This window comes from Vigna umbellata, chromosome 10, assembly GCF_029865625.1.
Source record: "Vigna umbellata cultivar VRB3 chromosome 10, Vumbellata_1.0, whole genome shotgun sequence".
NCBI classification, from domain to species: Eukaryota; Viridiplantae; Streptophyta; class Magnoliopsida; order Fabales; family Fabaceae; genus Vigna; species Vigna umbellata.
In genome coordinates this window covers 22,640,274-22,712,362 of record NC_142174.1, presented here as the reverse complement: position 1 = coordinate 22,712,362, position 72,089 = coordinate 22,640,274, and the positions used below count along the sequence as shown (strand labels likewise).

Below are 72,089 nucleotides of genomic sequence, written 5' to 3'. Positions count from 1 at the left end.
TCATTTGGCATTAAGAGCCAAGCGTCCACGCTGCCACTGCAAGAGCTAAGTTGATCTTACATTCATTTCCAGTTTTGTCCGTGTTGTGTTGTTCTCTATCACTAACTTTTGATTTTTTTTCTGATATTCTGTGATTTGATTTTATGTTTGAGTGGATGTTTGATTCCATTCACTATTCCTTAGTGTTTCTTTATCATTTTAATAGGTGCCTTTCATTTGTTTTCGATTTATTCCAGCTTCAATTTCCAAATCCAGTTATGTCACAGTTATGTGCATTGTGCAATTTTTTTTTAACTATATCATTACGTGTTTGACTCTAGTCAGCTGTCATTTTTGGTTTTATTTCGTGTTCAGTGCATTTGCTAGATATATTTTGATCATATAAAGCAATGAGACATTGTCTAGCTTTGATCGAATGAGTTGGAGCACTGACCGAGAGTTACCAATTGCAAATCCTGCATCAAATTTTTTTTCTCTGGTTTGATAATGTGTAAACTGATTTAGTCTAGATTTGTTGTGTTTAAAGCTTTGCACACATTTGTTTAATGATGTTAAACGTGTCTTAAGTGATAACAACTCATATTAATCTCAGAAAAGCAAAATGTGTGGTTAAGTGATGGACAAATTTATGAACACCAAAATATGATGTCACAAACCTGTTTTTCAATCGGCAAGTGTGACCGAATCGTTCAAGTAATAAACTTGGTAAGACCAAGTATCGTTCTTCCCAAAGGACTCACGGCCTAGTTTAGTTGTGTGGTTTCTTGATTAGCTAAGACTTAAAGATGAAATATTTGGATTTTATATGCAAAAGACAAAAATTAAATATGTATGCATGAAGTTTTGATCAATGGCAAAAGCAAAAGATAAACACTTTCAATGAAATAGATGTATGAATATGTTGTTGGGGGTCAATTTCATCTTATCCACTCTCATATATTTTAGGAATTCAACATTCAAATCATCATTGTTAATGCCACTCTCTAAAGTACCTTTCAAGAAGGCTTCTCCCTAATCACGAGTTCATACAATTCCTAGCATTCCTAATGATCAGTTCATAAGTGCAGGAGCTTAACGACAACCAATATAATATTGGGAGAAATTCCCCGGATCTAGACTTCCCCGTACACGCCCGTATCGACAAAACCAATAATCATGCATCGAATGAGTTAAACAATGCAAGCATTAAGCAAAGAGGAAAAACCCTAACTAATGATGAAAGAAAGCATAGATCTTAAATAAAAGATGTAAAAACAAATTCCATATATGAGAGCTTCAAAAGATTACATTGATTCCCCAACAAACATACAGAGTTTAGTTCACCATATTCATGGTGAACCTAGATGAATAACAATGAAAGAATGAAAGATAAAACCCTAAAAAGGTGAAGAGGAAGCCTCAGCATCCAAGATCCTCCTTCAAAGGGGTGGAAGAGAGAGTGTTTTCTTCGTTCCAGCGAAAGATACAAACCCTAGGAAACCTTAAAGCTTATATATTATTCGTAAATTACAGAAAATTAGGTCCAAGCCCATTAAAGTGCCGCTCAGCGGTAAAATACCGCTCAGCGGTAAGTGCGTGTCACGTTTCTTCCCCTCAGCTGCCATTTTGCCCCTCAACGGTCCTCCCGTGAGCTGCTGAGTGCCGCTCAGCGGTAAACTGCCGCGGAGCGGTGACTTCGGCTTCTCCTTTTGCACTTTTTGATGTCTTTTCTGATTCCATATCTCTCCTTCTTCACTTCTTTCACCAAATTCACCTTAAAACCTGCACAAAAGCACTGAAATCAAGCATAAACCTGTCCAACTCTCTTATTTATGAAAATATGAAGAAAAGCATGATTTCAAGCTAGTTTCTAAGTATAAAGGTTGCTTTTAGTATCAATTTTAAGCATGAAAATAACAGTTTTTCAACTGTTATCACAACCCCAAACTTAGAACTTTGCTTGTCCTCAAGCAAACAAGATGTAACTCCATCTTCAACCAATTCATATGATGGTTCACTTCATTCAAAAATCTTCTTTTCAAGATAAGTAAAAACATCAATCAAACTTATGATCAAGATTTCAATCAGGATGTGCACATGCTTTAGTGTTTCACCAAATCAGTTAATACCCAACAAATGCTCTTTTTCATGAATGACCAATCAATTAAGCATGGATGTTCATGTGCTAATGGAATATTTCCTCACTAGGTAAAGTATTTCACTCAACACACAAGTGTATAAAAGGTAATCACTCATTCACTCTACTATCACAATGTCACCTGAATCAACTTTGCCTTTCATTTTACCACAATCAAAAACATTCACAAGCATGCATCATCACAAGGACTTTTCAATGGCTTATAATGTGGCTGGGCTAACAAGAAAATTGGTTTTTCTGGATCACAAAATCCTTGAGTTAAGAGAATCATAACAACACAATCATCTTATTCATTCCCAACTTTCTTTTGCCTTTGCATTGAGCTTTGCTTCTTTTTCTGTTCTTTTCTTTTGCTTTGCATATTCTTACTTTTTAGCTCTTAGCTCAATGCTTTTCCTTTTTCATGTTTTTCCAACAACCCCAAACTTGAACATTTAACAATATTACACAAGATCTTCTACTTAACTCAAGGTAAAGATTTTCAATCAAGGGTTTCAGTGTATGTTCAAGGCTAAGGGTTCAAAAGGATAGAACACAAAATGTTCTCTTTTAGTGAGCTAATTTTACGAATTTGGCCAATAAAAAGGTTTCCAACAAACGACCTTGATCATATGATGCAAAACAAGCAATTGATTCAATCATAGAAAACCTGGGCAAAATCATTCATGCTTTCAAAGTAATAGCATTCAACAATAACAACTCTGGAGCTCAAAACCTCACATATAAGCTCATTCACATTTGACATACACATCCTGCTTAATTTCACAATCACAATCATGATATCCTGCATTTGTTCACAAAGCTTGTGAATCACCTGTATAATCATTTTAATGTGCACATCATCTCAACATCAATTAATCATAAGCATCATTCAGCATTACTTATCACACAACCACATTTAATAGCAAACCATCATAACAAAACCGGTGTTCAATAGAGTACATCAAACCCTAATCTAAAAACAAAAGCATTTATCAGTATGATATCATTTATCAGTAAATGCTATCTCAACTCCTCATCAGTCTGAGTTATCCTCTGTATCTTCCTCTTCCTCCTCATCTTCATCATCTTCAAATGCATCATCATCATCAGCTTCATCTTCTTCCATCTCTCTAGCTGAAGCTTCAGCTGCTCCAGCTCCTCCTCCATGCACTGGTTCCTCTGGCCAAGCTACCACATTATGGAATTCATCCATAGTCCATCTGTGGGCTAGAGGTGTATCATACATCCCCACAATCATCTCAATAGTAGCCACCTGCCCTCTGTGAATGGACTGCAACTGAGCACCTATAAGAGACATATACATGTCCCTCATCTGGAATGGTTCTGCTTCATGTGTATCAGCAGATGTCTGGCTCTGTGCTGGCCCTCTCTCTCTACGAGCCCGGCGTGGTGGAACTGGCTGAGTTGCATCCTCACCTCCACAGTACTGTCTGTAATAGGCCTCATCAATAGCTTTTCTTGGCCTCTCAAATGGTGGAGCAGAAGTGTCCACCCCAGCTATCTTGCAAAGGTGCGTGATCAAAGAAGGATGTCCTAGTGGTGCTTTGTTGTTTGAAGTATTGGCGCACACACTAATCTCATCAGCTATCACCTGCCCAATATTAACATTCAAGTTTCTGATAGCACAGTAGATGAAGAATGCCCTGCTGAGAGTAATATCTGACACATGTGAACATGGCTGAATGTTGGCATGAGAAAACGCCATCCAATACTTTGCAAGAGGAGTCAAATCTGTCCTCCTAATGTTAACCACTGAGCCAGATCGATTCCTTTGAAAGTGTCCTCCAGGTATACACAGTACTCTCTCCACATCCTCATAATCAGCACCTTCCTCCATGCAAAGAGCAAACTGGCACTGCTCACCAGCCCATACAGTGTCCAGGAAGTTATTAATAGAATCAGGATCATACCTGATAGCATGGCCTCTGACATAGCCCAAATAATTCTCAGCTGGATAATCACCAATCTTCTTTGCATTGGTGTAAAATTCCTTTACCACAGCTATGTTGGCAGGTGCAGGATAAGTGGCTAGCTTTCCCCAATCATTCCCTAACACTTGCTCTCCAAATTGAGGAGCAAAGTTAGGTATCATTCCAACCTTTCTCTCCATCAAAAGTCTCCTGTCCTAAACCACCCTAAAGTGCTTCTCATGTTTCCTAGAGAGGAACCTGCTAGAGTGGGGTTGCTCTGGTTCCTTTTCCTTTCTCTTGGTTGCCATGGTTTTCAATCTTTTTCCTGAAGAGGATGCCATTCCTACATTTAAAACACAAATACAAAACCACAGAACATGATGTTAATCATTAGTAAAACACATAACACAACTCCTTTCGAAGCTAAACCACCGCTGAGGGCCAGAATTTCCCCTCAGCGCCACCAGTGCCACATTCCAACACGCAAAAATTCAGAAAAACCAAATCTGGCAGAGTGCCGCTCAGCGGCAGTTTACCCCTCAGCGGTAACTCTGCAGATTTTTGAAAATCTTGTTTTAAAGCTGTCCTAACTCCACCCAAATGCAATTTTCAGTTTTCCAGTTCATAATCATGCAGTTTAATCGGTTCAAACATCAAATATATCATCAAATCATGCATAGAAATCAAAACCCCTAAATATTCATGCTTTGACAATCACATTCAAAATCAAGAACCCTAGGATGAACAAAATGCATTTTACTTACTTGGGTGGATATACTAGATGCAATGAGAATGCTTCCAAGCTAGAATGCTCTCTTCCAACCCCAAACTTTGATGGCACAATAGTGAAAAATGAGTGGAAGAGAAATTTTCTTAAGAGGGATGAGTGAAAAGATGTGGAAAACCTTGGAGAAGGTATGTGGAAGTGTTTATGTAGAGAAGAGCCTGGATAGAAAACCTAAAACGCAGCTTGGGGTATAAAAATACCCTAATGGGCTCGGGTCCTGCTAAGGGGAAACTAAAGCCCATCTGCGAGAGTACCGCTCAGCGGTAATTTACCGCTCAGCGGCACTTTCGTGATGTGCTCTTCTCCTTCTTTTCTTAACCTACATGCCTCCCATACATGCCCCTCACTGGTTCCCTGCAAGTCAATGTTTAAAATGCTTATGCAAACCCTAACTAAAATAAACAAACAGAAATATTCAATCAACTGGGTTGCCTCCCAAGTAGCGCTTGTTTAACGTCACGAGCCTGACCCAAAATCCACCAACACCCATCAGTAGGTGCAAAATTTTCTTACCAACACCCATCAGTAGGTGTTACAATCATAGTATCCTTCAGTAGATACTTAACCACCTAGCATCCTTCAGTAGATGCTATCTCCAACAAAATAATTACAAAAATAATGTTCACAAATTAAAAATTACAAAACCAAATCAGAAGTCTTTAAATCCACTGGGTTGCCTCCCAGCAAGCGCTCTTTTAACGTCATTAGCTTGACCCAGTAAAGTTCAAGTTCCATCTTCTTTTTCTTCTTCTTTCTACTGAACTTCTTTAGAAATTTAATCAACCCAGGAACCTGTTGCAGTGTCTCAATCATAGGAACTTTAATCTCCAATTTCTTGAAGATTTCTATAAAGCACTTAAATTTCTTTTCCTTCCTATGATTCTTCTTTAGATGAGGATGTGATTTTTCATATGATTTCTTCTTCTTTCCTCTCATCTTCTTTTTCTTACGCTTTCTCTCCCCAAATTTTCTCTTTTTCTTTTCTTTTATTTTTTTCTTCCCTTCTCTTTTTCTCCTCAACTTCTTTATTTTCACACAAATTTTCTTTCTCTCTTCTCTCTCAACCACTTCTTTTTCTTTTTCTTCATCTTTATCTTTCTCACTCAACTCTTCTTTCTCTTTTCTCTCTACCCTTTCCTCATCTCCCTCTAATTTTTCCTCATCAAGAATCTTGTCACTTTCAGTGATAATGACTTGCCCTTCCTCCTTAAGGTTAACTTCAGTATTAACATCATCATTCAATCTCTGATTGATGTAACAAAGTTGCATCTCCATTCTTTTACATGATTCTTCAATGCTTTTCTGAGTAGAGTCGGAATTTTTCAAAAATCGTTGAAAGGTGTCCTCCAACCTATCCAAACTTCCTGATAGAAAGGGTTGTTGCTGCCATTGTTGTTGTGGTTGGTTCTCAAATTGTCCAGCAGCTTGCCAAAATTGGCTTTGATCCATGCTTGAGTGAGGTTCACACCAGTGGTTGAGATTACTTTGGTAGAATTGAGTGCCCATATAGTTAAATTCTTGACCAAATTGCATTCTGTAGACATTAGGCACAAAACTCTAGAAAATATTTGATAGCACAAAAAGATATAAAAGAAGATATAAGATCAGAGATAAGAAGATAAATAAAAACAGAAAAATAAAAATAAAAACAGAAAAATACAAACAGAAAACAGAAAAAATAAAAACAGAAAATAAAATAAAATAAAATAAAATAAAATAAAATAAAAACAGAAAAATAAAAACAGAAAATAAAAACAGAAATTCAAAATTAAAGTCAAAGATAATCAATAATCACACAAATTAACCAGTTAAACCAGAGTCCCCGGCAACGGCGCCAAAAACTTGATGGACAAATTTATGAACACCAAAATATGATGTCACAAACTTGTTTTTCAATCGGCAAGTGTGACCGAATCGTTCAAGTAATAAACTTGGTAAGACCAAGTATCGTTCTTCCCAAAGGACTCACGGCCTAGTTTAGTTGTGTGGTTTCTTGATTAGCTAAGACTTAAAGATGAAATATTTGGATTTTATATGCAAAAGATGAAAATTAAATATGTATGCATGAAGTTTTGATCAATGGCAAAAGCAAAAGATAAACACTTTCAATGAAATAGATGTATGAATATGTTGTTGGGGGTCAATTTCATCTTATCCACTCTAATATATTTTAGGAATTCAACATTCAAATCATCATTGTTAACGCCACTCTCTAAAGTACCTTTCAAGAAGGCTTCTCCCTAATCACGAGTTCATACAATTCCTAGCATTCCTAATGATCAGTTCATAAGTGCAGGAGCTTAACGACGACCAATATAATTTTGGGAGAAATTCCCCGGATCTAGACTTCCCCGTACGCGCCCGTATCGACAAAACCAATAATCATGCATCGAATGAGTTAAACAATGCAAGCATTAAGCAAAGAGGAAAAACCCTAACTAATGATGAAAGAAAGCATAGATCTTAAATAAAAGATGTAAAAACAAATTCCATATATGAGAGCTTCAAAAGATTACATTGATTCCCCAACAAACATACAGAGTTTAGTTCACCATATTCATGGTGAACCTAGATGAATAACAATGAAAGAATGAAAGATAAAACCCTAAAAAGGTGAAGAGGAAGCCTCAGCATCCAAGATCCTCCTTCAAAGGGGTGGAAGAGAGAGTGTTTTCTTCGTTCCAGCGAAAGATACAAACCCTAGGAAACCCTAAAGCTTATATATTATTCGTAAATTACAGAAAATTAGGTCCAAGCCCATTAAAGTGCCGCTCAGCGGTAAAATACCGCTCAGCGGTAAGTGCGTGTCACGTTTCTTCCCCTCAGCGGCCATTTTGCCCCTCAACGGTCCTCCCGTGAGCTCCTGAGTGCCGCTCAGCGGTAAACTGCCGCTGAGCGGTGACTTCGGCTTCTCCTTTTGCACTTTTTGATGTCTTTTCTGATTCCATATCTCTCTTTCTTCACTTCTTTCACCAAATTCACCTTAAAACCTGCACAAAAACACTGAAATCAAGCATAAACCTGTCCAGCTCTCTTATTTCTGAAAATATGAAGAAAAGCATGATTTCAAGCTAGTTTCTAAGTATAAAGGTTGCTTTTAGTATCAATTTTAAGCATGAAAATAACAGTTTTTCAACTGTTATCAAGTTCATCCAACTCTGATTTCACATTCTGTAGAAAAACGTCACTTTTGGCTTGATCATGTGCACACTGTGTTTGTCTAGATTTCTCAATCCTAATGCTTGAGACAAGTTTATTTGATGCATTTATACATGTTTCAAGTGCTAGAAATAGTTCACCAATGCATTTCAAAAAGAGTTGTTCAGTTCATCATATCTCTGGTATTTTATCATTGTTACTATTGCATTACACCTTTTGAACCGTGCTTCTTTCAATTGCTATGTCTGAGGTCAATTAACATTCCCTAGCTTACATTGTTCAGCTAGATCTAGTTGTTTAGGACCTTTCGTACACGTTTCTTGATCCAACTAGTTTTTTATTCTGTTCCTTCTTCATTCTTGGTGTTGTTTGGTCACTTGTTGCTACATAATTGGCAACTACATTGGTGATTTAAAGAATCTGTGTGTTTGTGTGCATTGTGAACATTTGGACAAGTTTATTTTGCCATTTAAAACTTGTGCACACTGTTCATTTGGTTATTTTCCAGCCAATGTGCATAATCACCATTTAAACCATCAATTTTTTCTTCAAATTGGAAGTTGACCATTCATTTTTGGATTTAGAATGTTTCTTTATTGTTTCAGAGTTTAAACATGTTCACAATGATGATATAAACTTGTTTGATGTTTCACTTAAACCTTTGCACCACTGCCAAACAATTTTGACCCTGCACCTACCATTTTCAGCCACTTTTCTGGTGTAGTATGCAAATTATGTTTTTTGATTTTGTCCAACCTTTAAATCTCATTTCTGGATTGGAAAAAGCTAGGGATTCTGTTTCCATATGCATTTAAAGGCTTATTCAACTATGAACCAATCATAAAAAAATAAATAACCCTACAATCCAATTTGAAAAAAATCAACAAACCAGAAAACACCAAAACTGCATCTCTTTGTGGCATTTCATCAAACAATTTTGCATTTTCGTCAAACACTTTTCCTGCACACAATTCACTCATTGTTTTGAGTTTTTCTTGCTTGGTTCATTTGTTATAAATCATTTCTTATGTTCCTTTTGTGTGCCATCTCTTTTTCCAAACGAAAATTCATTAGAAATCACCATTCTTTGGCTTCACATTCTGCTATCAATTTGGTTTGCAATGGTAAAACTCGTGCAGTATCAAACTTTGGTGCTAATTGTTTGTTTCTGGTATATGGTTGTGTGAAGTATTGGTGCAGTTGTTCTACCTCAAATTCCTTGCTCCAAGGGGGTAGCATCTTAGGAAGTGGATGAGGTGTTAAAAGGGCTACAAGCTTGCAACTTAAAGTACAAAATTTCACTCCTGGTCCAGCAACATTGTTACAGCCAACATGATAACAGTTGAAAAACTATTATTTTTATACTTAAAATTGACTTCAATTACAACCTTTATGACTTAGAAATTAGCTTGAACTCATGATTTTGTTGAATTATTGGAAATAATAGAGTTGGATAGGTTTTATGCTTGATTTCCTTGTTTTTGTAGGTTTTTAGATGAAACTGATGAAAGATGTGAAAAGGGATAAAGATGGAATCAGAAAAGGACACAAAAAGTGCAAAAGAAGAGAATCAGCAAGTACCGTTGAGCGTTATTTACAACTGAGCGGCACTTTTCAGTACTCGTTGGCACCGCTGAGGGGTAACTATGCCGCTTAGGGGAAGAATTGGCAACGCGTTACTACCGCTGAGCGGCACTTTTCTGGGCTTGGGCCTACTTTTCTGTATTTTTTAGATTATTATATAAGCTTTAGGACGTTCTAGGGATTGTATCTTTGGCTGGGACGAAGCAAAAACACTCTCTTTCACCCCTTGGAGGAGGATTTTGGATGCGAAGGCTCCTTTCTCAACTTTCTCGGGTTCTATCTTTCACTTTTCCCTTGTATTGCATCTAGTTTCACCATGAATAAGGTGAACTAAACTTATTTTGTTGTTAGGGAATCAATGTAAATCTTTAGAAACTCTCTTGTAAGGAATTTGTTCTTCAAGATCATTTATATGATACATGCTTTCTTTCATTAATAGTTAGGGTTTTTCCTCTTTGCTCAAAGCATGCCTAGTTTAACTCATTCGATGTCATGATTATTGGTTTTGTCGATATACGGGGAAATCTAGATTTGGGGAATCTCTCCCATCAGTATATTACCAACCTAGAGATAGGAGTATGATAGTTGGTTGCCTTTAAGCTTCTGTTCATTATAATGCATGATTAATTGCTAGGGAGACAAGACATTGTAAACTAGTGATTATGATTAGGCTTTCTTCGCCGAGACATCGGGTTTAAAGTAATTTAGAAAGTGACATTAACATTAATGAAAGGAATGATGAATTCCTAAATACAAGAGAGTGGAAAAGATGAGCTTGATAAACCCCAACAACATATTCATCCATATATTTCAATTCACACTTTTGTTTCTTCTTGCCCATTGATCATCATATGCATACATATTTACTTTTCAGTCTTTTGCATTTGAAACTTACAACAATTTGTTCTCAAGTCTTAATTAATCAATAAATCACATAGGTGTCTAGGTCTTGAGTCTCTTGGGAAACGATACTTGGTCTTACCAGGATTATTACTTGATACGATTCAGTTACACTTGCCGAGGGGTAAACACAACACAACACATTGGCTCACCTTTTTGGATCTGCACAACTCAGAAACAGCAGCTACACTTGGTTTTGTTCCATTGTACACACATTTACTTATATTTTGGCTTTATATCACGAAATATTTGAAGTTTCTCTGGTTTTCATTTTTTGCAACATAAAGTGGCTTGGAAAAATGCTTTAAGCAATTTCAAGTGCACAAACAAACATTGTAATAGCTTAGTTCCAGTTCTTAGTGTGAAAGTGTGTCAAGTGGCTTCAAGTGTCACTTGCACTTTCACTTAGGGTTGTGTCTCACTCTTTCATTTCATTATCATCTTTCCTTAATTTTTGCTTGTTGATATTTTTTGTTTTAAGTATCCATGAAATCTAGGTGCGCGCTCATATAGATAAACCTTCTTTTGGTGTCTAGGCGCATCTCATTGTTGCATTCCAACTATTTTTTGAAAGACTTCTACATTGAAACTTGGGTAAGAAGCGACAGAAAAACTCTGGCTAAGGAAGGACAAGGTTTTTAATGGTCGCTTCAGTGCTCTTGTGGTTGGACATAGTCACCTGCGTAAATTGTTGAAGAGTCTCTTCCAACTCTGTTGATCTTTCATTGAGTGCGGATACTTGTTGCCATAATGATGGTTGCTGCTGTGGCCTGTTGCACAAACCATTTTCAAAGTGTGCTATGAGGTTTTCAAAGTGAAAGTTTTTCAAAACTTTGTTTAACTGTGTTACATAGTCAATTACATGCAACGTGCATTCGACTAAGTCTGTTATCGTTTTGAAATTTTGTTAATGCTTGTATTAAATGGTACAATGGTTATATTTTTAAATATGTTGACCAAGCATTAAATGAGATTCGACTGCATTAATTGTACATTCAATTAATTGCATTGATTGTTGCTAACTACTTTAACTGAATTGCTATATTCGATTGCATTTGTAGCTTAGTCGATTAAAATGCGTCAGAATTGTGTTTGTCTATAAATTGATGCAAATTTGATTTCTGTATGAACTTTTGTGAATCTAACAGTTTGTGATATCTTTTGCAGAAAGTGTATTCTTACAGAAAGAGAGAAAGAGCTCCAAGAAACAAGAAGTGGTTGTGGTGATCATCTACTCTTGGATTCTTGAAGAGCAAGTTAACTGCACTTACAAAGGCTGATCATATTTGCACCTTAGGTGTAACTGAGATATCAGAGGCTACAATATTGTGATGATTGGATTGAGTTCCCTGTTCCGATTACAGGAAGAGGAGTGTGTTGCGTTCTTGACTTTGAGGGTGGCTCAAAAAGTTTAGACTGCAGGAGAGGGGATTCTTGTTGCTAGTCTATTTGTATATGCTTGTATTTTGATTAGAGGTGATAAAGGTTGAAAAACCATTATTTTTATACTTAATTTTGATACTAAACACACCCTTTTTGACTTAGAAGCTTGCTTGAATTCATGTTTTTTCTTTAGTTTTGTGAATAATTGAGTAGAGGATATACCTACTAATTTTATTACTAAATTCCCTTAATTTTGTAGGTTATTGATATGATTTGGAAGAAGAGTAAAAGTACCAAGGAGTTGGAACTCAAAAAGGACAGACATAGTACCAAACCGAACGATAGGATACAGGAGCATCCAAACCGAACGGTTAAGAACCCGGACCGAACGATTACTGAGATTGACTGAACGGTCAGATAGAGGAGAAGATAGAGACCGAACGGTTCATAACAGAGACCAAATGGTGTGAAGGTGGTGGAACTAGGCCGAACGGTGTGAGCAAGAAACACAATTGTCGAACGGTGTAACTGAGGACCGAACGGCTGCAGAAAAACATAGACAAACCAAACGGTTTGTGAGAGGAGAAGCTGAATAAAGTGGTAGAAGACATGTCAAATGATCAGCAGTATAAGACCGATCGGTCAAAAGTGAAATCGAACGGTCATGCGTCATTTAAGTGTCGTAGATACCGCTGAGCGCTGTTTTGGGGCGCTGAGCGCCGCCAACGTGGGCTTGGACTCGTTTTCTGTTATTTTCCTGCCCTATTTAAAGACTTGCACGTCTAGGGTTAGTATCTTTTGATGGCTTGAGCCCAAAAACACATTTTTCACCCCTTGGGGGTAGATTTGGGGATGGTGACAGCTCTCCTCTTCTCTTTCTAGGGTTTTCTATCTCTTTCATTCCATTATAAACTGTATTTGTTGTTGAGGGATGATGTAACCTTGTGAACTCTCATGTATTTGAATTCATTCTCAATAACATATGCTTTTTCATTAATTGTTAGAGTAATCCATCTGTGTTTATTACATGCTTTGTTTAACTCATTCATAGCATAATGTATGAATTGCATGAGTGTTGGGAGGTTCCTTACAATTCAGGTTCTTGTTGAATTCTCCGAAGAGTAATATTTCTCAGGGATGAGGGTATGACTCTTGGTTGTCTTAAAGCTCTTGATCTTCACATTTAATTGCTAGGAATGCTAGAAATTGCATGAACTGGTGATTAAGGGCAGGCTTATTCGCCTAGGGATCAGGTTTAAGTGATTTAGTGATTGACGTTAACATTAATGCATAAAGAAGAATTCTTATATACATGAGAGTAAATTAGGTGAAATCTAAACCCCAACAACATATTCATCTCATATTATCAACTTCATCCATTCATTCTTGTGTTTAGCCTCAATTGATCAAAATTGCATTCATGTTTATTTTATTGCATTTGCATTCAAAAGCCCCAAAATATGTTCTTTAGAGTCTTAATTAGTTGAGTAATCACTTAACTGTTTAGTGTCGTGAGTCTCTTGGGAAACGATATTTGGTCTTACCATTTTATATTACTTGTGTGATTTGGTACACTTGTTAATCCATTAACAAGAGGGTTAGAGAGGTGTTTTATATTTTTGACGTGAGGTCACTATAAAAACCTTGCTGTAAAAACCATGATCAATATAGTTCATTGGCTTCCTGGTGTTGGAAGGACACTGGATGTAGGCTTGGCCGAACCAGTATAAAAACTTAGTGTTTGATCTTTCTATCCCTGCACTCTTTTATTCAGTCAACTTCTTACTGTACTAAATCGATTTAATTTCCGCTACATAAACAAATCTTTTTCCTTGCATTTCAAGAAAGCTCTTAAACGCATCCACTTTGCGAAAAAGATTTAAAGAAAATGTTGTTTTTACATTTCACCAAGTCACCCCCCTCTTGGTGTGAGAAATTAAGTCAATCTATTTTCAAAAATTGGCACCAAAACTGATGTTCATAAGATATTTGAAAAGCAAGTCGATTATCTTTTTCTTTAGATCGACTAATCTAGAAAAATGACTTTTAATTTTCAAACCTTTGGTGAAGGTGCATCTACAAATAGACCACCACTATTTGCTGGAGAAAACTATGCTTTCTGGAAATTAGGATGCAAATCTTTCTTAAATCCGTGGATAAAGGAGTTTGGGATGCAACTCTAAACGGTCCATTTGAGCCAACGTATATTGTTAATGGAAAAATGTTTTGAAAAACTTTTCTAAGTAGACTCAAGATGAGAACCGAAGAGCTCAATATGATGTTAAGGTTAGAAATGTTCACTAGTGCAGAATTGGCTTTTAACGTCCCCCCATAGACGTCCGTTCACAAAAGCCCCAACGCAAATAATTGACCGGTGGCATATTCGTAAATAAGTGAAACTCTAGACGTCCGTTGTGGGGGGGGGGCGGACGTATATAATATTATAGACGTCCGTGGGAGGGGCACGGACGTCTACGAGGCTGAACAAAATCAACACTTCAACTCCCCATGTCAGCCCTAAAACGTCCGTCCTAGGAGGGGGCGGATGTCTATATTATTATAGACGTCTGCCCCCTCCCAAACGGACGTTTAGGGTGCTGACAGGGTGGTTGGAGAATTAATTGTCTTTAGCCCCTTAAACGTCCGTCCTGGGAGGGGGCGGACGTCTATAATATTATAGACGTCCGCCCCCTCCCAGGACAGACGTTTTAGGGCTGACATGGGGAGTTGAAGCATTGATTTTGTTCAGCCTCGTAGACGTCCGTGCCCCTCCCACGGACGTCTATAATATTATAGACGTCCGGGCCCTCCCAGGGTGGACGTTTAAGGGGCTAACATAGGGAGTTGAAACGTTCAGTTGTTCAGTCTAGTTGACGTCTGTCCCCCTCCCACGGACGTCTATGATATTATAGACGTCCGTCCCCCCAACCATGGACGTCTAAAACCCCCTGCGAATATCAATTTTAAATTCCCAAAGACGTCATATTAGTGACGGGCCGGACGTCTATACTATTATAGACGTCCGGGCCCCAGAGTACCGGACGTCTCACAGTATTAATATGCGAAGCGCGAACCCGCGAGTAGTACGCTCACTATTCATCGTCTTCCCCCGCGAACGCTGTCTGCCATTGATTTTCAAGGTGCATTTTCGCTCTTTTGGACCGTTTAAATTGACTTTCAATCCGATTACATTGCTTTGTGATGAAATATCTTTGATTTGAACCGATTAAAAATCGTTTTCAGTCCGTTTTTGTGCAGTCTCTTGCGTGTTCTTGGGCGACTTCTTTGATTATTTTTAGGCTACGTTTTAGGTCGTTCCCTCCTCGATTTCCCTCCCTTTCATTTCGAATATACTTTTCAGGTTAGCTTGTTGTTATTGATAAATTTTTGTATGCATGTAATTGGGTTTTGTGTATGCATGTCTTTTACTCTAAAGTGTGCATGTGTTATTGGCTTTTGAATATGCATGTATTAGTTGTGTTATTATAAGTATCAAATCATTGAGTGACACATTGACGAGGGAGGGCAGACCATTCATAGTGTTGCCATATTACCCCAGCGCGTGCGTGTGACCATTGACGAGGTTCGGGATCCCCAGGCTCAGGTGCCTGTACCCACTCTAGAAATTAACTTTGTGAGGGAGGCCATAGGATCATTTATTACCTGGCCTAGAGCATTGATCATGTCCCGCATCGCTACTCTACAGGTATAATGTCTTTTTCCTTAGTATTTCTATGTTTATTCTTCAAATAATTGTTGATAACGCTTTGACGTAAATTCTTATCTTCAGTTCACACGTCCTCAGAAGCAGCCAATTCATGATATAGTCATACATGAAGATGATGAGATGGCTGAAGCGGAGGATGATCCTCTATCAAAGTTAATGACAAAATTACCCAGATTGAAGAAAGCATCATTAGAATTATACTGGGATTTGAGAGTATTTGGTCTTCCCCCACATGTGCCAGTTTATATCACATTCTCTTATGCATTGGAGGTGATTGGGGGAGACAGGATGTTGAATATTTCCATCATTCAACTGTGGTGCATGTAAGATAGTCAATTTGGTCTTTCATATTACTTTTATTTACAATGTTATAGTTTCTAACAACTTAACTTTGTTGTTTTAGGTACATGGACACAATCGTTGTAGACCAAGGTCGGTCTTCCATGTACGGATTTGTTGAACCTCTGACCATTCAATCGTCTGGTAACACACTTCAAAACAGACAACATTATTTGCAAACATGGATGGATGAGTCAAAAAGAGACGTATACCTTGTGCCATACATTGAGGGGTAGGTGTTGTTATATGTGGTCAGTTCATTATTATAGTTTCCTTAATTAGTTGAATAACTATTTGTCCTTCGTGATAGGTCGCATTGGCAGCTGATGGTCATCATTCCCAAACAATGTAAAATTATATGGTTTTGTTTGTTGCACAGGAGGAAGAAAAATGAGTTGAGAACCATGCTTCAAGGCTAAGTGTTTCTCCAAAAATGACTTTGAATTTGATGTTCACCTTCAACTTTTATGATAAAATAGTCATATTAATTATACTTTGTGTTTTCAATCTGTACAGACTTATTGGTAAATCTCGTGGTCAACTGGTTCAAATTTTGTATCCAAAGGTTATAAGTCATTTATAGTTTCTAATTCATTTTCTATGTTGTTGAATGATCTAAATTCTTAACTATTTAGTTTGTGATTTTAGTGTAACCAGCAGCTAGATTCATGGGAATGTGGCTTCTATGTGATGTGTTGGATTAAGACCATCATTCGAGCTGTCATTACAGATGACTGGAATGAGGTAATGATGTATACCTTCAATACATTACAAATCAAATTCATCTTCAACATATATGAAACCATAATGAATCTTTCTTGAATTTTGCAGCGCTTCAAGAGTACATCGCCTATTCCAGAGGACACAATTAAACAAATAAGGCAAGATTGGACCGCTTATCTTCTGCAAAGATGGAGTTAGGAATAGTTTTATTTCTAATTGAACATTGTTTAGTTTTAGTTTAAGTTTTATGTTGATAGTTTTGGTAGTGGATTGAACTCCAAATTAAGTAGAACTTTGTTTATATGAAACGCATATTTATATTATTGCAAAATTGTTCTGGGACATTTTTCTGCTTTTCAGGTGTGGTTTTATTGAAAAAATAAATTAATTTAAAAAAAAAACGCCCAGTAGACGTCCGTTAGTGTACAGTCGGACGTCTATAGACGTTTGGCAGTGCACAAACGGACATCCATCCCCCAGCCCCTGCCACAAACAATTCAGCCAGGTAGATGTCCGGGGAGGGAGCACTAGTACAAAATGTGTTTTTAAACTCGCACATTAGACCTCTGTTTACACCAAACCGCTGCCTATTCAGACGCGGTGGTAGTTTCGTAATTAAAGAGACCTTATAGGCCTCGGTTCAAAGAAGACCGGTGCAGAACAGCTCTACCGCTTCGGTTTCAAAGGCAACCGGTGCCTAAACATGGTCAGAAAAAATAATACTGCTTCGGTTGCACGCAGAACTGAAGCATAAAGATCTGTAACACGTCAAATCAGTCAAGTAAATATCAATAGGCACTGGTTAAATTAAAGAACCGAGGCCGTATAGGCCCAGATCCTCTGCGGTAATACCAAGTGGGCCTAGACCTAATTAAGGGTGAAGCTTCTTTCCCTTAACATGCACCACACCAGATCCCTTTCTTTCCCTCGCACCAGATCCCTCAGATCCTCCTCTTTCTCTTCAGCGCGCCCCAGCAGCCACGCTTCTTCCCTTCCTCTTCTTCCCTTGAACGCGGACGAGCAGAGTGTTGTGATGGAGGTGAGTGGCCAGCGAAGACGTGGAGAGACGCGGCGAGGCGCGGCAAGGCGCGACTGATAGCGGTGAGGCGAGGCGCGGCGATGGGAGGCGCGGCGATGAGAGGCGCGGTGAGGCGCGACGAGGAAGGCGGTGGCGCGTTGCGAGGAAGGCGGTAGCGGAGTGAATCGATTTGGCATTTTAGGGTTTCTGAAATTTCATTTTCAGATTTGGGATTTTGTTCTTGTTTTAGCAATTTAGGGTTTCAGTTATTCATCTAATTTTGGGGTTCCAGTTGTGTTATCTTAGTTTGTTGAGTTTGTGAAACAGCGTGGTGGTTATCTCCTCTGATTATTCATTTTGTTATGAGTTCTTGTTCATTTTTAACGTTTTTCAGTTCGTTTTTCAGTTCATTTTTCAGTTCGATTTTCAGTTTGGGGTTTGAAATTAAAATTTGAAATTGAAATCAGAAATGAAACAGGCTAAAGAAAAAAAATATCCTACTACCTCGGTTTATGTTCTAACCAAGGCCGTAGAGACAAACAAAATTACACGGTTTAGAACCGAGGCAAAAAGGCTACCACTTTTTGCCTCGTCTGAATATGCCTCGGTTCAAAAACCGAAGCCTATGAGTGAAATTAACCGGTGTCGTATCCTCTTCCTGTACTAGTGGAGGAGGCGGATGTCTATATAGATGTCCGTCCTAACACAGCGGATGTCTATATAGACGTCCGTCCTGACACAATGGACGTTTGAGTAACGTCACCCACATAGACGTCGGGCTAACGTCGGACGTCAAAAGGCCAAAAGAACGGACGTCTAAAGCCCTTTTTGCACTAGTGGTTATTGCTTCTGCACTAACCATGGATGAATTTTTCAAGATATCATAATGCAAGACTGCCAAGGAAATGTGGGAGGTTCTTGAGGTGACACATGAAGGAACAGATGAAGTTAAAAAGGCCAGAAATAATTCTCTTGTACAAGAGTATTAGTTATTCAGAATGAAGACTGGTGAGACGATCTATGAGGTACAGAAACGATTCACACACATAGTCAATCACCTTATGGCTCTTGGAAAAGTGTTTGATAAAGAAGAAATCAACATAAAGATCTTAAAAAGCCTCAATAGAAGCTGGCAACTGAAAGTCATTGCTATATCTGAATCTAGAGATCTTACAAGCATAAATATGGCAACCTTGTTCGGCAAGTTGAGAGAACATTAATTGGAGCTTGGAAGGCTAAAGGACGAAGAAGAAATTGAAGAGAAGAAATCAATTTCTCTAAAAGCCACAAGCAAGAAAGCTACAAAGATTCATGAACCTGAAACTAATTCAGATGCAAATATACCAGAAAAAGAAATGATGAATATGATGGTAAGAAAATTTGGCAGATTCATGAAAAATAAAAATTCTGCAACTAACAATGCAGGTTTCTCAAGAGGGGGAAAGAAGAATTCAAGAAGCAACGCTGTTCAATGCTATGAATGTGGAAAGGATGGTCATATCAAGCCTGACTGTCCAGGCTTGAAGAACAAGCAGAAAGAATTTTCCAAGTATCCTCAAGACAAGAACAGGAAGCAAAGGAAAGCTTATATTGCTTGGAAAAACAGTGATGAAGATTCTTCCAGTGATGAAGATTGTGATCGTGAAGAAGAATCAAATATATGCTTCATGGTAGGCTCTGCACAATCAGACTATGATAGTGATGAAGAATTTTAAAATGAAGTAATAGAAGTCAAGTGCAACATGCTACTGGATGCATTTCAAGAGGTTCATGAAGAGGCCATGCGAATTTAGTAAAAGGTCAACCGATTATCATCTCAGAGAAGAGATTATGAATACAGAATTGATAATCTTGTGTAGGATAATCAAAAGCTTGAAAAAGATGTTAAAGAAGCTCTCAAATCTACAAAGACAGTAGAGACTTAAGTACAAATTATTGAGAAAGAGTGTAAGAACTGCCCTCTACATGTTGAGAAAATTGAGTATTTAACCAACACATTGGCAAAATTCACTTAAGGCAAAGAAAACCTTGATGTTGTTTTGAGATCATATGGAAGAGCAATCTACAAACAAGGTATTGGTTATAAGGCTAAAAGTAATAGGATAAACTCAACAAAATTTATTGATCTGAGTAAACCTACCACTAATATATGTTTTTACTACAATACACTTGGTCACACAGTAAGAAACTGCTATTTTAGAAATGTTGGTGTTCCAAAGGGAAGATACAAATGGGTTCCCAAAGAAATCCTTCCTGCTACTAACAAGATAGGATCCAAATTCAAATGGGTATCAGCGTCAAAACCTTTTAATTGTGGTGGGATGACCAGAGGATCAGGTATAGGCTAGTGGAGTGATAATAGTTGAAAAATTGTTATTTTCATGCTTAAAATTGACACAAAAAGCAACTTTTACACTTAGAAACTAGCTTGAAATCATGCTTTTATCCATATTTTCATAAATAAGAGAGCTGGACAAGTTTATGCTTGATTTCAGTGTTTTTGTGCAGGTTTTAAGGTGAATTTAGTGAAAGAAGTGAAGAAGGAGAGAGATGGAAACAGAAAAGTCAACCAGAAACCAGAAAAGTCAACCAGTCAACCAGAAAAGTCAACCAGTCAACCAAAAAGTCAACCAGTCAACCAGAATACGAAAAAAGTCAACCAGACGAGTTTTGGGCCAGTTTTATGCGATTTTATGATCTGTTTGGGCCTGGACCCGTTTTCTATTATTTTTATGTCCTATTTAAAGACCTAGATGTCTTAGGGTTGGTATCTTTGGCAGAAACAAAGCAAACACTCTCTCTTCCACCCCTTTGAAGGAGGATCTTGGATGCTCAGGCTACCTCTTCACCTCTCTCGGGTTTTTCTATCTCTTTCATTCTTTCATTATTATTCATCTAGTTTCACCATGAATATGGTGAACTAAACCTTGTATGTTTGTTGGGGAATCAATGTAATCTTTTGAAGCTCTCATATATGGAATTTGTGCTTGCATCTTAATCTAAGATTTATGCTTTCTTTCATCATTAGTTAGGGTTTTTCCTCTTTGCTTAATGCTTGCTTTGTTTAACTCATTCAATGCATGATTATTGATTTTTTCGATACGGGAACGTACGGGGAAGTCTAGATCCAGGGAATTTCTCCCAATAAGTATATTGGTTGCCTTAAGCTCCTGTGCTAAATAAACTAATTATTAGGAATGCTAGGAATCGTATGAACTCGTAATTAGGGAGAAGCCTTCTTGAAAGGTAATTTAGAGAGTGGCATTAAAAATGATGAATTGAATGTTGAATTCCTAAAATATATAAGAGTGGATAAGATGAAATTGACCCCAAACAACATATTCATATATATATTTCATTGAAAGTGCTTGTCTTTTGCTTTTGCCATTGATCAAAATCTCATGCATACATGTTTATTTTCTGTTTTGCATATTAAACTTCAAATATTTTGTTCTTAAGTCTTAGCTAATCAACGAACCACACAACTAAACTAGGCCGTGAGTCCTTTGGGAGAACGATACTTGGTCTTACCGAGTTTATTACTTGAAACGATTTGGTCATACTTGCCGATTGTTCAACAAGTTTGTGACATCATATTTTGGTGATCATAAATTTGTCCATCATGGAGTTGGAACAGCTGAAGCTTCAACTATCGAAGATGATGATGAAGATGATGATTATGAAGATGGTGATGAAGAAGAGGCAAATGATGATGAGGAGGAAGACTCAGATTGATGATGATAGCATTTACTGATGAATGTTGTTTGCAGTAGAACAGGATGTTTCTTGTCTTTGTCTTATGAACATTATTTTGTTTCGCTTTTTATAATAGGTGTGATGTACTCAATTTGAAACCTATATCTGATGTGGTGGTTTGATATTGATTTGTGTGCGAGGAGTATTGCTTGATGATGCTTTCATATTGATTGATATTGAGATGTTGCACAGGATGTTTGATTTACAAGTGATTGTTCACAAACTTGTGAACAGATGCATGATGTTATGATTGTGGTTGTGATGTTAAGCAGGATGTGTATGTGGTATACATGGAACATGATTGAACTACTTGCTTACTTGGGTCACATGATCAAGGCCATTGTTGATTGCCCTTGTTTTTAGCCAATGCATGATTTTAGCCAAATGAAAAAGAGCACGAAGTGTTCTACCCTTTTCCTTGAGTTAAGTTGAGAATCATTGTGTGGTATTGATAAAGGTTCAAGTTTGGGGTTAATTGGGAGAATTGAAAAAGAAAGTAATGAAAAACATTGAGCTAAGTGTTTATCAAGTATTAAAAAGAGCAAATAAAATAAAAAAAAGCTCAATGCAAAAAGGGGAAAGTTGGGAATGAGTGAGATTGGTTTTCCAAAGAGAGATTGAACTTGAATGATAAATTTATGAATGACTCTTTTAACTCAAGGATTTTGTGATCTTGAAAAACCAATTTTTCTTCTTAGTCCAACCACATTACAAGCCATAGAAAGTCCTTGTGATGATACTTGTCTGTGAGTATGATTGATTGTGGTAAATGAAAGGCAATTTTGTTCATTATGACATTGGGATAGTAGAGTGAAGAAGTGACATCTATATACACCGGTGTGATTGAGTGAAAAACTTTGTTTGGTGACGAAGAGTTCCATGAATACATGAGTACATCTATGCTTAGTTAATTGATCATTCATGAGGATAACATCTGTTGGAAATTTGTTAACAATATTTTTTATCTCTAGAAACGAAACCAAAAACTTGTTGATGGATCGGCAAGTGTACCGAATCACACAAGTAATATAAAGTGGTAAGACCAAGTATCGTATCCCAGAAGACTCTCAGCACTAAAAAATTGTGTGATAACTTAATTAATTAAGACTTAAAAGAAATGAGATCATTGGTTTAAAATGTAAAGACAGAAAATTAAATATGAATGCAAATTGATCCATAGTAGAGTAACACAAAGATGAACGAATGTTGTTTAATATGAGATGAATATGTTGTTGGGGTTAGATTTCACCAAGTTTCCTCTCATGTATATAAGAATTCCTCTTTATGAATTAATGTTAATGTCACTCATTAAAGTACTTAGAACCCAATCCCTTGGCACAATAAGCCTGCCCTAATTCCTAGTTTGAGCAATTCCTAGCATTCCTAGAAAATTAAGTCTGAAGATCAAGAGCTTAAGACGACCAAGTACTCATACCCTAATCCTTCAGAAATATTACCCTTGGGAAATTTAAAAAGAACTTGAATTGTAAGGAACCTCTCAGCACTCATGCAATTAATAAATCATGCAACTAAATGAGTTAAATAGAGCAAGCATTGAAACAGATGAATTCCCTAACAATTAATCACTACAGGAAAAACAATTAATACCGACGGTTTATTACCGAAGGCCTTTTGGCCTTCGGTAAATGTAATTTACCGAAGGCTTTTCCGAGGGCTTCTGTAAGATGACTTTACCAAAGGATAATGGCCGTCTGTAATGGGCATGAGTGATTATCGAAGGCAAACGACCGTCGGTAAGTGAGTAATGTTTATCAAATTAGAAAGTCAGATATTTCGGAAGCATTTCGCGAAAACTCCTCCTTCCCCCCAATCTTCACATTCTCTGCCCTAACTTCATAGACGAACTCAGTGGCTGGCTTGTGCAGACTGCTTCCCACCCTAAGCACAATCTGGATACGCTTCTTCTCCACTCCTCCATTATAGGTGAAGTGTCCCATTCTCCCATCTCATTTTGTGTTCCTGTTACTGTTTTGGATTACGCGTCAATGGTGTAACCTTTTTCCTTGTAGCGTTTTGCAGTGTTCTGAGCTGAGGAAGGTGGTGGGTGGCTGAGTTGAAGGCTACCATTGTCGAGGGAGTTTATTGGACGACACGGCATGGACGAGGCGGCGTAACCAGGGCAGTGTCGCTGCGTGACAAGGTCTTCCACTACTGCTTCAGAGGCTATCGAAGGGGCTACCGTCGAGGTAAGTTGTTATTTTCATTGATGAACTATGAAAGCTAAGAAGCATTTCTTCTGACTTTGTTAAATGTATGCTCTGAATTATTTTGTGCAATATGATTTGGTATAGAAAAATTGTTCAAAGTTGGCATTTTGATTGGTAATGCATTTTTTAGAATTAGGCATTTTAAAACTAAAGCAAGCTAATATCAGTAGATTATGAAAACTGATAACAGTTCCTCAGTGAGAGTAAAAAGGTACTGGTACACCTAAAAAGCCAATTTGATATAGCATAAGTACCGAAATACTCAAGATATCTCTGTCCCATAACTATAGAAGGTGTTATATTCCTGTCAAGGTTAATGTATAGACCTAAGGAAGGTAAGCGTGTCGTACATGGACACTGATATCTCTGTCCTATACCTAATACCCATAACCTTATAAGTAAGTTGCACTGAATATAGTGCATTCAAACTTGATTTCAGTCACAACCTTTTTTTACTCTTAGTTAATTAAAATGTAGATCAATCAAAACAAGGATTGATGGTAGACATATTCTCCATCCTTGATGGAGGACTTATTCTCTCTTAAAAATAGTATATTCAGGATATCCTCCATTGAGCAAAGATGGATAATTCTAAGCCTGAACCCAGTCGTATGATTTGAGGTTTAAAGCTCACTACCAAAGGTTTTTAAGTCTGTTTTTGAACCTTCTTTTTCTAAATCTAATATTGGATCTTTACAATATATTAGTATTACCAAACGACAATTATCCTTTTCAATTAACAATACAGAACAAAATCAATGACTCAGTTCTACTTTCTTTATACTCAAAGACATTAGGTTTAATCACTGCTGGGTTTAAAAATAAGATATTTTTCTGAAAGTTTACATTTTCTTTACGTTTAAAACAACCTTTCCCAGGAAAAAGACATTTTAAACAATTGAAGAGTTACTATGAAATAGAAAAAGCAGGAAAGAAAAATGTCTATAATTTGACAGAATGTCAACAGTATAATTTACTAAAAAATGTTACCTTGGAGGGGTTTGGGATGAGTTGTTTCAAAGCATAAAATTTTCTACTCAAATCCACTCTCCCTTGTCTCTCAGTAGTGGTACTGGTAAAGTGGTTGGTCTTTTTCCCCCCTCTATTTTTCCCCACATCTTGATTGAACTCCACCACCCCATTTCCAAAATCTTGGTTGGAAATTCCACTGCCTTGTATGACACCCCCTCCTCCAAAGGAAAAATCATTTCCAAGAGCTGGGGGAGGTGCTTGCAGATGCAAGAAAGGGTCATAGGAAACAGATGACACGTTTCTGCTGTCTGCTATTCCCATAGGGCCAGAGAGTTTCGGAACATTGGTGCTTGGGTTTTCAAAGGTCATTGGCAAGTGCAAAAGGCTGAGGAGATCTGGTGTTGGTGTGGAATAAGGAAATTGGTGATGATGGTGACCCCTCTCAAGTACGGAGGAGTGAGTGGGGAAACAATAAAGCTCCTCACATGAACCATGGTTGTTCACCACTTGCACAAACTAGGGGTTCAAGTTATTAACTTGATTGTATGAGTTTTGTTGAGGGTGTGCAATGATTTCCATAGCAACAGCAGAAGCATCTTCTCCACTGGAAGATGTGTAGGCTAAGTTTTCCATCCCAAGGGTGTTTTGGGGCTGCATGCTAGTCAGAGACATAACTGCCTCTGATTTTGAAACCATCTAGGAAAAACAGTCTTCTGCCACCATCCCATTCAGATCAAAGCAACTACTTTCTTCGTACATGTTTGGACCCCCCCACTGATTTTGATGTTTGCCTCTACAAAGAAAAGGTCTAATTAATATAACACAGGAACTAATGCAGCTTATAGAAAACAAAAGGGTCAATAAATTACTGATTTGTAATCTTCCAAATGTTTGACAAAATTTCATACAATTGATAGAAGTTTTTCTATAAGAGTGGTCTGTCATAATTTGAATATAGGTAGTTGCATGTGTTGGTCTTGAATCTTGTTGTACTAGACTTAGGTTCAGCAGTAAGTTGAAAGTAATACTCACATGAACAAGACTCTTAGAATATTTCAGCTGTGTCTGTCAATTTAAACTGGTAATTGTTCCAGTGCTTTGATTTGGTTTGGAAAGTGATGCCTAATCTTTGTTTAGGGGAAGTAATTTCTGTAAAATATGTTCTAGAAATGAAATCATTGTTTAGAGTTGAATGTTGGTGCTGTTCAGTCCAGCAAACATGTTATAATTATTGATTATTTGGTGGCCACAGGTGGAACTGTATTAGCAGCAATTAGAGCTGTAGGTGATTTCCTCTTGCAGCCTTTTACGATTGAAGGTACTCATTTGTCCTAAATTCTCTTTTGGAAGAATAAATGTCTTATTAAGTGAATGTATTTCTGTGGTGAGTAAATAAAGATGCATTTAGCTTTGATTTCTCATGATTGTAGACCATGGTTCACTTTAAATTAAAGTTTCATACATGTAAATGTCTAAAATGGTTAAGTTTGCTTTCAATTGTAGAAGTTGGTGTTGCTAAAGTAGTGGACTGTGCTTGTGTGATTGGTCTCTCTGATCTCAAGGTAATGGCTGAACTGAATCATTGTTTTTGTAAGTTCTGTTTTAGTATGTAGTGTTACAAAATTGCATATTCTTCTTCACATGCTCAAGTAAAGTATCATGCCCAAATTCATTACCTTTTTGTCATAGTTTGAGTGATCCCATAATGGTTAGAAAAAAGTATTGGAAATCCCTTGTAAGAACAAATTATAGTGTATGAGTGTGAGTGAATTAAATACATTACTGAACTTAGGATTGATTTACCTTTAATCTTACTACTTGATGTAGAAGGATGTATTGATGTAGAAGGATAAAATTCCCCTGAATTCTTAATGTTCAGCTATTCCAGAGTTTCAACATAGTTTTGAACTCTTGTTAACTTGAAACAAAATTTTTCACTAACATTAGAACTACAATTGCTGAAACAAATTTTATTTGAGATACAGTGATAAACATAATTCTGTAAAATACATCTCAGTATGTGGCATGACCTGAATTTTCCTCTTTAATTTCACATCCCCTTCAACCATTATACCATCTACTTTAAGCAATTGATTCAGCAATTATAAGTCAATCAGATTAAGCACATCTGTTTGTGCAAATCTTCCACCTTTGTTCATAATTCACTCAAATGTCGATACCTAACCAAATCCAATCAGTGATCATTAGCAAGCACAACACTATTTTTTCCCTGCAAGCCTCTGTACTTCCAAGCTGATTTCTCAGATTGATTCTGCAGCTTTGTCCATGTTAGCATTGTTCGTTCTCTCTAACAACCTGTTCTGTTGACTAATAGGGTATTGACCTAGCAATATATTGGATTTATCCTTCACCCCAAATGTAGGAATAAAGGCCTTTGAATCCCTTTCCAGCTATTATTTTGTTTGCCCAAATTGATTTTAGAACTGAATATTTGGCTATCGAAGTTGCCAATTTCATCAATTTTCCTTGCTGGACAACCCCTTTCAATTGAGAAATTGTGCTCCTTGTCCACTTCCTAAGATGCCACCTTAGTTGGAAAATGTTTGTAAAACTGGACTGCACCCCAAAGTCTTTAGAAGACCACTATTTCACACAATAATTAGTACCAAACTAGATCAAAAAGTGGACCAGAAATGTACAAGGACAACTCCAAATTCTGACTTCAATTGGTCAATTTTAAAATGCCTACAAGCTTAAAACTATTATAAGTGACTTAGATAGATATGCAATGATATTATTCCAGTTCAAAGCTCTCTCTCACACACATTCATGCAGTGAAAAAATATGGATACATGAACCATAATAAGTGATCAGACTAACATCATCTAAGGTTCCTCACACCATACACACACTGTTAGCAAAAACGGCCACCCTCCTTGAAAACCACAACTTAACTTCCTTTCCCTTCTTCTTATAAGCTTTTCATGCACCATTTGCACCTAATCTACACTGGTCCTAATCCTCTGCATAACAGATAAGTGCAGATTTTTATAATTTGTATATAACAGATCAACTTTTCAAGGGTCTTCTTTCTGTAATTTGTATATAATCTGGCTGGATTTTCAATCTGGCTTCATTTTGAATGTTGTAACAAGTTTAATACAACAATTACAACCTGTTTAAACTGCCAAATAGCACAACATCCCTGCTGCACGAAAATAGACACCCAATACAACTTTTTCTTCTTCAAAAGAACTACATTAAGTGCACTAGAATGGTTCGACTTTGCAAACTGCATAAATACATCCATGGTTAAATTGTTGTATATATCCATGCTTTTATAGATATTTGATTGTCTAAATTATGTTGATGTGTATATGGTATGTTCATTTACGTTGTATTTCATTTCTTAGCCTATAACTTCATTAAGTGGAGTAGTCATTTAAGTACCTATGGTACTACACTCATTCTCAAAGCAATGAGAAGGGAAAAAATACACTAAACACTTAGAAACTAGAAATTATTAGGAAGTACTCTAGAGAAGAGAACTTTTGTTGTAATAAGTTGTCTCCTCCAACTTTAATACAAAGCCCCCCTTAGTATGTCTAAGGCATTTCAATACCGAGGACTTCTCTTTGCATGCCCTTATTGAATGCCTATGACCATAGTGCTGAAATTGCCTTCCATGTTCGACTTGAGTAGTAATAGGTTTATTACTTATGTCACATGGAGTGTTGCTGTTTTGGCTAAGTTTTTATTTGTTTGGCTTGTCACAGAACATGGCCCATTTTCTCAACCATCGTGGATGGATGTACGACCGTTGTTATAATGGAAGGAGAGGTTTGAAGGAATCTTTTGTCATCGGAGTTGAAGAGTTCGTGGAGACGGCCCGACGATATCAATATTATGCCCTTGATGGAGGGATTCGATGTCCATGCATCAAGTGCGAATGTACAAGGATTTTGAAAGATGAAGTCGTCAAAGTTCACCTTTACCAAAAAGGGTTCATGCCTAATTACACGGTTTGGACATTTCATGGTGAAGAAATTCCTTCAACCTCCACTGCAGATGAAAACCGGCTTGCATCAGGTTCGAATACTGTTGTACATACATCTGAGATAGATCAATTTGCCTATATGCAAGAGATGGTCGACAATGCTCTTCGTCACCATGCTGAAGAAGCAGACGATAGTCATGATGAAGAGCCTCCAAATGAAACGACGCAGAGGTTTTACAATTTACTGACAGAGGCAAATCTACCTGTATTTGAAGGTTCATCTGAGTCAAAATTGTCAGTGTGCATTAGACTCATGGCTGGGAAATCTAATTGGAACGTTCCCATTCAAGCAGTGGACTTCTATACAAAATTGATGTTAGATTTGACACCACCAAACAATTTCATGCCGAAGAACTATTACCAAGCCAAAAAATGTGTTTCAAAGTTGGGATTGGATGTGAAGAAGATTGATTGTTGTGTTAATGGATGTATGTTATTCTATGACAATGACAGTGGCAAAAATGATGCATTGTTGGTTGAATGCAAGTTTTGTGGCTCACCTCGATATCAGACAATGCATGCTGGACGGAGGCAAAAAAAACCAATTCCATTAAAGTCCATGTTCTACTTGCCTATAATTCCAAGATTACAAAGATTATTTACTTCAATGCAAACATCAGTACACATGACATGGCATGATGGTAACAAAACTCCGGGATTTTTGCGTCATCCTTCTGATGGTGAAGCTTGGAAGCACTTCAATCGTAAACATCCATCCTTTGCTAGTGAACCACGTAACGTCAGACTTGGTCTATGCTCTGATGGGTTTACCCCGTACATTCAGGCGTTTGCATCACCGTATTCATGCTGGCCCGTGATAGTTACCCCATACAATCTACCACCTGAGATGTGTATGACAAAGCCTTACATGTTTTTATCGTGTATAATACCAGGTCCATCTAATCCCAAATCATTGATTGATGTTTACTTGGAGCCTTTGATTGATCATTTGAAGAAGTTATGGAATGGTGTTTGGACGTATGACGTTTCAAGGAGGCAAAATTTCCTTATGAGGGCAGCCTTGATGTGGACTATTAATGACTTCCCAGCGTACGACATGTTATCTGGTTGGAGCACACATGGTCGATTAGCTTGTCCACATTGCATGGAACATACAAAGTCATTCCAATTGAGTCATGGCCGGAAAAGTAGTTGGTTTGACTGCCATCGACGGTTCTTGCCCATTGATCACCCCTTTAGAAGAAACAAAAAGGCATTTCGCAAAGGACAAGTTGAAACGGATATGCCCCCGCCAAAGTTGACTAGATCACACTTGTGGAGAAGAGTGAAAGACTATCTAAAAGTCACTGAATCTGGTCAGAATAGGCTAGAAGGGTTTGGGGAATGGCATAATTGGACAAAAAGAAGCATATTCTGGGAACTTCCCTATTGGAAGGACAACTTGCTAAGACACAACATCGATGTCATGCACACAGAAAAAAATTTCTTTGACAATGTCTTCAACACAGTTATGAATGTTAAAGGTAAGACAAAAGATAATGAGAAAGCAAGAAAAGATTTACCTTTGTATTGTGGACGAAAAGACTTAGAGTTGAAGGCACAAGCTAACGGCCGATTATTTAAACCAAAAGCAAATTACACCATGTCAAAAGACGAGACAAGAATAGTGTGTGGATGGATCAAGGAGCTTAGAATGCCAGATGGATATGCTTCTAACTTGTCCAGATGTGCCAATGTTCAGAACGATACTATTCAAGGGTTGAAGAGTCATGATTGTCATGTATTCATGGAGACTTTCATCCCTCTTGCGTTCAGTTGTTTGCCAATGCACGTGTTAAATCCACTGATAGAAATCAGTAACTTCTTTAAAGATTTGTGCTGCACGACACTAAAGGAGAATTCCCTTAAAAAGATGGATGAAAATATCCCGATTATTCTCTGCAAATTGGAAAGAATATTCCCTCCTACATTCTTTGATTCAATGGAGCACATTCCAATTCATCTTGCATATGAAGCTTGGCTTGGGGGACCCGTGCAGTACAGGTGGATGTATCCCTTTGAAAGGTTTATGGGAGAATCCAAACGTTCAGTTAAAAATAAAGCTAGAGTGGAAGGCTCAATATGTGCAGCTTACTTGCACAGAGAGACAACTTATTTTTGTTCACATTATTTCAAGAACTTCATGTTGTCCCTGATGAGAGGGTCGCACCTCCCACAAAAGTTATGCATAAAAGAATGCAGTATAGTGCTAGGAAGTGACTCCTAGGTCGTCTCACAAGGACCAATATTGCGGTTCAGTCTCAGTTCACACACGGAAAAGGGGGGGTTTGTGATTTTTTTGGTTGCGGTAAAATTTAAAAGCGTTGAAATAAAATTCAAAACAGTAAAACGAAATTAAAACAGTAAAAAAAAAACGAAAATACAGTTACATGAAACAGTGAAAATAAATTTGGAACAGTAAAAACGAAAATACAGAAAAACATAAAATACAGAAAACAGTAAAAACAGTAGAATATTAAAAACAGAATTAAAATTACTGCAGTAAAATAAAAACAGTAAAACAGAAATTACATTTCAGAAACAGTAAATTAAATTAATGCATTAAATTAAAATTGTAGATGAACAAAAGAAAAAGGAAAACTAAATTGAAAATTCAACATTACAAGATGTGCATCAACCGTAAGTGGATTCTTGTACACATGGCAGCAGCTGCACACTCCTCATACATAAATGAATTTCTATCTTCTAGATAAGATATGTGCTTCCTCTCTTTGCTACTGGAAACCAACGTTCCATTCCAAAGTGCTGTCCACTTATGCCTTCATTCCAACCATTTACTTTTTTTTTCTCCATTTTCAATCATCATTCTATTCTCACCAAAACTATCTTCTCCTCTTCGTAAGAAATCCTTCTCCTCCTCTCTACTTGTGCTTACTTCCAACAAAGAAAACCAGCAAAAACAAATCCACACCTCCAAGGTTGAACATGGTTCTCTTCTCCACTACACCGAGAGCTCTTTCTCAAATAAACAACTTTTCTTTTTGAGTTTATTTTCTACTGCTAGGTGACGACAAAGTGCTACTCTACTTCTAAACCAAAATAAATGAACTCTCTCTAAGGTTCCACACAAGACCGTGTACCCTTTTTCCACAAATGACAGAATGCTAGAAGAGATTATAAAATAGTGCATAAATCCAAATGAAAAGATGCAATACTGATTCAACAAGAGGAATAAACAACATCCAATTCATTCATCATCAGAAATATTGTACAGTTCTCTTGAAGTAAAAATACTCAAAGTAAAAGGAACAAACAAGTGGTAGCTGCTGCCTCTTGGCCGTGTGCTTCCTTCCCAAACGTAACATCAGTTTGCTTCCTTCTTCCAGCTCTCTGAATGTGGTATTTTTCTACTTAGGATCATCTCTAAATTTTCTTCTGTCAAGCCTCTCGGCCGTGTACCATTTCTTCTTTCATTCTCCAGCCATGTTGTCTGCACTCTTACATTTTTCTCTCATAGAAGAAGAAGATGAAAAAAATGGAACACTCAGAACTGTTGAGAGCCAAAAATCCGAGAGGAGAGACTCCCCAGGTGGCGGCTGCCCTACAAAAACCTGCACCTCCTCTGCTGGACCGTGGGCGTGAAGGTGCAGCCCTCTCTCGCTGGACCCTTGCTTTTGACACCCCTTCATTCATCCAGTGTCCTTGGCTGCCTCTCGGCCGTGTGTGAAGGCCTGCTGTTGTCCGTGCACCAGTGTGGCAGCAATTTGGAGGAGTTTCCTTCCAAACGGTGGCAGCCTTTTCTCGTGTGTCTGGGCAGCACCAAAAATAACTCTCCTTTTTGTGATGTTGGACTCCTCCATGGGCCCCTCTTGCTGGACGTGAAATACCATAGGCTGCCTCCCACTAAATGCCAAAGTCCTTTTCTTTAATGTCCATGTCTTAGGTGGCAGCTAGACTCTCCATCATGTGTGCCAACTCCTCTTTCAAATTTTAAAAATCCAAAAGCTTTCCATGTGGGCCGTGATGTGCATGTGGTTGCTCTTTTTTTTTTCTTTGCTATTCAATAAAGCCAAGTTGTTGTATGCCTTGTTTAAGAGTGTTGGGAGGTTTTAGCACTGTCCAAATATCAATTCCAGCCACCACAATTACTAAACAGCAAGCAAACAATGCAAACAGATTAGAAATCACTCAAACAGTAATCACTGGACTGACATATGAGAGTAAAATAAATACTGGGAACAAGACAGAACGAATTTGAACAAAGTAAAAACTATACGTTAAAATAGACATCCATACGAAACTATGAAAAAAAATTGCATGGAAAACGGATAAGAATTGAACTCAAACGAAGACACACAAGTTGACACAAACAGCAGTAATCACTGGACTGACATATGAGAGTAAAATAAATACTGGGAACAGCACAGAATGAACTTGAACAAAGTAAAAACTATATGTTAAAATAGACATCCAGACGAAACTATGAAAAAAAATTGCATGGAAAACGGATAAGAATTGAACTCAAACGAAGACACACAAGTTGACACAACATTCACGCGGCAGCCAGCGAAAAATAAAAATGGCTAAGATGCATTGGCTCAATTTCCATTTCTCATTTAGCTTTCTAATGTCCCAAAAAGTTATCCAAAATTTTCCCATAATTAATAATGCAAAACAATAAGCTCAGATAATTCAAATTAGTTAAAATAAGAATTTCCGATCAAATTAAGCACAATTAGGAAAAACAGGAAAATACCGGACGTTTAAGCATAATTCCCCGACTAATTCTAGCACATTAAACTAAGTGAAGTGAGGAAAATATTGGTTCATCAGTCCCCCACTCATGTCAGAAATGAAATGCAATGGCAAGTTCAACCACGTGAAGGTGCATTATCAGTTTCCAACAATCAGGTCGTCACGCAGGGAAAGAATTCACTCATTGGTTAACTGATGCTGAATTCAACTCTGCTCATGTCCATGTCTTGATCAATTGTAGTGAAGTCAAGCCGTACCTTGAGTATGTCATCATCAATCTCTAATCTATCAAACGGTTTAATTGTTATACACTAATGAATTTCATTTGTACCAGCTCATTTGTTATGACTGAGCAAGTCGCACAAGGAAATACTTCTGCTAGAATACACTCTGAGTTTCCCCATTGGTTTAGAAATCAGGTACGTAGTTTTGTCCTACGTTTAGAGCAAGGTTAATTTGACTATTGCTTTTATAATTTTGTTAGTACCTTTGTAGGTTTTTAATCAGGCATTAACTCCCACGGTTCAAGAGTTAAGACATCTCTCAAATTGGCCAATGAGATGTGTCAAAGAATGGCACACTTACTTCATCAATGGTTACAAATTCCACACACATGAATGGTTTAAAGGAAAGAAAACATCAAATTGTGGTGTGTATGTCAAGGGCCTAACAGAGGGTTCTTATGATGATTTCTACGGCATCATTCATAAAATATATGAGTTAGAGTACAACACCACTACTTCTCCAAACAGAGTGGTACTTTTTTATTGTGAATGGTTTGATCCTTCTAGAGCTGGTACTAGAGTCGATCCACGCTTTAATATTGTGGAACTGAACCAGTGATTAAGATATGGGCCTTTTGATCCTTCAATTCTACCATCTAATGTCAGACAGGTTTATTATGTGCCATATCCACCATTTCGCAATATTGACAAGCGTGGTTGGGCCGTAGCAATACAAACGAAGCCTAGAGGTCGCATAGACTCAAATGAAGTTGAGGAAGATGTAGCCTACCAACTTGACCAAATGTCACAACCACAAGAAATTATCGAAGTTGAACGTATAACCGCATTGGTCGACCCTGATGGTGATGGAGATGAATTAGAAGCAACAATACAAGGTGATGAAGAACAACAGGAAGAAGAAGAAGAAGAAGAAGAAGAAGAAGAAGAAGATGAAGAAGAACAAGAACAAGAAGATGATGATGATGATGACGATGAAGAAGAAGAACAAGAAGATGATGATGATGAAGACGATGCTGAAGATGAAGATGAGGATGATGATCATGATGATCATGATGACGATGATTGAATGTTGAACATCTATTGTAGCAAATTGGACTATCATTTCATTACCGTTATCTAAAATACCATCTTAAAGTTGTATGCAATTACTTATACATTGACTTTAAAAACAATTGATCCTTCTTTATTCATTTATATTTTTTCGCTTTATTTGTAACCATTTGAATACAGTAATGACAGGACAAGGTTCAGAGCGTCCTGATAAAGGAAAAGGGGTAGCAAGGCCTACAAAGAGGCAACGACAGGCACCAAAGTATGTACTTAGGGTGCCTGCTAGACTACCTACCACTGCTGCCAGTAGTACATCATCTGTGGGGCCTCCTCCTTCCCCTATTATACTGCCTCCTACACCTGCAGCAAACCCTTCTCCTCCTCCTGCAGCACACCCTTCTACTACCCCTGCAGTAGACCCTTCTCCTCCTCCTGCAGCACACCCTTCTACTACCCCTGTGCCAGACCCTCTTCCTCCTCCTGTTATTGCCACCCCCACTCCTCCCCCTATTGTTATTACCCCCACTCCTCTCCCTGACCCTACTTCTATACCTTCCTCATCTTCTGTACCTCCTTCTGAGACTGTCACACCACTTGCTGATCCAGATTCAAGTGGTGATGGTCTTGACCCGCCCCTCCATGATCGACCATGGATTGAGCCCTATGGTAAAGGGTAAGTTTAATTTTGTTGATGATATCATTTGATGTTTAAACCCTATTATAATTCAAATGACTTTTATCCTATAGGTTTATTCCATCTAGGGTTGCTTCCCAAGCCATCACACGTTCAATTAAGCAACAATTTCTAAGTCCATGGCCTACTTGGGGAGCAATTCCTGATGACGACAGAAAGGCATTCTGGGAGTGCTTTCAGGTGAACAATCTATTTAACTAATTGTCCCTCTTATTTGAGTATGTTCTGTAATCAATGTTTGTTCTCTTTAATGTTACAGATGAAGGTGCAGTGGAAACCTGAACATGAAAGTCAGATACACAGAAATTTCCACATGAAAGCATCTCATCGACTGTCAGAGATGTTTAGGGATGCCCGCAATGCAGCACAGCGCCCTTACTGGGTGGGTGAACAAATTTGGAACTCTTTACTGGCTCATTGGAATACGGTAGAGTTTCGCAATAAATGTGCCAAAGCCCAGAGGAACAGAGCGTCTGAAAGGGGTGGCACCCTGCATACTGGTGGGTCGATCACCATTCATGAGCATGCCATTCGTATGGTATAATCTCATTACATAACTTTTTCTTTCATACATAAGTTATGTATATTCTATTTCATATGTACGCTTGTAATTCTTAATTATGTTACAGGCACAGGCTCTAGGACGGGCGGTCCATGTTGATGAGGTCTTTGCACAGACTCATGTTCGGAAGGGAACTAATCAATTTGTTGATGAAAGATCTCGGAAGACTCATGTAAGCAAATAACACTATTACTATTACTAATTTTTCATTTATGTTATACTATCGTTCCCTGACATTGCTTTTAATGTTTCAACAGGAAGACTTTTCTACGAGACTTTCACAGGTCAGATCTGAACATGAGTCAGCTCCTACACCGGATGATGCCAGTAATGCAGATGATGACATCCGTAGGACACAGTGCTGGATCGACATCGTTGGTGGGAAGAAAAAAGGACGAGTGTATGGTGCGGGACAGCTTGCTGCAAACTATACAGCATCCAGAGGAGGTACTCTGAAGCACCAGCCTTCTTCTTCCACCAATACTCCTGACGAGGTCGTTCTTCGCCTCACGCAGGAACTCCGGCAACGTGACCAGGAGATCACTGATCTCAGAGCAGAGTTTACAAACTTTAAGGCCCTGGTCATGAGAGTCTTGCCTGAAACCTCACAGGACGTACAAAATATCCCTCCGACCCAACCACGACCCTCCTCATCACCTGCTGCCACTCAGCAACCCACATCAGTCCAACCCTCATCAGTCCAACCCTCATCAGTCCAACCCACACCAGTCCAGCCATCAGTAGAGGAGCAGGATGATGAAGATCATTCTGATGATAGTTATGTACATTATTAGTTTCATTTTCTTATTACTTATTACACAAACATTTGGATATTAGAACATTTTTTACTTCATCTGATTTCAATGTTAGTTAGATCTACTTCCAAACTTTGGATGTTAGAACATCCTTTTGTTACATTATTTTATATTTGCATTATAATTACATTATCTATACATTAATGGATGTTCGTTGGATTAATTGATGTTCAATGGATATTGATAATTGATTGCATATTTGAGATGCAGATTATGCATGTTTGTATGTGCTTGAAAATTGATATGCAGGTCTGTTTGTAATTGAAATTTGATATACAGGTCTGGGTTGCACAAGAAATACCATTTCTCTGAAACCTTCTCTGCAATTTACCGAAGGCTTTTGCCCTTCGGTAAATGCCCACAGTAGGTCATTACCGAAGGCTTCTGCCCTTCGGTAAATACCCTCGTATGGTTATTACCGAAGGCTTTTACCCTTCGGAAATTACCGAGGGCTTTTGCCCTTCGGTAATTATCGAAGGCTTTAGCCCTTCGGAAATTACCAAAGGCTTTTGCCCTTCGGTAATTACCGAAGGCTTCTGGCCTTTGGTAATTACCGAAGGGCAAAAGCCCTCGGTAATTTTTAGCGACAAGAGATTAACCGAAGGATTTCTGGCCGTCGATAAGCCTTCGGTAAACACCCTTTATCGACGGCTTATGGCAGTTTCCGAGGGCTTCTGGCCTTCCGTAATGCCCAACTTTTTTGTAGTGAATGAATAAAGCATATATGATTAAGAATCAATTCAAATACATGAGAGTTCACAAGGTTACATCATTCCCCAACAACAAATAGAGTTTAGTTTCCCATAGACATGGAGAAACTAGAAGTACAATGGAAAAGCATGAGATAGTAAAACCCTAAGAGTAGAAGAGGAAGCTTCCGCCTCCAGATCCACCTTTAGAGAGTAGAAGAGTATGTTGTTGTGTTGCTCCAACCAGAGATACAAAACCTAGAGTGCCTGGGTCCTTTAAATAGAGTTGGAACAGAGAAAAAATTGGGCTGGATCTGTAACGCGCGATGCTTAGGCGCCCCATTTAGGGCACCCAGGCGGTGGACTGGTGGACAAATTTATGAACACCAAAATATGATGTCACAAACTTGTTTTTCAATCGGCAAGTGTGACCGAATCGTTCAAGTAATAAACTTGGTAAGACCAAGTATCGTTCTTCCCAAAGGACTCACGGCCTAGTTTAGTTGTGTGGTTTCTTGATTAGCTAAGACTTAAAGACGAAATATTTGGATTTTATATGCAAAAGACGAAAATTAAATATGTATGCATGAAGTTTTGATCAATGGCAAAAAAAACAAAAGATAAACACTTTCAATGAAATATATGTATGAATATGTTGTTGGGGTCAATTTCATCTTATCCACTCTCATATATTTTAGGAATTCAACATTCAAATCATCATTGTTAATGTCACTCTCTAAAGTACCTTTCAAGAAGGCTTCTCCCTAATCACGAGTTCATACAATTCCTAGCATTCCTAATGATCAGTTCATAAGTGCAGAAGCTTAACGACAACCAATATAATATTGGGAGAAATTCCCCGGATCTAGACTTCCCCGTACGCGCCCGTATCGACAAAACCAATAATCATGCATCGAATGAGTTAAACAATGCAAACATTAAGACAAGAGGAAAACCCCTAACTAATGATGAAAGAAAGCATAAGTCTTAATTAAAAGATGTAAAAACAGATTCCGTATATGAGAGCTTCAAAAGATTACATTGATTCCCCAACAAACATATAGAGTTTAGTTCACCATATTCATGGTGAACCTAGATGAATTACAATGAAAGAATGAAAGATAAAACCCTAAAAAGGTGAAGAGGAAGCCTCAGCATCCAAGATCCTCCTTCAAAGGGGTGGAAGAGAGAGTGTTTTCTTCGTTCCAACCAAAGATATAAACCCTAGGAAACCCTAAAGCTTATATATTATTCGTAAATTACAGAAAGTTAGGTCCAAGCCCATTAAAGTGCCGCTCAGCGGTAAGTGCGTGTCACGTTTCTTCCCCTCAGCGGCCATTTTGCCCCTCAACGGTCCTCCCGTGAGCTCCTGAGTTCCGCTCAGCGGTAAACTGCCGCTGAGCGATGACTTCGGCTTCTCCTTTTGCACTTTTTGATGTCTTTTCTGATTCCATATCTCTCCTTCTTCACTTCTTTCACCAAATTCACCTTAAAACCTGCACAAAAATACTGAAATCAAGCATAAACCTGTCCAGCTCTCTTATTTCTGAAAATATGAAGAAAAGCATGATTTCAAGCTAGTTTCTAAGTATAAAGGTTGGTTTTAGTATCAATTTTAAGCATGAAAATAACAGTTTTTCAACTGTTATCATGGACGTCGATTTCTGTAGGGCTTCAGCCTTCAATTTCGCCCAAGCTTCGAGGTTCGACGACTAGGCGGCCTAGGGCACCCGACCGGCAGACGTCGATTTTTCCACGCTCAAGCCTCCTGCAGGTCGCCCAAGCTTCGTGCAGTTCCTTCTTCTGGTGCTTTTCTAGGTCTTTCTGAGCTCTATATCCTTAGCACTTCATCTCTGCTTCCTGTATTAACTAATTTTTTATGAAAACAAAGGGAATTAGTAATAAAATCATCAAATTAAACCTCAACTCTCTTATTCACACAACTTAAAGAAAAAACATGAGTTCAAGCAAGTTTCTAAGTCAAAAAGGGTGCATTTAGCATCAAAAATACATCACAGATAACGGTATTTTAAACCGTTATCAATATTATGTGATTATGTGAATATCATGATGAGTGATTATTAATCAAAGCATGTGCACATCTTGACTGAATTCTATTTGATAAGTTGATTTGAGTAATTACTTGTCTTGGAAGAAAGAGTTTTTGAATGTGTTGAACCATTGCATTGATTGGTGGAAGATTGAGTTATATCTTGTTTGCTTGAGGACAAGCAAAGTTCTAAGTTTGAGGTTGTGATAACGGTTGAAAAACCGTTATTTTTATACTTAATTTTGGTATTAAAAACACCCTTTATGACTTAGAAACTAGCCTGAAATTATGCTTTTTGCTTAAGTTGTGAAAATAAGAGATTTGGATGGGTTTTATACTTGTTTTTCCTTGTTTTGACAGGAATTAATATGAATTGGATGAAGAAGTTGAAGTAGCAAGGAGCTGGAGTCATGAAAGGCTAGAAAGTGGCACATAGAAGAACCACTATTTCACGCCTAGGCGCCACCACTAAGCGCCAGTCTGGAAGTGCAACCATTGTTTTACGCCTAGGCACCACCGTTGAGCGCGAGTTTGATTTTGACAACATTGTTTCAAGCTTGGGCGCTGATAACGGTTGAAAAACCGTTATTTTTATGCTTAAAATTGATACGAAAAGCAACCTTAAAGACTTGAAAACTAGCTTGAACTCATATTTTTGCTTTAGTTTTGTGAATAAAAGAGTTAAAAGTGAATTTAATGGTTTTGTGCAAGAGTCCCTTGATTTTGTAGGCCAATTGAATGATTTGAAAGAAGAATTGAAGTACAGAATGATTGGAATGCGGAAAAGTCAACCAGAAACCAGAAAAGTCAACCAGTCAACCAGAAAAGTCAACCAATCAACCAAAAAAGTCAACCAGTCAACCAGAAGGCTGAGAAGTCAACCAGAATACAAAAAAAGTTCTACTGAGCGCCACTTTTCAGGTGCCAAAATCATCGTTGAGGGGCAAAAATAGCAGTTGGGGGCAAAATGGATCATGCGCTATTACCGCTCAGCAGTAAAATACCGCTGAGCACCATTCTAAATGGGCTTGGACCGGTTTTCTGTTACTTTTATGGGCTTGGGCCCAATTTTTTGTATTTTTAGAATAGTATATCAGCTTTAGAACGTCCTAGGGTTTGTATCTTTGGCTGGGAGGAAGCAGAAACACACTTTTCACCCCTTGGGGGTAGATTGGGAGATGGTGACGGCTCTCCTCTTCTCTTTCTAGGGTTTTTCTATCTTTCATTCTTTAATTATTGTTCATCTAGTTTCACCATGAACATGGTGAACTAAACTTTGTATTGTTGATGGGGAATCAATGTAATCTTGTGAAACTCTCATATATGGAATTTGTGTTTAAACAACTTATTTGAGATACATGCTTTCTTTCATCATTAGTTAGGGTTTTTCCTCTTTGCTCAAAGCATGCATTGTTTAACTCATTCGATGTCATGATTATTGATTTTGTCGATATGGGAACGTACGGGGAAATCTAGATCCGGGGAAATTCTCCCAATAGCATATTGCCTAGACATAGGAATATGAGGGTTGGTTGCCTTTAAGCTTCTGTGCTTCAGAATTATTTATTAGGGATGCTAGGAATTGTATGAACTCGTAATTAAGGATAGGCCTTCTTGCAAGGTGATTTAGAGAGTGACATTAGCATTGATGAAAAGAATGATGAATTCCTAAAAGTATATGAGAGTGGATAAGATGAAATTGATAACCTCAACAACATACTCATCCATCTCATTCGTTCAAGTGTTGTTGTGCATCTTTTCCATTGACCAAAACTCATGCATACATGTTTACTTATTGTCTTTTGCATTTGAAACCTATAACCAATTGTTCACAAACTCATGCATACATGTTTCTTTTCTCTTACTTTCTTTTTTTCTTTTCTTTTTTTACTCACTTTCTCAATCTTCACACATATTTTCTCTTCTTCTTTCTCTTCTCTCTCTTTTCTCTCTTCTTTTTCCAACTCAACTTTTTGAATATTTACATTCACTAGCACTTTACACTCTTCCCCGGGGTTAACCTCAGTATTAGCCCCACAATTCTTGTCAGGCCTTTCTTCCAACTGCTTAGTAATCTGACCCATTTGAATCTCCAAGTTCTTAATAGCAGCTTCAGTGCTCTTTTGAGAAGATTCAGTTTTGTGTATGAATTGCTGAAGAGTTTCTTCCATCCTTATTGATCTTTCATTAAGTATAGAAATTTGTTGCCATAAGGTTGGTTGTTGTTGTTGCTTGTTAAATTGCCCTTCTTGTCCAACTTGCCCACTTTGTCCGTGACCAATGCTTGGGTGTGCTTTCCACCCTTGATTGAAATTCACCTGACGATATGAAAATTGATTGGCCATGAAGTTAACATCCTCTAAAGCATCTGTTGGAGAAGCGCATTGAACATTGATATGGTCACCCCCACATAATTCACACAACTGTGGTTGAACCTGTGCAACAGTCTTTAACTCTTTTGGCAGTTGTGCAAGCGTTTTTGTGAGAGTATCCAATTGTTGAGTTAGTATCTTGGTCTGTGCTAGCAAGGCATCATTGGTTTGTAACTGTAGAACTCTTTTTTGTTGAATAGGAGCTCCTCTTTCACTGTTTAGTTCATTATCACTTGTAGCCATATTTTCAATGATTTCTGTAGCTTCCTCTGGAGTTTTCCATTTTATATTTCCTCCTACTGAGGCGTCAAGCATTGATGAGTCAATATTTTGTTCACTTCACTTAGTTTATTATACTAGAATTAATCGGGGAATTGTGCTTAAATGTCTGGTATTTTCCCATTTTTCCTAATTGTGCTTAATTTGATCAGAAATTCTTATTTTAATTAATTTGAATGATTTGAGCTAATTATTTGCATTATTAATTGTAGGGAAAATTTCGGAAATACAATTTGGGACATTTAGAGGCTAAATAGTAATCTGAGGAGGTGTGGATTTAAATTATGGGAGTGCACATGGAGATGGGCTTGGTTGGAGAAGCTAAGAAGTGGTGCTGGAAGAAAAAGAGGCTCACGGCCTGCACCCAACAGAAGCACGAGCGTCCAACACTTCAGCGCACGTCCAGCAGCTTCAGCACACGCCCACGACGAGCGTCCAGCAGCTTCAGCACACGCCTACGACGAGCGTCAAGCAGATGGCACGCACGTCCTGATCTGGCTTCTCGCGGATAGCACGAGCGTCCAACACTTCAGCGCACGTCCAGCACATCCGCACACATCCAGCACGAACGTCCAGCAGAGTGGAAGACAGCGCACGTCCAACACACTCCACAGCGCACGTCCGCACACATCCAGGCCGCACGTCCAATAGTTGCGGTCCAGCACACGCCCATTCTTTCACGCTCCCAGCTGATTCGCATCCAGCGCCTTCTTCCATTCAGCAACAGCGAAGCCACATGGGAAGCAGCGGTGCATCCAGTAGAGTCCAGGAGGCATCACGCATGAAGGAGCTTCACGGTCCAGCAGAGGAAGTGGTTTTCATTTTTCCAGAACTTGGTTTATGCACCTTTGGAGCTTTATTCCAGCAAGCACGTGCAGCAAGGAGAGCCACACGTGAAGGGGTGTCAAAAGCAAGCAGGTCCAGCATGCTTTGAAGACGTGGTGCTTGGCTTTGGAGGGAGATGCACACGGAGATTAGGAGTGTCACGGCCTGCACCAGCAGCTTCAACAAGGTCTCCACGGGAATTGAAGCACACGGCCCACACTTAGGAGGTGGCATCCAGCAAGCAAGGGTGTGATGGGCAGCTTTCTTAGGTGGCAAAAGAAGTAAGCACACGTCCAGCACACTCCACACGCATCCAACAATGTAGGGGTGCACTGTCCAGTGAGGCCCACCACGGCCCAAGGCCTGGGAAGCAGTTTTGGGGGTGCATCCAGCACTGATCCAGAAACGTGAGAGTCCATGGCAGCTTTCTTAGGTGGTGCGTGAAGAAAGAAGAAGCACACAGCAGCAGATGTTGCGTTGAAAAGAGGGAGGTGCACGAAGAAGCCAAATGAAAGTTGGTCCAGAGGAATGGGCGAGAAAAGGGCACAAGTCATCTTTCATTTTTGGAAGTTAAGACCCAGCCGCCACCTTGAGAGGCATTATTATCTTTCACTGAGAAAAAAAAAGTACTGGAAAGATGGAGGGTGATGTAGCTTGAAGTTCTTGGTGCCTTCTCCTTCGGTTTTGTACACTTTTCCATTTAAGCTTTTATTCATCTGCTGTTATCATCTTTGGATTCTATAAACTGCACTCTGTATTCTGTTTGTGCAAGTTGTTATTGTAATTTGAAGCTTTGTAATTTCATTTTTGAAGTGTTTCATTTCTTTTCATTTGTGTTGAATAGTCACGGCTGTGTTAGTGTTATTCTCCTTTCTTCATTTAGTTTTCTTTGATGCATTTGGGTGAATGTTTTTATTGTTCAAAGCTTGAAAGTTTCACGGCTGTCCAAAACAGAGAAAGAAGAATCACAGTACAGAAAATGGAGTTTACGGTTGATGCACTCATCTTCTTTGCTGTAATGTTTAATTTTCAATTTAGCTTTCTTGTTCTTTGTTGTAATAATTTCATGCACAATTTAATTTCTAAGCAAAGTTTGGTTTCAAATTCTGTTTCTAAATTTCCAGATTTTACTGTCTCTTTTTACTGCTGCAATTTAATTTCTGTTGTAATTTAATTTCAGTTGTTGTTTTCTGCAATTTAATTTCTGCTCTTCTTTATTTTTGCATGTTGATCATTTACTATAATTTTATTTTCTGTATTTTACTGCAGTGATTTTGATTCTGTTTTTACTGTTTTCTAAATTTACTATTTTCTGTATTTACTATTTTCTGTATTTTATGTTTTTCTGTATTTTCGTTTTTTTTACTGTTCCAGATTTATTTTCACTGTTTCATGTTACTGTATTTTCGTTTTTTTACTGTTTTAATTTCATTTACTGTACCAATTTCATTTTACTGTTTTAAATTTCGTTTTACTGTTTTGAATTTTATTTCAACGCTTTTAATTTTTACCGCAACCAAAAAAAAAAAAATCACAAACCCCCCACTACGTGTTTGATCTAAGACTGAACCCAAATTGGTCCTTGAGAGACGACCTAGGAGTCACTTCCTAGTAACTGTACTGCATTCTTATATGCACAACTTTTGTGGGAGGTGCGACCCTCTCATCAAAATGGCGCCGTTGCCGGGGACCAACGGTTCAGTCTTAGGTCTTTTTGTTGTGTTTGTGTGTGTTGTGTTTTGTCTTGTGTTGTGATGTGATGTGATGTGATGTTCTGTTTTGAGTGTGCGTGTTGCATGTATAAATGTGTTGTGTTTTATTTGTTTCGTGATTCTTAGTATTCTTCTTTTTCCATGTCTACCTATTTTGATTTCGTGAACACTGCTTGTTTTGCTAGTGCCTCTGATTATGATTCTCCTTCTGCATGTTACTCTGATTGTAATTCATATGCTGCTGATTTCTATGTTGAGAACAATACGACTCATCCTCTAATTTCTGAGAGTGCTCTTTGTGAGCCGGTTTCACTTAAGGAGGATGATCTTCATTGCGATCTCACCCCTGGACTGATACATTTGCTGCCTAAGTTTCATGGTTTTGCAGGAGAATGCCCACACAGACATTTGGAGGAGCTCCACATCATGTGCTCTTCAATGAAGCCTCCAGATGTCCCTCTTGATTACATTTTCTTGAGCGCATTTCCGCATTCATTACAAGGAGCAGCTAAGGATTGGAAAGACTCTCTTCCTCTGAGATCCGTTACCGATTGGGGATATCTTGAGCATCAGTTTCTGAGCAAATTTTCCCTTGTGCAATATGCTTACAGCAACGGTCTTGGATGGAATGACCCTACTTTGGGATGGTATAATGCTCCACAGCATCAATATCAAGAACCACCATTCCAGAGTACTTTCATGCCTCCACCAGTCCAGCAATATCAGAGTCAGCAATATGATGCTCCTGCCCAAATAGCTCCTCAGCCTTCTACTTCTGAGCCTACATTGCAGGAGTTGTTGGAGCAGATGACCATGCAGAACCTTCAGTTTCAGCAAGAGAACATGCAGTTCCAGCAAGAAATAGGAGCTGCCATTCAGAGTATGACTGATCAGATAGGGCAGATGGCCACTCAACTCACTGAGGAACAGTCTCAAGATTCAGAGTTACCATTTCAGACTGTTCAAATTCCAGATGATGATGATAGTGGCATCAACATAGAAGATGGGGAGAAGAGTCATGAGCTTACTACTGCGCCACATACTTTCCCACCTTCAGATGGTCCCACTCTTGCACCTGAGGAGACCGAGAAAGATTTTGAGGACCAGGCATATATGAGCAACATTTTTGAGCCAGGTAGACCACCTTCATTTCCCCACAGTCTACCAATCTTCAAGGAAGTGGAGGTAAACATACCTAATTTTGACTATGCTGTTGATGAATATGTTGTTGATAGGTATGTTGATGATTGTATTGTTGATGAGTCTGTTTTTAATTCTTCCTCTCTGCATGATGAGAATCAATTTTTGATATCAAATTCGTATGTTTATTCTCCATGCACTGAACATGAATCTGAATCTGTGGTTGATATTGTTTCTGAATTTGAAATTGATTCATGTTCTGAGAGTTTATCTGTTGTTCAGCCTGTTACACTGGGATTGGGTGGTATACCCCTGCATGTCATTTCTTTGGAACCACATTGCACTAACCCTATTGCAGGAGGTACAAATGAATTTGATCAACAAACACCCACAGTGGACAACAAAGGTGCTGACACTGACAAAAGCTTCAAGATCAATAGGCACCTGCTGAACCCACTCATCAACAATCACTTCTTCTTAGATCCAGCTGTGGAAGACATTTCCCTGCTCGATCAAATATGGAGGATGAAGCAGTTCTTCCTCAAAACTTCTTTGCTGGATCCATTGGTGGAAGACATCTCCCTACAAGTCCAAAATTGGCAACTGCCACCATGATCAGGGGAGTTTTCTTTCTCTCTTCTCCCCCTTTCCCTACTTTTATTGCACTTGTCCATGATCTGTTGACTGTTATGATTTCTGATCTTATGCTTATGACACATTGAGGACACTGTGTAGTTTAAGTGTGGTCTATTGGGGGAGATTTTTATTTTTCTTCGTTAGTTTTTGTTTTCTTGTTTAAATTTTTATTTTTTTTTCTTTTCTAGGTAGTTTTTGTTTTGTCTTGTATACAGTTTTACATGTTTCTCTTGATTTCTGGACTTTGTTTGGGTTGTAGACTTATCATTTCCTTCACTTGATTGATACTTATTTGTTTGAAATCCTTGCTTTTCTCTGCTTGGAAGATGATTATGATTTTTGAGAGTTGAATTGATTGTGACAGAATTACCCTGTGTGAGATTTGAGCCACTTTATGTTCTTTCTTGTGTGTGATATGTCTCCTGATTGCTTGCACATATGCCTTGGCTTGACTCTTGTTGATAATTCTTGATTGATATGCATGTTTGGAAGTGATAAAGGCACTTTTGTTTTTGAGCCTCTCTAGCCAAATAAGCTTACCTTGTTCTGATTCTTTGAAAACCCTTTTGAGCCTATACTTTCCTCATTTCTTTGTTTTGAAGCTCATACACTAGCTCTAAGTGAAAAACCATGATTACCTTAACCTTAGGAAATTTTGGAGCTTTGGAAGTGTTTTGGGAACAAGTGTGGTCTCCTTAGGGATTTTTATGAGTTGGCTAGTTGGTTCTTCTTCTTGTTTTGTGTTCAGAAATATGATTTATATCTCATCTCTTATAGTTGTGTGCTAAAGAGAGAAAAGAAAAGAGACAGGATGAAAAAAAAAATAGAGAAAAATGAGAAAAATAAAATAAAAAAAAATAAAAAAAAAATTTAAAAAAAATATTTTGTGAATAATGGAGTCAAGAAGAGGATTGAATTAGAGGTCTGGGTGTGATTTGACTGTGTTTACACTTGTTCCCCATTGCTCCTCTATTTCTTTTGGTTTGTAGCTTCTCATCCATATTTATCCTACCTTGTCCTTGGCCCCATTTCACCCATAAAAGACCTTTTGATTTGAACATGCATATGTTTTGAGTGTTGATATTAGAGGTTTGCCAAGTCTGTTGTTGTTTGCTTTCTTGAGTGCATTGAGTTGAAATTCTTTACCTTATACACTTGAGAGATACAGTGATAGTGCATCTGTGAGGTTCTGTTGCTTTTGATTCACCTCTTGAGCTGATTGATCATTTTGCCATGTCCTGAATTGATTGGATGATTTCATGAGTATCTGCTTTCTCTGATTCATTCTGTGTTGGAAATGTCTACTTCTTTTCTCTATCCAGATTTCTTGAGGACTGTGTAAATTCTGTTTGTTTCCTTGCGAGTCTTTGTTTTCTGTGTGCTAAGTTTGTGTCATACCCTAGATGTCCTTGGAACTGTTCCCTGATCAGCGTCTTGATTTTGCCCAGGAGTGCAAAAGACTAAGTGTGGTCTATTTTGATGAGTCAATATTTTGTTCACTTCACTTAGTTTATTATACTAGAATTAATCGGGGAATTGTGCTTAAATGTCTGGTATTTTCCCATTTTTCCTAATTGTGCTTAATTTGATCAGAAATTCTTATTTTAATTAATTTGAATGATTTGAGCTAATTATTTGCATTATTAATTGTAGGGAAAATTCGGAAATACAATTTGGGACATTTAGAGGCTAAATAGTAATCTGAGGAGGTGTGGATTTAAATTATGGGAGTGCACATGGAGATGGGCTTGGTTGGAGAAGCTAAGAAGTGGTGCTGGAAGAAAAAGAGGCTCACGGCCTGCACCCAACAGAAGCACGAGCGTCCAACACTTCAGCGCACGTCCAGCAGCTTCAGCACACGCCCACGACGAGCGTCCAACAGCTTCAGCACACGCCCACGACGAGCGTCCAGCAGATGGCACGCACGTCCTGATTTGGCTTCTCGCGGATAGCACGAGCGTCCAACACTTTAGCGCACGTCCAGCACGTCCGCACACATCCAGCACGAACGTCCAGCAGAGTGGAAGACAGCGCACGTCCAACACACTCCACAGCGCACGTCCGCACACATCCAGGCCGCACGTCCAATAGTTGCGGTCCAGCACACGCCCATTCTTTCACGCTCCCAGCTGATTCGCATCCAGCGCCTTCTTCCATTCAGCAACAGCGAAGCCACATGGGAAGCAGCGGTGCATCCAGTAGAGTCCAGGAGGCATCACGCATGAAGGAGCTTCACGGTCCAGCAGAGGAAGTGGTTTTCATTTTTCCAGAACTTGGTTTATGCACCTTTGGAGCTTTATTCCAGCAAGCACGTCCAGCAAGGAGAGCCACACGTGAAGGGGTGTCAAAAGCAAGCAGGTCCAGCATGCTTTGAAGACGTGGTGCTTGGCTTTGGAAGGAGATGCACACGGAGATTAGGAGTGTCACGGCCTGCACCAGCAGCTTCAACAAGGTCTCCACGGGAATTGAAGCACACGGCCCACACTTAGGAGGTGGCATCCAGCAAGCAAGGGTGTGATGGGCAGCTTTCTTAGGTGGCAAAAGAAGTAAGCACACGTCCAGCACACTCCACACGCATCCAACAATGTAGGGGTGCACTGTCCAGTGAGGCCCACCACGGCCCAAGGCCTGGGAAGCAGTTTTGGGGGTGCATCCAGCACTGATCCAGAAACGTGAGAGTCCATGGCAGCTTTCTTAGGTGGTGCGTGAAGAAAGAAGAAGCACACAGCAGCAGATGTTGCGTTGAAAAGAGGGAGGTGCACGAAGAAGCCAAATGAAAGTTGGTCCAGAGGAATGGGCGAGAAAAGGGCACAAGTCATCTTTCATTTTTGGAAGTTAAGACCCAGCCGCCACCTTGAGAGGCATTATTATCTTTCACTGAGAAAAAAAAAGTACTGGAAAGATGGAGGGTGATGTAGCTTGAAGTTCTTGGTGCCTTCTCCTTCGGTTTTGTACACTTTTCCATTTAAGCTTTTATTCATCTGCTGTTATCATCTTTGGATTCTATAAACTGCACTCTGTATTCTGTTTGTGCAAGTTGTTATTGTAATTTGAAGCTTTGTAATTTCATTTTTGAAGTGTTTCATTTCTTTTCATTTGTGTTGAATAGTCACGGCTGTGTTAGTGTTATTCTCCTTTCTTCATTTAGTTTTCTTTGATGCATTTGGGTGAATGTTTTTATTGTTCAAAGCTTGAAAGTTTCACGGCTGTCCAAAACAGAGAAAGAAGAATCACAGTACAGAAAATGGAGTTTACGGTTGATGCACTCATCTTCTTTGCTGTAATGTTTAATTTTCAATTTAGCTTTCTTGTTCTTTGTTGTAATAATTTCATGCACAATTTAATTTCTAAGCAAAGTTTGGTTTCAAATTCTGTTTCTAAATTTCCAGATTTTACTGTCTCTTTTTACTGCTGCAATTTAATTTCTGTTGTAATTTAATTTCAGTTGTTGTTTTCTGCAATTTAATTTCTGCTCTTCTTTATTTTTGCATGTTGATCATTTACTATAATTTTATTTTCTGTATTTTACTGCAGTGATTTTGATTCTGTTTTTACTGTTTTCTAAATTTACTGTTTTCTGTATTTACTATTTTCTGTATTTTATGTTTTTCTGTATTTTCGTTTTTTTTACTGTTCCAGATTTATTTTCACTGTTTCATGTTACTGTATTTTCGTTTTTTTACTGTTTTAATTTCATTTACTGTACCAATTTCATTTTACTGTTTTAAATTTCGTTTTACTGTTTTGAATTTTATTTCAACGCTTTTAATTTTTACCGCAACCAAAAAAAAAAATCACAAACCCCCCACTACGTGTTTGATCTAAGACTGAACCCAAATTGGTCCTTGAGAGACGACCTAGGAGTCACTTCCTAGTAACTGTACTGCATTCTTATATGCACAACTTTTGTGGGAGGTGCGACCCTCTCATCAAGCATCATCTTGGTTTGTGAACCAAGACCTCCATGGAAGATTAGGACAACTTCCACTTCGTCAAATCCATGTGTGGGAGTCTTTCTTAATAGGCTTTTGTACCTATCCCATGCATGACCTAGTGATTCCTCCATGCCTTGCCTGAAAGATGATATCTCTTGCTTTCCTTTGTTTACCTTGGTAGAATTGAGTGCCCATATAATTAAATTCTTGATCGAATTGCATCCTGTAGGCATTAGGCACAAAACCCTAAAAATAATTGTTAGCACAAAAAGATAGAGAAGATATAAAATCAGAGATAAAAATAAAAACAGAAGACAGAAAAAAAATAAAAACAAAAAATAAAATAAAATAAAATAAAATAAAATAAAATAAAAACAGAAAAAATAAAAAACAGAAATTCAAATTTCAAAATTCAAAATTTAAGTCAAAGATAATCAATAATCACACAAATGAACTAGTTAAACCACGAGTCCTCGGCAACGACACCAAAAACTTGATGACAAATTTATGAATACCGAAAAACGGCGCCACAAACTTGTTTAACAATAGGCAAGTGTGACCGAATTGTATCAAGTAATAAAACTAGGTAAGACCAAGTATCGTTTCCCCAAAGGACTCACGGCCTAGTTAGCTATATGATTTGTTGATTATTTGAGACTTGTGAACAATTGATTTTAGGTTTTTATTGCAAAAGGCAGTAATTAAACATGTATGAATGAATTTGATCAATGGAAAAGAGGAATACAAACACCTTAATGAATTAAATGGATGAGTATGTTGTTGGGGTTATCAATTTCATCTTGTCCACTCTCATATACTTTAGGAATTCATCATTCTTTTCATCAATTGCTAATGCCACTCTCTAAATCACCTTGCAAGAAGGCCTATCCTTAATTACGAGTTCATACAATTCCTAGCATTCCTAGTAATTAGTTCTGAAGTGCAGGAGCTTAAAGGCAACCAATATGCTATTGGGAGAAATTCCCCGGATCTAGATTTCCCCGTACGTTCCCATATCGACAAAATCAATAATCATGGCAATGAATGAGTTAAACAAAGCAAGCATTAAGCAAAGAGTAAAATCCCTAACTAAAGATGAAAGAAAGCATGTATCTTAATATAAGATGTTAAAACACAAATTCCATATATGAGAGTTGCACAAGACTACATTGATTCCCAAATAACAAGACAAGGTTTAGTTCACAATATTCATGGTGAAACTAGATGAACAATAATGAAAGAATGAAAGATAAAACCCTAGAAAGATGAGGAGGTCCGTCACCATCTCCCAATCTACCCCAAGGGGTGAAAAGTGTGTTTCTGCTTCCTCCCAGCCAAAGATACAACCCCTAGGACGTCCTAAAGCTTATATATTATTCTAAAATATACAGAAAATTAGGCTTAAGCCCAAAATAATGTCGCTCAGCGGTAAACTACAGCTCAGCGGTAAGTGCGTGAGTTGTTTTCCTCCTCCCCTCAATGGCATTTTCACCCCTCAACAGAGCCACCGTGAGTTTCTGAGTGCCACTCAGCGGTAAACTGCCGCTGAGCGGTAATTACGGCTTCTCCTTTTGCACTTTTTTATGTCTATCCTGATTCCATCTCTATCCTTCTTCACTTCTTTCACCAAATTCACCTTAAAACATGCATAAAACACTGAAATCAAGCATAAACCTGTCTAGCTCTCCAGTTTCTAAAAATATACCCAAAAGCATGATTTGAAGCTAGTTTCTAAGTGTTAAAGGTTGCTTTTAGTATGAATTTTATGCATGAAAATAACAATTTTTCAACTGTTATCAGAGAACGATACTTGGTCTTATCGAGTTTATTACTTGATACGATTCGGTCACACTTGCCGAGGGTTAAACAAGTTTTTGGCGCCGTTTTTCATTGTTCATAAATTTGTCATCAAGTTTTTGGCGCCGTTGCCGGGGACTCGTGGTTTAACTAGTTTATTTGTGATTATTGATTATCTTTGACATGAATTTTGAATTTTGAAATTTGAATTTTGAAATTTGAATTTTTGTTTTTATTTTCTGTTTTTATTTTTCGGTTTTTATTTTATTTTATTTTATTTTATTTTATTTTCTGTTTTTATTTTTTCGGTTATTATTTTATTTTATTTTTTTGTTTTTATTTTTTCTGTTTTCTGTTTACTGTTTTTATTTTTCTGTTTTTATTTTTTATTTTTTTTATTCTTATCTCTTATTTTATATCTTCTTCTATATCTTTCTGTGCTAACAAATTTTTCTAGGGACTTGTTTTCTTGTATATGCTGGAAGCAATTTGAACTAGAAGCAAGAAAACCTCGAAACCTCTTTTGGAAGGCTTAGACGAGAGTAGACGGAGGAGAAGAATCCGTACATCTAGAGAACTTTTCCCTCCTCTGGAAGATCTTTTACAACCTTCACCACAAGGTTCTCACCATAACACTAAGGAGATGGAGAATAATAATGTTAGACGGACTCTTACAGATTACACCAATGTGGTTGGCCCTCAACATTTTAACAACATAGCAAGACCGAGGGTCAATGCAGCCAACATGCAGGTGAAATCGGCGTTAATCCAATTGGTTAAGAGTAATCAATTTAATGGGTTGTCACATGAAAGCCCATATGAGCACCTCACAACCTTTAATGAAATTTGCAATACAATGAAGATAAATGGGGTGCTTGACGAAGCAATCAAACATAGCCTGTTTCCTTTCTCATTAGGAGGCAACGCTAAGCTTTGGTTGAACTCTTTTCCAGAAGGGAGCTTTACAGAGTGGGAAGCTGTGGTGACAAAATTCTTGAACAAATATTTCCCACAATCCAAGGTAAACAAAGGAAAGCAAGAGATCTCATCTTTCAGGCAAGGCATGGAGGAATCACTAGGTCATGCATGGGACAAAAATAAAAGCCTATCAAGAAAGAGTCCCACGCATGGATTTGATAAAGTGGAAGTAGTCCTAATCTTCCTTGGAGGTCTTGGTTCACAAACCAAGATGATGCTTGACGCCTCAGCTGGAGGAAATATCAAATGGAAAACTCCAGAGGAAGCTACAGAAATAATTGAAAACATGGCTACTAATGATAATGAGCTGAACAGTGAAAGAGGAGCTCATATTCAACAAAAAGGAGTTCTACAGTTACAAACCAATGATGCCTTGCTAGCACAAAACAAGATACTAACTCAACAATTGGAGACTCTCACAAAAACACTTGCACAACTGCTAAAAGAGTTAAAGACTGTTGCACAGGTTCAACCACAGTTGTGTGAATTATGTGGGGGTGACCATATCAATGTTCAATGCGCCTTTCCAGCAGAAGCTTTAGAGGATGTTAACTTCATGGCCAATCAATTTCCATACCGTCAGGGAATTTCAATAAAGGGTGGAAACCACACCCAAGCATTGGTCAAGGACAAAGTGGGAAAGCTGGACAAACTGGGCAATTTAACAAGCAACAACAACAACCAACCTTATGGCAACAAATTTCTATAGTTATCGAAAGATCAATAAGGATGGAAGAAACTCTTCAACAATTCATACAGGCAACTGAATCCACTTAAAAGAGCACTGAAGCTGCTATTAAGAACTTGGAGATTCAAATGGGTCAAATTACTAAGCAGTTGGAATAAAGGCTTGACAAGAATTGTGGGGCTAATACTGAGGTTAACCCCAGGGAAGGGTGTGAAGTGCTAGTGACTGTAAATGTTGAAAAAGTTGAGTTGGAAAAAGAAGACAGAAAAGAGAGAGAAGAGAAAGAAGAAGAGAAAATTTGTGTGAAGATTCAGAAAGTGAGTAGAAAAAGAAAAGAAAAAAAGAAAGTGAGAGAAAAGAGAAAGAGGACGAGAGGAAGAGAGAGAGAATCATATGAAAAACCTCTTCCTCATCCAAAGAAGTATCATAGGAAGAAGGAATTTGAGCGCTTTATGGAAATCTTCAAGAAATTGGAGATTAAAGTTCCTATGATTGAGACACTAAAACAGGTTCCTGGTTTTATTAAATTTCTGAAGAAGTTCAGTAGAAAGAAGAAAAATATGGAACATGAGCTTTATTGGGTCAAGCTAGTGACGTTAAAAGAGCGCTTGGTGGGAGGCAACCCAGTGATTTAAGAACTTTTAATTTTTGGTTTGGTGATGTAATTTTGAACTTTTGGGTATTTTTGTTTTTGTTATAAGTTTGTTACAGGGTTTACATCTACTGATGGATGTTAGGCGGAAGAGTGTCTACTGAAGGATACTATGTTTGTATACACCTACTGATGGGTGTTGGTAAGAAAGATTTGCATCTACTGAAGGGTGCTGGGAGATTTTGGGTCAGGCTCGTGACGTTAAACAAGCACTACCTGGGAGGCAACGCAGTTTATTGATTTTATCTGTATTGTTTGTTTTGATTCTGCTTTAGTTGCATGATAGGGATTGAATGTTTGAGTGATCTGAGAACTTAATTGTAGGGAGCAAGTGAGGGGCATGAGCAGAAGGAACCTAGGGTAAGCTAGGAAGAAGAAAAGCACAACACGAAATTGCCGCTGAGCGCCAAATTGCCGCTAAGCGGTGGTGTCGTAAAATGGGTTAAGTTGCCCCTTAGCGGAACCCGAGCCCATTAGGGTATTTTTATACCCCAAGTCACGCTTTGGCCTCTATTTTCATATTTTTCTCCTCACACACACTCCTAAACACTTTTCCAAAGGTTTTCTACATTTTTCCTTTCATTCCTCTTTAGAAAATCTCCCTTCCACTTACTTTCTCACTAGTTTTCCATCTAAGTTTGGGGTTGGGAGACAGCATCATTGATGGGGCTGAGTTTTTCAAAGCATTAGAGCAGGATTTGTTTTATCAATAACTTTTGTTTTTAGAATAGGATTTTATGTACTCAATTGGAAACTTTGTCTGTTATGATGGTTTGCTTATGATTGTTGTTTGATAAGTAATGCCTGATGATGCGTTGATATTGATTGATGTTGAGATGTGCACATTATATGCTTATAAAGGTGATTCACAAGCTTTGTGAACAAATGCATGATGTTGTGATTGTGATTATGATACTAAGCAGGATGTGTATGTGGAATGTGAATGAGCTTATCTGTGAGGTTTTGAGCTCTAGAGTTTTTGTGATTGAATGCTATTACTTTTAAAGCATGAATGCTTGTGAATGTATTTGACTATGGTTAAATGAATGGCAAAGTCAATTCATGTGACATTGTGACACTAGAGTGAATGAGTGATTACCTCTTATACACTTGTGTTTGAGTGAAACACTTTACCTAGTGAGGAAAGATTCCATGAGCACATGAACATCTATGCTCAGTTGATTGATCATTCATGAAAAAATAGCATTTGTTGGATATTAGGTGATTTTGTGAACACTAAAGCATGTGCATGTCTTGATTGAAGTCTTTGTCATGAGCTTAATTGAAGTACTTACTTATCTTGAAAAGAGGATTTTTGAATGGAGTAAAACATTATATGGATTGATGGAAGACTGAGTTACATGTTATTTGCTTAAGGACAAGCAAAGTTTTAAGTTTGGGGTTGTGATAACGGTTGAAAAGCCATTATTTTTATGCTTAAAATTGATACCAAAAGCAACCTTTAAGATTTAGAAACTAGCTTGAACTCATATTTTTGCTTTAGTTTTGTGAAAAAGAGAGTTAAAAGTGAATTTAATGGTTTTGTGCAAGATTCCCTTGATTTTGTAGGCTAATTGAATGATTTGAAAGAAGAATTGAAGTACCGAATGATTGGAATGCTGAAAAGTCAACCAGTTAAACAGAAAAGTCAACCAATCAACCAGAAAAGTCAACCAGTTAACCAGAAAAGTCAACCAATCAACCAGAATGTTGAGAAGTCAACCAGAATACATAAAAAGTTTGGCTGAGCGGTAAAATACCGCTGAGGGGCAAAATGGATCATGCGCTATTACCATTGAGCGCCATTCTAAATGGGCTTGGACCGGTTTTCTGTTACTTTTATGGGCTTGGGCCTTATTTTCTGTATTTTTAGAATATTATATATAAGCTTTAGGATGTCATGGGGTTTATATCTTTCACCCCTTGGGGGTAGATTGGGGGATGGTGACGGCTCTCCTCTTCTCTTTCTAGGGTTTTTCTATCTTTCATTCTTGTTTCACCATGAATATGGTGAACTAAACTTTGTATGGTTGTTGGGGAATCAATGTAATCTTGTGAAACTCTCATATATAGAATTTGTGTTTAAACATCTTATTTGAGATACATGCTTTCTTTCATCATTAGTTAGGGTTTTTCATCTTTGCTCAAAGCATCCATCGTTTAACTCATTCGATGTCATGATTATTGATTTTGTCGATATGGGAACGTACGGGGAAATCTAGATCCGGGGAAATTCTCCCAATAACATATTGCCTAGACATAGGAATATGAGGGTTGGTTGCCTTTAAGCTTCTGTGCTTCAGAATTAATTATTAGGGATGCTAGGAATTGTATGAACTCGTAATTAAGGATAGGCCTTCTTGCAATGTGATTTAGAGAGTGGGATTAGCATTGATGAAAAGAATGATGAATTCCTAAAAGTATATGAGAGTGGATAAGATGAAATGGATAACCCCAACAACATACTCATCCATCTAATTCGTTCAAGTGTTTGTGTTCATCTTTTCCATTGATCAAAACTCATGCATACATGTTTACTTATTGTCTTTTTGCATTTGAAACCTATAACCAATTGTTCACAAGTCTTAAATAATCAAGAAATCAGGGTTATGTAGTTCTTTTGGAAACTGTGTTGAAAATTTCGTTTAGGAAATTGTTTAGGAATTTTGTTTCGAAATGATTTTGGATTTTTGGGAAGTGAACCTGACAAGGAGTAGCCTTGCTCCTACGTATCTCCAATCTTGATGGAGAATCAAGGATCACATAGTTCTGGGTTAAAAGATTGTTTGTTGTTTGTAAAAAAAGTAGATGTTTTTAAATTTTTTATGTTTTTTAATATTTTTGAGAAAAAGAAGGTAATGAGCACTAGGCCGACGCGTACGGTCACACAAGTACTCATACCATTATTTAAAACTTTTGATATTGACGATATTGAGTACTAGGCTGATGCGGACGATCGCACGAGCACCAATATCCTCATTTAATATTATGTAAATAAGAGAGAAAGGTATTGAACACTAGGACGATGCGGACGATCACACGAGTGTTCAACCTTTAAACGTATTTTTGTAATTATTATATAAGAAAGGAGGAGAGGCTTTTAGCACAAGGACGTCGCAAGCGGTCAAACGTGTGCTTAACCTTTAAAATATATTTTTGTAATTTTATATAAGAAAGAAGAAGAGGTTTTTCGCACAAGGACGACGCGAGCGGTCACACGTGTGCTTAACCTTTAAAATATATTTTTGTAATTTTATATACATATATAAATATTGGATTATTAAATATATATTTTAAAATAAGTAGATATTTAGAATAAATAGATAAAATTAAATAAAGCAATAAAAAAAAATGAAATAAGATAAATAATGGAAAAAAATAAAAGAAATAATAGGGGTGCCTAAATGAGAAAATGGGGTGTCTAAACTATTTTTTCTTTTATAAACAGATTGGGCCTAAACCCAAACTAAAAGGGGGTGAGGAAGTGAGAATAGGGGGTACAAACAAGAAAAGGAATTTTATTTCTTTTGTTATTATTTTTTAAGAACAGAATGGGCCTGAGCCGAGGCCAAGAGAACGTATGGGGGTGTGCGGGTGAAAAACGGGGGCTGCGCGAAGGAGAAAGCTATTTTTTACTTGGGCTTGGCCCAACACTGGCCCGAGGATGTATGAGGGTGCGTGGGTGACAAGCAGGGGCTGCGCGAAGGAAAAAGCTATTTTTTACTTGGGCTTGGCCCAACACTGGATCCGGGGGTGGTTTGCCTAACCTAGAATTTCCTAGGGGTTCAGGAGGCTCATTCTCATTCCCCACTGCCTCAGCTCATAAGCTCACTTCAGAGACCCAAGGTCTCTTGCTCTAACCCATAAGCTCATCGCCGCCTCTGCCAGAACCGGCCACCGTCGCCTCAGCTAGAACACGCCTTGGCCTCGTCGGCGACAACTCGCGCCACCAGAACCACTGCCAGCCACGACGCCACCATCTTCACCCTTCTTCCTTCGAAAACGGCAATCCCAAGGGAGGGTCTTCCTACGCCTTCATCACTGATTCCTTCGCGTCATTGTGCCACCGGGTTCCCCCTCAACAGCCCAGGCCGCAGGAACGCCGTCGCGCCATTAACAGCGGCCAAGCCCTGCTTCCCCACTGATGAGTCGTTATTTCTTGAACTATATTTAGTTTATTGCACTTAAATAAACCAGGGAATTGTGTTTAATTGTCTGTTATTTCCCCGTTTTCCGAATTCTGCTTAATTTGGTCGGAAATTCGTAATTGTGCTAATTTGGGTTTTCTGAGCTGATTAAGTGCATTTCTGGTTGCAGGGAAGTTGTGGAAACATCATCTGGAGCATTGGGATATGGAGTGACACACTCAAAGGTTCAACATTTAGTCATTTAGATTCTAATTAAAGTTGTAATTTCGTTTTCTAGAAGCCCTTAATTAGAATTAGGTGTTTTGGACCCTTTTAGGGGCACTTTTGTAAAAAATATCATTTGTAGGACATGTGCCTTTTAGGTTAGGGTTTTTAAGTTTTTGTGTGGACCCTACCCTTATTAAAAAGGAGGACACACGGCCCTTGTCCAGCCGCCACCCCCTCACGGAATTTTTCATTTTGGCCTTGGTTTACCTTGAAACGCGGTTTTTGGAATTGAATGAAGGGAGGCCTGAAATTTGATTCTTTTTGCTGAATGCTGATTGCATTTTCATTTGGTTTTGTGCACGTTTATACAATCTCTTCTCGCATTTGATGATCCTTGGAAAAGGGGGATGATTCATTTTTCTAGAATATAGGATGCGGTGGTTTATGGATGAAGGGGTGTGAAGGAAAGTGGAGCTCGAAGAAATTCTCGGTTTATTTTTACTGCAGCAGCACAAATGCTTCCATATTTCTTTTAGAGAAGAGGATAAGCACGTTTACGGGAGGAGGAAGTGGTGATTCATTTGAAAGCAAGGTGCTTCACCAATGAAAGAGCAACGTTGGTGTGCACGCAATGTATGTCCAGCAAAGAGTGCACATGGTGATGTGGGAATGAAGAGTTCAAAAGCTTTTCGTTTAAAGCATTCCAACAACACGCGGAATTAGTTTTTTTTCTTTAGAAGTAGAAGCGATTATTCAAGGAATAGGAGGCGTGAGTTCGTTTTAGCTGGAGGAAGAACGATGATTCACGGCCTGGGAAAAGCATGAAGTGGTGCACAGTGTTTTATTGTCTGTGAAAGTAAGGTTTTAATTTTCATTGAAGGGGAGCTGGAGACAATAGTGCATGGAGATGGAATGAGAAGTAGATTATGTGGTAGTAGGTGCTGTCACATCCAGAGATCAGCACGTAGGATTTCTTTTTTTTTTTCTTTCTTTTAAATAGAAGCACATGGAGTTGAGATGTAGGTGTCACGGCTTGGCTGGGAGAGGCACACCACGTCACAGAATAGGTGGAGAGAAAGCTCACGGTGCAGTAGGCGCTGATTCACTTTTCCTTTTAGTAGCCCACACGGTGCATTCAATTTCTTAGAAGGAGAGCACGGAGCTCGTTAGAATATTCTCGGTTTTGGCTTTTATCAAGAGGAGGATGGTGATTTAATCTTAGGAGTATGCACGGTCACGTCAATTCTAGAAGGAAGAGCCCCCTTGGTGCAGCACGTTATTGGATTGGAATGATGAGGATTGACTTTTATGCTTTTCATTGAATGTGTGCTTCGAAGCTTCTCCTTTCATTTGAAGAATGAGAAATGAAGAAGTAGATTAGGTAGGAGTAGGTGTGTGGTGTCAAGGCATGAATGGTGTCACGGTTTTGTTGGCTTTTAAGAAGCACAACACGCAGGGCTTCACACAGGGACCAGCTGCCACGTCCATAATGGAGAGTACTAAGGGGTTTAAGTTTTCTTTACTTATTCAAGCAAGCATTTAATGTTAAATCTCTTTAAGCATTCATTTAATTTGCTCATCATTCTCAGTTTGCATTTAAATTGTTTAGCTCAATGTTGCACTTTTAATTTGGTTAAAGCACTTTTCAATTTGTTGTTCTCTATTTTTACTGTTTATTGTATTTTCGTTTTATTGTTTTAATTTTTGTTTTACTGTTTTGAATTTTAATTCAGTCGTGTTTAAATTTTACCGCAACCAAAAATCACAAACCCCCCACTACGTGTTGATCTGAGACTGAACCCAAATTGGTCCTTGAGAGACGACCTAGGAGTCACTTCCTAGTAATATACTGCATTAATTTTGCAAACAACTTTTGTGTGAGGTGCGACCCTCTCATCACCCACCTCCGTCGCATATGCACCACTACTTCTTCGAACCAGCCACCGCGCCACCACCTTCTACTAGTCTCGGCGTCGCCAGCGACACCACACTCCACCGGAGCTACCGCTGGCTGTAGAGTCATTGCCCTCTTTCTCTTCTCCTCTTCGACTTGCTCTACAATGGGTCGTCCCAATACAATCTCGAGGAAGATATACAGCTTAACATTATCCTTGTTTGTGCCTAGACATTTCCTCCCAAAGCTGGAAAATACTTTGTTCGCTCTCGCCTCTATGACCCAACAAGGACACCTTCTTTACAGCAAAAAAAAGCTTCCATCGTTTGTGAAGGCTTTGGCAACAACTCTGCTTCAAATGGCTTCATCCCCCGCCAAAGCGAAACTGTGCAGTAGAGGGGGATTTGGCCCAACCCCACTCCTTATTGCATTCTCTACCGCGCACCAAAAGCTAGGAACACCATGGTGTGTTTGGGAATTTGGTGTAGTGGTGCCCTGGATGGCATTCTTTCAAGACTCAAGAAATTTAAAGAAACACTAAGGTATTGAATCTTGTTTTGTTTGTTACTTTCATTTGAAGCAAGTGAAGGTTGAATAGAGCACGGGTATCTGTTGGTTTCATTTTGTGGTGCTCTCCGTGAGCTTCCCGCTTAATGATTCAATTTTATTGTTGATTGGAGTGAACAGAGGTGCTGAAGGCTATGGAAAATGGGAGAGCTCGTGATGCTCGGTGGTTATGAAACGGATTGACACCAAAGGGATTTTCAGAGCTCCAATGTCCAGGGGTGCTTAGGAAAAGGTGATGAAGGTTTTCGGTAAGAATGTAGAATGGAGAAAGGGGAAGACTCCTACCACAATACATACTAAAGCAAAGCGACTTCAAGCATAAAATGAAATATAATGCAGCAAGCTTACATGACTATGTCTACACGAACAAGGTGTGCTTACCTCTTGGAGCTCTGCTTGCCTTTGTCTGCTTCGTCTCAGGTGATCTCTCCCCTCTTGGCTGGCGTCTTTTTTTCTTCGTGAAGTGGAAGCTCTCACAGAGACTGGATGATGATCCAAGATGAAGGTCCGAGAAGCGGTGTCAAATACTCCTTTTACTCTCCCCTCTCCTCTCCTTCTTCTCTGCTTTTTGTGTTGATGCACTGACCAAATTCGTATATCCAAATTGTCTCTGCCAATCTGTATGCCCAAATCGTCTCTGCCAATCCGTATGCCAAAACCGCTTCTGCCACCACTTTTGCTCTCTACAGAAAGTCGTTTTTGTCCCCTCTTTCTCCGCACACATTTTTTTCTTTTTTTAGTTATATTAATTATATTAAAGTAAAATAAAATATAAAGAGGTAAAACAAAACAAAAATAAAAAGGAAATAATAAATAAAGGGGAGAATAAAATAAAATAAGATAATTTATATAAATAAAGATAGAATAAAAACAAAATAATAATAGATAACAATAAATAAATAAATAAATAAATAAATAAATAAATAAATAAAAGATAAAAAACGAAAATAAAAATAAAAATAAAATAAAATAAAAAATAAAAGTAAAAAATAAATAAATAATAAAACATAGGAGACAGTAAAGCAAAAAATCAATCCAGACGAAATTCGGTATTGACAACTACCCCTCTTTACTTAGATTTTACTAGATAATATGACAAAGTGATGTTTTCATATTATATTGTAAAAGATCTGTAAAGATAGAAATACTAATTTCGTCTGGATTTCTAAGGAGGCAAAATGAAGAAAGATGAATACGTGACATAAGATTAGCCAAATCAATGCAAAATGTGAGATTGTAATGAAAGAAATCGAGCATTGCGTAGCAGAGGGCCGACATTGCAGAACAACAAATTGGAATTGACCATTGCCTAGCAGAGGGCCACCAACACGAAACGAAAACCTGGATTCGACCATTGCCTAACAAAGGGCCGGTAACACCAAATGAAAACCTGGATTCGACCTTTGCCTAGTAGAGGACCAAAACATAAAACCAAAAACCTGTATTCGACCATTGCTTAGCAGGGGGTCGACAACATAAAAAAATGAAAACTGGATTCGACCATTGCCTAGCAGAGGGTCAAAACATAGAAGAAAACTGGGTTTGACCATTGCCTAGTAGAGGGTCAATATCGCAAAACAACAAACTGGAATTGACCATTGCCTAGCAGAGGGCCAACAACACGAAACGAAAACCTGGAATCGACCATTACCTAGCAGAGGACCGATATCGCCGAACAACAAACTAGAATTTGACCATTGCTTTGCAGAAGGCCAATATCGAAGAAGAAAACTAAGGGTGCTAGATAAAACTGGGCTTAGGGTGCCAGGCAAAACTGGGCTTTATGGGCCAGTGTGGAAACTAGGCTTAGTGGGCCAGTGTGGAAACTGGGCTTTGGGGGCCAGTGTGGAAATTGGGCTTTATGGCCAATGTGGAAACTAGGCTTTGGGGACCAGTGTGGAAACTGGGCTTTGGGGGCCAGTGTGGAAACTGAGCTTAGTGGGCTAGTGTGGAAAATGGGCTTTTGGGGCAAGTATGGAAACTGGGCTTTGGGGGCTAGTGTGGAAACTGGGCTTTGGGGGCCAGTGTGGAAACTGGGCTTTGGGGGCCAGTGTGGAAACTGGGCTTTGGGGGCCAGTGTGGAAACTGGGCTTTGGGGCCAGGGTGGAAGCTGGGCTTAGGGGCCAGGGTACAAACTAGGCTTTGGGGGCCAATGTGGAAACTGGGCTTTGGGCCAGTGTGGAAACTGGGCTTTGGGGGCCAGGCGAGCTCAGCTTGGGTTGCCAGTATGGAAACTGGGCTTTAAGGGCCAGGTAAAACCAGGCTTTCAAATTTTGAAATTCTAGTAATTTGTAATTTTGTGAAATGTTTTTATTTTGTAATTTTTGATTGAAATTTGATTTTTGAAAAGGCATCAGTGATTATTCCCAAAGAAAGGATCCTGACATGAGGATAAGAGAAACAAGGTGTAAAGACCACGGTAGAATGTTGAAACCCAAACTTAAAGGCGGTGAACAGGGTGTATAGATGTGGGTGGCAAAACCCCAAATTAGAGAAAAAAAATGATCAACAAGAAACAACATGACTTGAAGAGAAGACAATAATGTTATTCTTTTTGTATTTTTGAAGAAGGATTCGACAACCATTCATATGAATGAAGAGGGTTTCGATCTGAAAGAATTTCTATTGATGGATGGATGCACACATATGGAAAACATTTGCTTTGTTTTGTGTTTCGTCTCCCTTTTTTTTTTTGCTTGAGTCATTCATCTTACTTGCAATCATCATCAAACTGATCTTTATTTTCAATGTTTTGTGAAAGTAAGAAATGTCATACATTCGAGGTCTAATGTTTGATATGATTACATTTTGACTTTTTCTTTTGTGACATCAATGCACACATGCTTGAATTTACTGGCAAGTGAAGAATAAGAGCTGTTTAGAATGGTTTGGAGAAGTCTGGGATAGCCACATAAGGACATCATTCCTTATACATTGCTTAAAGGAAATGAGACACCCCAAAGCTGCCCCAGTTTGGTGTTTGGAAAAATGAGAATTGGGTTTGGATCCATGATAGTTCAGGTGAGACCCGCAAAGCTGTTCCAGTCTTGGGATTATGGGTCAATGAGTTGCAAGGCGAAGAATTCGTGTGAGATTCACAAATCTCCCCGGCAACGGTGCCAAAAACTTGATGGACAAATTTATGATCACCAAAATATGATGTCACAAACTTGTTAAACAATCGGCAAGTATGACCGAATCGTTTCAAGTAATAAACTCGGTAAGACCAAGTATCGTTCTCCCAAAGGACTCACGACCTAGTTTAGTTGTGTGGTTCGTTGATTAGCTAAGACTTAAGAATGAAATATTTGAAGTTTAATATGCAAAACAGAAAATAAACATGTATGCATGAGGTTTTGATCAATGGCAAAAGCAAAAGACAAGCACTTTCAATGAAATATATATATGAATACGTTGTTGGGGGTCAATTTCATCTTATCCACTCTCATATATTTTAGGAATTCAAAATTCAAGTCATCATTGTTAATGCCACTCTCTAAATTACCTTTCAAGAAGGCTTCTCCCTAATTACGAGTTCATACAATTCCTAGCATTCCTAATAATTAGTTTTTTTAGCACAGGAGCTTAAGGCAACCAATATACTATTGGGACAAATTCCCCGGATCTAGACTTCCCCGTACGTTCCCGTATCGACAAAATCAATAATCATGCATTGAATGAGTTAAACAAAGCAAGCATTAAGCAAAGAGGAAAAACCCTAACTAATGATGAAAGAAAGCATAAATCTTAGATTAAGATGCAAGCGCAAATTCCATATATGAGAGCTTCAAAAGATTACATTGATTCCCCAACAAACATACAAGGTTTAGTTCACCATATTCAAGGTGAACCTAGATGAACAATAATGAAAGAATGAAAGATAAAACCCTAGAAAGGTGAAGAGGTAGTCTGGGCATCCAAGATCCTCCTTCAAAGGGGTGGAAGAGAGAGTGTTTGCTTCGTTTCTGCCAAAGATACAAAACCCTAAGACATCTAGGTCTTTAAATAGGACATAAAAATAATAGAAAACGGGTCCAAGCCCAAACAGATCATAAAATCGCAGAAAACTGGCCCAAAACTCGTATGGTTGACTTTTTCCGTATTCTGGTTGACTGGTTGACTTTTTGGTTGACTGGTTGACTTTTCTGGTCGACTGGTTGACTTTTCTAGTTTCTGGTTGACTTTTCTGATTCCATCTCTCTCCTTCTTCACTTCTTTCACTAAATTCACCTTAAAACCTGCACAAAAACACTGAAATCAAGCATAAACCTGTCCAGCTCTCTTATTTATGAAAATATGGATAAAAGCATGATTTAAAGCTAGTTTCTAAGTGTAAAGGTTGCTTTTTGTGTCAATTTTAAGCATGAAAATAACAGTTTTTCAACTGTTATCATCTGCCCCAGTTTTTTTTCGGGTAAGAGTTCTTGTCTAGAAGAAGTAGTGGGCATGAAAAGGATAAGCTAAAAGGATCGCCCCCAATTTGTTTGATTTTTTCGCATGCTTTTGGCTAGATTGTAGGGAGATCCCCTCTTCTTGAGACATTACCTTTCTCTCCTTTTGTTTTCATTCATTCATCTCCAATTTTCTCTCTCTTTTTTTTTTAACACATTGCAAGTCATTTCGTCTTATCGCAAAATTAAGCCTTATGAAAATTTGAGCAAACATTATTCAATCTGTGTGGACTTTATTAAGCTTGTAATGTGGCTAGGGCTAGAAGGTATTGAAAGGAGGGGGTATAAAGGCCCAAATGAATTCTTGTCGTATAAAATGTTTTGAAACAAGGGTTATCATCTACGCGTCGCATCAACTATTTGATCTTTTGAGCACTCTTCTTTTTTCTTGAACTTTGTTTTTCATTCACCTCATTTATCACCACTTTGTGATCTTTGTTTTTTTTTTTATTTTATTGTTGTTTTTGTTTTGTTTACCCTTTTGAAGGATTCTCTTCATTTGATTAATGAGTGCTCTTTATTTGCACACTGAGTTTACTCCCTACTGATGATAACCTTTTCTTGGGAATAATTTTGAAAAAGAATTTATTTTCGGCTCAAACGGGGTAACAATGGTTATAGTTTTTTTTTGTTTTTTTTTGGATAAAGAAAGGAGGCCACACATCATTTTGAAATTTGATTGCCTTATTTTCAAAAGATTAACTCTACGATTAGATGACCTCAACGTGAGTTGTTTTTTTTTTCTTTTTTTTAGACCGTCATTTCAGATTTTCAATCTAGTGGACTTATTCTCTTTTTGAAACTTCTTTTGTTTGTCTCAATGAATTCAGGGATCACCCAACTAGCACAAGCGAGAGTAATTTTGGTCCGGCCAATATGCCCCAGTGTAAAGGTTTTTGTTACTGACAACAGTGATAATGTTTGTTGGGGAAAATCCTTTATTTTAGAGAAAGTGAAGGGTGAAGGCTTTCAAGCAACACGTGCACAAACATCTCGAAAGAAAACATCAAATTGTTATTTTTAAACATTTGACCTCAGAAAAACTTTACATCCCAATTTTCTTTTTGATTATTCATCATTTTTCCTTTTTTCTATTTTCGAAAAACAAGAGTTTGACGATTCACAAGAAAGACAAGTGACTCAAGATTTCCTTAATTTTTTTGTTTTTTCAATTTTGTTTTCCTTTTTTTCCGTAATACCCTTTTTGGACTCGATTTCCAGCACTACTTGGAGAAACCCTGTAGTGAATGTTCGCATTGCAAGTCATGGATGAAGATGTGATACCAATGAGCATACTTCTACATAGCAAGACACTGCACAACATCGAATTCACTTGTACAATGACTTATGCTTTCTTATGTGATCTTAAAGCCCACTTCATTTCTTCATGGCATTTGTAGTGGCATTCTCAAGCCTTGCCTCAGTGTTAGGTTGACTTTCTTCACACTTTAATCATCTTTAATGAATCAAAGTTTGCCTTTGCGCTTGAACCACCAGCACTTTTGGTGAAATGACCGATAGCCACTCCATGGTAATCACCTTTTGTGTATGATGTATCACGAGTCTTGAGGTATTGAGGCTTTAAAGGCTTCATGTAACAAGTAGAGACCAAGCCTTTTTATGTAGAAGACTTGGAAGAAATGTTGCATGAGTGAAACTCGTAGGCCTTTTCTCTTGATCAAAACATTTTTCTACCTGACAGCTTGGTGGGAAGTTGAGTTTGGGTCGAGTCCAATTTTGTCTTAGAGCAGTTTCAAAGGGTAGACCAACGGTATTTGAGCAATGGGATGTGATTGAGCTCTTTCTTCTCTCCTTATCCTAGGCTTAGACCAGACTTGTTCACATTTGTTGTCATGGTAGGACCTTGTGCGATCTTTTCAGTCTTCACACCAATTTCAATTCTTTCTTGGATTATCACCAAGTTTGAGAAGTTTAGGGAAACACTGCTCACCATGGTCTCAAAGAAGGGTGATTGCAGAGTATTTAGGAATGTGTCAACCATCTCGTTGTCACTCATAAGAGACTTTCCTTGAGCAACAATCTCCTTCCACCTTTGGGCGTATCCTTTGTATAATTCATACTCCTTCTTCACCATGCTTCGTAGTTGTAATCAATGAGATGCCACGTCCATGTTGTATTTGTACTACCTCAAGAGAGCATCCACCAAATCTCCCTAAGACCAGATGCACGAAGATTCAAGATGAGTGCCCCAGTTTGGTGCCATGCCAACCAAATTCTCGGAACAAATGAATTAGCAACTTTCCATCACATGCATGAACAAACATTTTTGTCCCATGTGTTATAAGATGAGTCTTAAGACAAGTGGTCTCTCCTTGTCATCTATACTTTGGGAGGTATCGCCACATTTGGGACTAGGCATAGCCCTACAATATTTTCAAACTTAAGGCTTCCTCCAACTTCTACGACTCTCGCCCTTTTCCAACATTTTCAATTTACGCCTGTCAGCCTCAAAATCCATTGGCGTAACAAACATGAGGAGAAGATTTCAACTCGGGTTGCTTTGTCATTGTCTTGCTCACTACACTGGGCTGAATCACTTCTATAGGGACCATGAAAGTGGTTGCCCTAAGCTTGTTGCCTCCTTCACTGTATTATTTTGGCCTTTTGAATGCAAAGTTGTCCCAAGTCCACTCCCAAGGGTGTAGTGTAATTCTAGGGGAGACCATAAGGAGGGAAAGTTTGTGCTCTTGGAACTCTCTGTTGCGCTCGTGATGTCTGCAAATCTACTAGGCTTTTTGTAAGGCATTCAGAAGCTTTAGGCTTCAGCTCATCTGCTCATTCAATTGTTGGATATTAACTTTCATTCCTTCTTGAACTTCTCCTTGGTTCTCCAAGATTTGATAATTGGTTTGAGTCCTTTAGGGTATCTTGGATGTTTAGCCATATTTTTAAGTTTTTTTTAGATGAAACAAATTAAGAAAAAGAAAATGAAAAGAAAAAGAAGAGACAATGTAGTTCAAATACTCTAGTCGGAAATTATAAAGCTTTGAAAACATTGCCCCGGCATAGTTTGGAAATTAACACGAAATAGAGTCAATAGGGTGGCTCATCATTCAGAAGTTCCGAAAAAGTGAGTCACAGGCAATCTGGGTCAACTACCTCGGCCCTCATTGATGAGAGGGTCGCGCCTCCCACAAAAGTTGTGCATAAAAGAATGCAGTATAGTACTAGGAAGTGACTCCTAGGTCGTCTCTCAAGGACCAATTTGGTTCAAGTCTCAGGTCAAACACGCAGTGGAGGGGGGTTTTGAGAGTGTTCTTGTGATTGGAAATAAACTAAATTAGAACTGAGAATTAAACACAGATGTAAATACAAAATTAAAACGATTGGTCACTACAGCTAACATTACAACTACATTAAAGAAAACTTGCGCGACTCACTTGAATTGAAATTGTTAAATCAGAAAACGTAACATTGCAACTGACAAACATGAGAAATAAAATTAAATGCGCAAGGTGTGAAAAGCGACAGTGTACAAAAAAAACATTTAATGCAAATTTTTTAACTAATTTGAAGTATTGAGACTTAACTTTAGTGACCATTAGCATTGGAAGAGGCAAACAATGAATACGCAAAAATGACTTAAAAGTTAGCAAGCATCCATGAATGGATTCAATATGAACATTGCAACCAAACTCAAGTATAGGACAAGCATTTAAAATAATCCAAAAGAAAACCCTTGGAGCACCTCTCACGTGGACGTGGCAACAGCTCTATTCCAATTACAATTGCAACCGAGAGCTCTCCATGGGCCATGATTCACGTGCACCATTTCTACCGTGATACCACTTCCTTTTCTTCATCTCAAAGCACCGCTCCATTCCAAAATTCCTCCAAATGAAAGATGAATAAATCTGTTTTTATTTCCAGCCAGGATGTGACACCTTATGCTATCTAATCATCTCTTCATTTCAAAGATAAAAATCACCGTGCTGCATCTCTCCCAAGATATGACAAGTGCCTTCTACTTTTCATTCTCCATGCCGTGACACACCTACTCCTTCAATGCTTCCAAGTTTCATTCCGTACTGCACCCACTTCCCGTGCACACCATTCTCTCTCTCACTCGGTGGATTTAGTGCTGCTGCTTCCTTTCTTCCAGCGCAACACGCCTACACCAAACCGTGCCAGCTCCTACTTGCATCATGTGCTCTCTCCATGCCATGGCACACACCAAAATCCATCACGTTTCTTCACTCTAATAGGAAAGTAAATGCACCGTGTGCTGGACCGAGAATTAAAACAAAGAAATCACAAGTGCCTTCAGCAAAGTGGAGAAGTGAAAAACTTTCTTTCATTCATCATCAGAATCCAAAAAATAACCCAGCGTAAACATCATTTTTTTTTTCCAAGAACACAAGCCGAGAGCGTCAAATGAAAATGGCAAGTGGCGGCTGGCTTTTCCAAGGGCCGTGGGTCACCTTTAATAAGGGTGGGGTCCACACAAAAACCCTAAGGTGCCAAAGTCATTTTTTTCCTTCACATTTTGGGTCTAATCTACTTTACCAAAAATTGTCCCAAAATGTAAAAGTTGACACAGAAATTCTAAACTACTGAATTACAATTTAATTAATTCTAAAATGTCTGTGTGGAGAGTCTTGGATTTATTTGGCATTCTTCCTGATGTCCCAAAATGTATTTCCAAAATTTTCCTGCACTTCAAAAATGCACTTAATCAGCTCAGAAAACCCAAATTAGCGCAATTACAAATTTCCGACCAAATTAAGCACAATTCGGAAAACGGGGAAATAACAAACAATTAAACACAATTCCCTGGTCTATTTAAGTGCAATAAACTAAATATAATTCAAGAAATAACGACTCATCAAAATAGACCACACTTAGTCTTTTGCACTCCTGGGCAAAACCAAGACGAAAACCAGGGGAATACTCAAACATCAGGGAGTTGACACAGACTCGACAGATAGACAACAAAGACTCCAAAACAGAACACAGTTGCATAATTCTCACGAAATCTGGACAGTAAAAGGTATAGGCAGAATCCAACACAGAGTCAACGAAAGCAGATACTCCAAGAATCATCCAAACAGTTCAGTACAAGGAAAACATTCAATCAGTTCAAGAGATGAATCAAAAGCAACAGAGCCTCACAGATGCACACAATCAGTGTTTCTCTCAAGTGTTTAAGGTAAATCAATGTCACTCAATGCACTCAAGAAAGCAATCACAAATAGACTTGGCAAGCCTCTAATATCAACACTCCAGCACATACGCATGTTCAAATCAAAAGGTCTTTTCATGGTTGTAATGGGGCCAAGGACAAGGCAGGATATATCTGGATAAGAAGTTACAAACCATAAGGAACAGAGGGGCAATGGGGAACAAGTGTAAACACATTCAAACACACCCACAACCTCTAATTCCATCCTCTTCTTGACTCCATTATTCACAATTATTCACATTTTTTTTTTCACTATTTTTCTGCTCTCTTTTTTTTTTCATCCTGTCTCTTTTCTTTTCTCTCTTTTCAAAACAAAACTGTAAAAGACAAGATTTACAAAAACAAAACAATAATAGGAACCAACTAGCCAACTCATAAGAATCCCCAAGAAGACCACACTTGTTCCCAAAACACTTCCAAAGCTCCAAAATTCCCTAAGGTTAAGGTAATCATGGTTTTTCACTTAGGGCTAGTGTATAAGCATTCAAAACAAAGAAATGGGGGAAAGTATAGGCTCAAAAAGGGTTTTCAAAGGATTAGAACAAGGTGAGCTTATTTGGCTAGAGAGGCTCAAGAGCAAAACTGCCTTTATCACTTCCAAACATGCATATCAATCAAGAATTATCAACAAGAGTCAAGCCAAGGCATATGTGCAAGCAATCAAGAGACATATCACACACAAGAAAGAACATAAAGTGGCTCAATTTCTCACACAGGGCATTTGTGTCACAATCAATTCAACTCTCAAACATCATGATCATCTTCCAAGCAAAGAAAAGCAAAGAATCCAACATCTCAGAGTATCAATGAAGTGAAGGAAAACTGACAACCTAACCACAATCCAGAATTCATGAAAAGCATGCAAAACTGTACACAAGACACAACAAACTACATAAAAACTGAAACATGAACAAAGAAACAACCTCCCCTAATAGACCACACTTAAACGACACAATGTCCTCAGTGTGTCACAATCAGTAGATCAAACAATCAGAACAATCATCAGATATCGACAAAGTGCAATAAAAGTGAGGAGGGGAGGAGAAAAGAAACTCCCTGAGTCAGATGGGAGGATAGGTGGGGTGGACCAAAGACGTCTCCTCCACCACTACATCCACTAAAGAAGGGTTCCTGAGGAAA

At 38.3% G+C, this 72,089-nt stretch overlaps 2 pseudogenes; one reads left to right on the top strand and one right to left on the bottom strand.

The window, feature by feature from the left end:
• Nucleotides 1–23,422: 23,422 nt before the first annotated feature.
• On the bottom strand, nt 23,423–25,385 carry LOC148192195 (transcription factor bHLH91-like; annotated as a pseudogene).
• An 8,530-nt stretch (nt 25,386–33,915) lies between these two features.
• LOC148192194 (uncharacterized) lies at nt 33,916–34,671 on the top strand (annotated as a pseudogene).
• Nucleotides 34,672–72,089: the final 37,418 nt, after the last annotated feature.